The following is a 72,089-nucleotide window of genomic DNA, read 5'->3' as shown; positions in this document are numbered from 1 at the left end:
TTTCCATTACTCTCCTCCAGGTTAATCATTTTTACCTAAAGCAGTGGCCCATTGAATAAAGCATTTTTGGTACCACTAGCTTTTTTTTAACTCACTACATTTACGTCTACCACTTGATTCTGGCCCCATACCCGCACTTCATCTATACGGCAGTTGGAAAAAGATCTCTGATAAAGAGCCCCTCTTTGAGGTGTTGCCCGTTGGGTATTGCACCGCCGACCCAACGAGGAGCAGGCCCAAATGATGAAGCATGACACCTGAAAGGGTGTGTGAGGGCATTAAATCCAACAAAATGGATTCCCAGGGTGAATTTTTGATCACCCTACCATAACTCACCAACATCACTGACTGTACCTACTTCTCCCTTTGTTAGGAACAGTGCGACATCTGTTGATTAGATATATTGTCAGGGCACGTCGTGACTGGACCTTCTGCTCTCTCTTTAGAACAGTAAAAGCCCTTCACTCCTTCTCCTTGATACCAAATACAAATCAAGGGTGCAACATCAAAGGAGTAGCCATTATTATCAAGAAATCATTAAAAGCAATTATAGAATCTTCGGAAGTTGATAGTAAGGGTAGGTGGGCAGTAGCTAAAATAAAAATGGGAAACACCTCATACACAATAGCAGGTTACTACGGCCCCAATCTTGATGATGCTGAGCCCCTCCAAAATCTATACACACACCTGTTATCTGCCACTACCCGATAATCCAAGGAGGAGATTTCAATCTCATTTTAGATCCTAGAGTAGATAGATCCCCCCCAGGAAGACAACCTAATCTACCAAAAATGAGGGAGTGGATTGGGATATATAGAAAAGATTTAGACTTGATAGACATATGGAAGGAGAAAGGAGATAAAAGTCAGCCGTACACACTACATAACAAAAAACTGGGGCACAGGTCGAATAGATTACTACCTGATAGATAGAAGCCTAATGGAAAGTGTAACATACTTAACCCACATACCAGCCCACCTATCAGATCACTCTGCTGTGCAGATAACTCTCCAAATAAACACAGCTCAAACGCCAAAAAGATTCACAGTTGAAAGGGCTATCTTATTAGATCAACAAATCGCACAGGAACTTAAAAAAGAAACAGAAAACTTTTTTGAAAATAATAAACTAGGTACAACAAAACAAGTTACCTGGGACGCATATAAAGCCGTAATAAGGGGCAAGCTACTTAGCTTAGGAGCATATAAATCTAAGAAAATGAAGCAAGAGATAATAAACCTGGAAAAGAGCATAAATATCTTAGATGCCCAATTATCAGCGGAAAGAGACTTAGTCAAGAAAGAGTATCTACTAAAAGAAAGACAAAAACAGAAAGATTCCTTAAGTGATATCCTTGAGGATAGAGTACGAACAAAATGAGAAGCAAGCAAGCTCGCAAACCACGAGTATGGAGAAGGCTGTGGAAAATTGCTTGCATGGAAGCTAAAAACCGACACTGCAAGAAACAAAGTAAAGGGCTTTAAACAACATGACCAATCAAGTTTGACTACAGACGAAGAGGCAATTAGAAGAGATTTTGCAACTTTTTTCTCTGAATTATACACTGAAGATACAAATCCATCCAATGAACAAATAGAGGACTATTTAGGAGAAATATCGTTTTTAGCCTTAACTGAAGAAGAGAAAGACGAGTTAAATAAAGAAATTTCAATTATCGAGGTAAAGGAAGCAATAAAATCACTGAAGAAAGGCAAAGCCGCAGGTTCAGATGCACTGCCAAATGAGCTCTATATGATACTTATGGAAACTCTATCCCCATATATAACAGAGTTGATAAATCTGTCTTTCAAACAACATCATAAACTACCTGATTCATGGAACGATGCAGTAATAACTATAATCTTAAAACCAGGGAAAGATCCTACTAAATGTGAATCCTACCGCCCGATATCTCTGCTCAATGCAGACTATAAAATATTCACAAAGATAATAGCAGCTAGACTGGGAAGACTCATGCCCCAGCTCATACACCCAGACCAGAAAGGTTTTATAAAAGGAAGGCAATTACACGAACTTACACACAAACTTTTGAGTGCCATAGATATCGCCACATTAAAGAAGATCCCTCTAACAATACTGACTGTCGATGCCGTTAAGGCATTTGACAGAGTAAACTGGGCATTTCTGAAAATAATAATGAGCAAAAATAATCTAGGTAACTCCTTTCTACATGCTGTAGGAGAAATCTATAAAACTCCAAGATCAAAGATTCTGGTAAATGGCAATCTTACAAACGACATCAGAATACAAAGAGGTACCAGACAGGGATGCCCTCTTTCTCCCTTGCTTTTTAATTTATACATTGAAACCTTAGCAAACAAGCTTAGAAACATCAGGGAAATAACCCCTTTCAAATATCAAGGCTGGGAAAAAAAGATTGCGCTTTACGCAGATGACCTGTTGCTATTCACAGATGACTACGCCAGCTCTAAGCTAGCCATAGAAAAAATCTTAAACAGCTTTGGGAAAGTATCGGGATAACTAGTAAACCATACCAAAACTGAAATTATGACATGGAATACACAATTCAATAGCCCTAACGTTAAGCAAGAGATAAAATATCTGGGCATTTTAGTGAGTCAAAACCTAGATAAAATTCCACAGAACAATCTAAATAGAGTGGCACGTGAGGTAAGAAAATTACTTAAAGTATGGTCCGACCTACCTCTAAGTTTTATAGGGAGGTCTAACATCATAAAAATGACTGTACTACCTAAATATACATACCTCTTCAATAACATCCCGCTAGAATTTAAAAAAGATTCACTAAAAAGATTACAGGGGGAAATCACTAGCTTTATATGGGCCTCTAAAGGAGTAAGAATATCAAAGAAAAAACTCAGGAGAAAAAAAAGAGAACGGAGAACAGAAAAGCAAGCCCAGACCTAATAGAATATCACAGAGCATTTCACTTCAAAAATATGAGAAAACTCTTAAAAATTTACCAATATTACCCAGAACATTTACAGGCAATGACAGAAGCTGAAGATCATTTTCTCTTTAAATTCGGACATCAAAAGTACTTCAAAAAAATCAAATTAAAGACACTAAAGGAGGCAGCTAAATTATGGCTCCAAATTAGAACAACCCTAAATATCCCCTATTATAGTTCAATGGCACCGATATGGGATTCACCAGGAACCCCGGATTGTTTAAAAGACGCTATGGCTAATCCTCTGAAACAAGCAGACATCAAATACTGGGGCCAACTTTTAGATGGATCAACACTAATCTCCTGGGAAGAACTACACAAGATCTCCAACGGAACAGTCTCAAAATTTAAGTTCTATCAACTAAACACTAATCAATACCGGTATACGACAAAGACAGAAAAAATCTTGAAAAAGAAATGATAAAAATTTTACCCATAAAGAAGGAAATTGCAAAGTGGTGACCTTTATAATGGCAGGAGACGAAAATAGTCAGACTGAAGAGCAAATTTGGGGGAGAGACCTACCTACGTTAGAACTAAACAGAATATGGGAAGATTCTTTAAAGAAATGTTGGTCAACATTAAAATCAGCTGCCTTGAAAAGAAACCATCTTTACACACTACACAGAGCATATTGGACACCAAAAAAACTATAAAAACTTAAAAACGCAGGAGTGAAAAAGTGCCCTAAATGTGGAGAAGAGAGAGCAGACGACGTCCACATGTTCTGGAACTGCCCATCCCTGAACAAATTTTGGGAAGAAGTTGGTAAGACTCTAAACTCGATTCTCCAAAGACAACTAAATGTAAGTACAAGTCTTATTCTTTTTGGGATTGATAACTTAGGAGAAGGGCATGAACTAACAGTAAGTGAAGCAAATCTACTTTTCGTATTAATAGTAATAGACAGGAGAGAGATTTGTATTAAGTGGATGGGGTCATTGCCTCCAACACATGAAGAGTGGTTAAATTCAGCCATTAAGATAAACAGACTAGATAGAAGAGGGAAAACTAGCAAGAGATACAAATACTGGGAAATCATGGAAAATTACCTGACCTCCAATAAATGAATAGAACATGCGGTCCCATGATTAATGCAAAAACATCTTCTGGTTTATGAGTATAATACTCATAGAGTAGCCAAGTTGGCTAGCTCCCCCCCTCTCCGAAAACAGAAATGTCAATATGTAAATGGCTTAAAGGACTCCTCTGGTACAACCAAATAAGGGAAACTCCCCAACCAAGAAAGAACAAGGGGCAGTGAAGGTACAAAAGTACAGAGGCAGAGACCTGAATATCCATACACATAGAATTTTCGCAATATGAGGATTAAAAAAAAAACAAAAAACTAAAAATACAGGATGTTCCCCCCACTGTGGCGGGCATATCCTAATACCCCCCACGGGACCCCCGCCCTTATGGTGGGCGGTCCCATTTACCACGAGGATGGTGGGCAGGCAAACTGTGCCCCCCATCCTAATGAGGCCCCAGGTTAGAAACATAGAGACAATTATATAAAGAAAACAAGACCAAAACAACACAAATTCAATAAGCAGAAGGCAAGATATGAATTTGTATAGAATAAACTAAAATAGCGCTTAGAGGCAATAATCCCCTATTTGGGATGGTATACAGACAAAATATATGATCAAAAATATAGAATAGCACTAATATCAAAGTGAAAATATAGAATGGACAAAATATCGAATGGACAGAATATAGTCAACAAAAATATCGTATTTAAGGTAAGTAATTTAATATCGATTTTCATAAATATAGAAATTCTAAATATCGAAGTATATAATATAGGTATTAAATATATCGAATTTTTATTCAGTGTTTTGTATGTTAGTATATGTGTGAAAAGTGTATGTTTATTTTATAATTTATTTTAAGTAATGAATTTTATGTTATTTAATTTTTGCATAATTTAATTCTGTAGCAGGTGTGGGTTTATAAGGGAATAGGGTGGGAAGTAATTTAATTATAATTAATTAAATATTTAAATTTATTTATTGGTATTTATTTTGAAATAATTGTTGATACATTTTTAATTGGTAATTAATTAAATTTTAATTGGCAATTAATTTTACTTAATTGATAATTATGTTAATTTGGATCAATTTATTTTCCATAGCGGGTTGTGGGTTTATAGGGGAATAGGGTGAGAAGTAATTTAATTATAATTATTAAATATTTTAATTTATTTGTTTGTATTTATCTTGAATTAATTGTTAAATAATTTTTAATTGGTAACTAATTATTTTTTAATTGGTAATTAATTTGTATTAATTGATTAATTGAGAATTATGTTAATTTTATAAATTTATTTCGCGTAGCGGGTTGTGGATTTATAGGGGAATAGGGTGGGAAGTAATTTAATTGTAATTAATTAAATATTTTAATGTATTTATTGGTATTTATTTTGAATTAATTTTGAATTATTTTGAATTGCAAATTAATTAATTGTTAATTGGTAATTCATTTGTATTAATAGGTAATGAATTTTAATAATTACTTTTTATTTGTATTTTTAATTGGTTAATTATTATATTATATTAAATTATTGTTTACTTTTAATTAATTTTTTATTGGTATTAATATTTAATTTATTTTTTATAATATATGAAGTATTTACTTTCCCTACTGTTGCACTCACTGGAGTGGGAATAGTAATTTTTACCCCTATGCTATCCAACGCTTTCTCTACTGTTGCACTCTCTGGAGTGGGAATAGTAATTTGTACCCCTACGCTATCCAACGCTTTCCCTACTGTTGCACTCTCTGAAGTGGGAATAGTAATTTTTACCCCTACGCTGTCCAATGCTTTCCCTACTGTTCAACTCACTGGAGTGGGAATAGTCATTTTTACCCCTACGCTATCCAACGCTTTTCCTACTGTTGCACTCACTGGAGTGAGAATAGTAATTTTTACCCCTACACTATCCAACTCTTTCCCTACTGTTGCACTCACTGGAGTGGGAATAGTAATTTTTACCACTACGCTATCCAACGTTTACCCTACTGTTGCAGTTGCTGGAGTGGTAATAGTACATTTTACCCTCCCGCTATCCTACAGTAAAAATATTGCATATTATTAATTAATATTATGTTAATATATATATATATATATATATATATATATATATATATATATATATATATATATATATATATATATATATGTGTGTGTTAAAAAATGTAATTGTATGATTATTTTTTTAACTTAAATAAGTTATTTAATACTTTTAAAGTTATTTAAGTATTTTTAAGTATGTTTTAGGTAATTATTGTTATTATTTCATCAATTTTAAATTACTATTAAGACATTAAAAAAAATTCTATATTTTGACTAACTATATATCTTTTCGATATTTTTGATTCAATATTTTTGTACTTACCTGTTTATAGATAGGACTTCGATATTTTTGCTTTCTATATTTTTACTTTGATATTTCTAGTATTCTATATTTTTGTATTCTATATTGTGTCAGTGATCCATTTGGGATATCTGATAATGCCAGACTGTGAGAAGGTAAAAATTTGAGGATAACCGCGATGGAGCGAGGGCTGGATACAAGGACCTAGCTAGGCCCACTGAATAAAAGTACCTTGATCTAGGTTGCTTCGCCCAAAGAATTGCAATGTGCACCCGAAGCGATGTGTCTGTATCGAGCCATGCAGTGGACGAGATGCATTGATTTTCTCCATCCAATGGAACCGATGTGCTGGTTCTGAGTGCAATGTGCTCCTTCTGAATGCAACGAGCTGCTACTCCTCCTGCAGTAGTAGATGAGTTGGTGCGGAGGGCAATGGGATGGCTGTGAAGGCGATGCGCCTGGTCCGCTCCATGCAATGATGAGGATGCACCAGTTTGGATCCATGCAAAGGCAAAGCTGCACCAATTCCTATGAGGATGGTTGGGTTGCCTTGCAGAAATGCCTAAGGCCTCACTTCCAAGTGTCCAGTACAGGGGTGGTGCCGCTTGGGAGGACTCACAGTAGTCAGAGTCCAGGTGCATATGCTGATAAGTTGGAAGTATTTTATATCCTAGAGACTTCAAATCAGGAGGCAAGCCAGCACGTCTTTGTTATCTTTTTGGGTTCAAGTGATGTAGGTCTAGTCTTCTTCACCCAGACATGGGACAGCAGGGCAGCACAGCAAGGTATTAGTCCAGCAAAGCAGCAGTCCAGCAGTGTGGCAGTCCTTTCAGCATCACAGCAGTTCTTCTTCCTGGCAGAGTCTTCAAAGGTCCAGTAATGTACAGAAGTGGTGGTGTCAAAGGTCCAGTTGTAATTTTGAAGTGAGGGAGGCTACAAAGAAAAGTCTTTGAACTGCACAGAGGTTCCCCCTTTCTGCCCTGGCTCCGGACTCAGTACAGGGGGGTGTATGCAGCCATGTGTGTGGGTTCCAGGACACAGCCTATTCAGGTGTAAGTTTAAGGTTGTATCCAGCTCCTCCTCCCATCCTGCCCAGGATTACCAATTAGTATGTAGCTGGCCCATCAGTCACATCCAAGCCCCCTTTGTGTGTGGCTGTCTCTAGGGAACCCACAAAAGATGTGTTTTCAGAAACAGGCAGCAGGCACAGAAAGGCTAAAGTAAGGAAATGGCACCCTGGCATTTTCAGAATGGTAATTTAAAATCTGACTTTACCATAAGTTAGAATTTTTAATTCTGATTAGGGGGGTTTCAGCTCTTCCCCATGGGAAATTACACTTTTAAAATGTAATAAGGTAATTCCAATGTCATCCAATGGGAGAGATAGACCTTGTAGTAGTCATAAACACATTTGGGGGTTTTTCACTACCAGGTCATGTAAAATTTAAAAATGCTTAGCCTGCTTCTTAAATACATTGCAAACTGCCCTCGGGGATACTCTGGGCCTACTTTAGGGTTGATGTACATGAATAGAAAGGGAAGGTTTAGGCCTGGTAAGAGGTTGATTAGTGTAAATTGCAGGTGCAGGCTGTGCTATGAAAGGTCTGAGCCATGGTTAGAGGGCTACTTAAGTTAGAAGCAAAATGTGTGCTGCAGGCCCACTAGGTCCATCATGTTTATGTGTTTGCTTGTTTGCCCTAGGTTGGCAGGGTATTCCCAAACGTGGGTCCCTTGCTCACTTTGCCACTGGATTCAAGCTAGCCTGGCTGATGAGGGGTGTTACTCTGAAACCGGTCCCAGGATGATTGTTTCTGTTCCAGAAAAGACTGGGTTTGGCAGTACGGTCTTGACTGTTCCTGTGAGAAACAGGGTCAAGAGTGATTTGCACATTACTGGGTCTCAACTGGGATGGCGAAATGAGCAAAAGAACAATGATGAATTTAGCCCAGATCTAATAGTAACTGGTGTTGAATTTTTGAAAAGTTTCAACGCTCAGTCTATCATCCTTTTTTGTTTGCTTACTGGCCCACTAGCAGCATTTAATTTATACAGGTCCTGGGAACATGTTGTTCCTTTCACTAGGGACGTATAAGTACATTAAATATGCTAATTGAGGATGAGCCAATAGTGCCATGTTTAGGGGAGAGAGCACAAGCACTTTAGCACTAGTTAGCAGTGGTAAAGTGCACCAAGTCCTACAGCCAGCAAAAACAATGCCAGAAAATGGAGGAGGTAAGCACAATGTTGGAAGGAAGACAAGTTGATGAGCGTAAGTTTCTCAAGCAAATGTTTATGTAAAATTATTTTGAAACAAAAAGGCTTGACTTAAATGATCAAAGTTAATATTAAAAATAGGAATTGAGGGCCACAAGGTAACTTCCCTAATAGTCCGTGTGGGTGGAAATAGCACATTAATACAAGTCACTACCCTGGAAACTGTTACCACATATGACACTCCTGGCTTCATCCTACAACAATCTTGTTGTCAGGATCAAATAACTTCCATTTGAAAGTAATTGGAACACTGGCGAATTCAAAGAGAATGGAACGCCCTTCAGATAACATGCTAAAGGTGCGATGGAAGTAGTGCACGCTCCATGAAGTGTCACCTCTTTATAAACGAATGAAATGCCAAATGTAGCTTTTCGTTCGTTTCTGCTAATGAAGTATACAGTTTCCCCACTCAAATACCTATAATTGAAAGGAACAAACCAGGTTTTGTGAATAAACTTTCTCCCAAAACTTCATATCTGTCTACTTAAAAGTGTTTAAGACAAGATGTAAACTGAAAAGTTGATATTGATGATGAAATGAACCCATGGATCAACCATACTGCAGATGGTACCTCTATTAGTGTAAAAGGCAATTTTTTTCAACGCTCTATATACAACTTTGTATAAATTGTATCTTTCTTTGCCATCAATCTTTGTGTGTGTGTTCAGGCAAAAACAACTCAGTTATGTTCAGATATTTCCATGGCATACGGTTTGATTTTAAAAACAGCAATGTCCAACTCAATTGTATAATCAAACTCAGCCGAGTTTTCCCATGCTGGAGGACAGATGTCATTCTTTATTATATCAAAAGCAGATGATACAATATTATGCAAAGAATAAATGTGAGTCAGCAATTTAGTCATGCATTATCTACAATAGCCATTATATTTTTCCAAATAAACCCTATCAATATGTCTCAAGCATTCAGCAGCTTCTTGCTGAGAAATATATTAATGTTCATTGTAGGTAGCATATTTCAACCGTCCAGAGCCTGACGGAGGACTCAACAAGAAAATCTTGTAAATCCATGCCATCGTAAAGGAGAGACAAATGTTCCGTTATTGCAGATTATGTCAAATGCTGTAAGCATTTCTGGCATAATTTCCATATGCTATAGTTAGTAACCACCCTTGAATGTTGTGACTAAATTTATCTGGGGTCTGGTCCACTAGCTTTAAAACCTATTGAGTGTCAATTGGCCACCCTAAGCACCCATCTGTATATGATATTGAAGAGGTTTATGTACCACTCTGAACCATAATATTGATCTGCGCCACTATAAAATTTGCAAAGTGTTAGCAATTGCCAAAACGTGCAATAGGGAAATGCTAGGTGTGTGCACATATTTAATTTTAAACAAACCTTGGGAAGTAATTTGCTGCACTGTCTTGTTAAAAAAGGTCATTTGTCTAGGGATCAGACAAGCTCTAAATAAAGCATATTGGAAGTTTTCCTTCCAATATTCATAGCCCTGTATGGTCAACTGGAAAATAAATGAATCTGAATAAATACATTTTGTCAGGGTCAGCACATTTGTTTTGTTTGCTGGGGAAGGGGCAAGCTTATAACAATAATTAATTACTGTATGTCTTGCTTTTATGAGTGAAATCTCGAATAAAGCATACTTTGACTTGACAATAAGAAACTGAGTTTGTAGGGTTGTTACGAGAATAATATCCAAAGTCTTTGAAATATGTTTTGAACTACCTACAAGTAGTGTTGGGCAAAGTTCCCATTGCGTGTAATTGAAAACTGCACATGTAGTACCAGCTCTTTGTAAATCGTGGTGAGCATAGTGATGATAACAAAATATTTCACCATGATTAGCAGAGTTTAAAAACAAATCTTCAGTTTCAAATACTGCAAAATATTCCAGTTCAGAAAGTCTGCTCTTGACAGTCTCTACATCCCATTCATTGGACATAGAACCAGGAGTAATAATTTAATCCATAGCGACCTTAAACACAGAAGGAATCAGCAAAGTTTCTGTAGGACCAAAAATATCAAATGGGACGTTATCCCAAATAATTCCATCAGAAACAGGAAATGCAGAAATGTTCATGAGGACAAGATCTGTTCGCACTTTATGTGAAGATGAATAAGGCTTCAGTACCTCAGCTACGAGTTCCGCAGCAAAGCATTCTGGAAGGCACAATGTCCATTCACAACAAAACTGTAACAAATCAAATCCAAATGAATAGGAGAAGTAATGAAATGGAAATACAAATGTAGAACCATTGAGGAATCAGATAAATCTGTTTCAACTATAAAAGAAATGCTCGTATACCATGCAGTGAAGTATGTGACGAATCTGAATCAAAATCATAAATATCGTTATAGTAACCAGAGGCAATCTGTGCAAAAACAGTGACCTCTTTGTAGTAAAAGAGAACCGGTAGACAACTCCAAAGGTGGTTGGTAATAAACAACTTGATTGTTAGGAGTAGCAGTAGAAAACTGTAAATTCACATCTGATGTGCATCCTGTATTAACAGCAGTAGCGGTCCGTGCAGGTAAGTGCTGTCGGGCAGGGATACAGTGGGGGTGGGGGATGAAAGTGACAAACGACAGCATAGGGAATGTAAAATAAATAAATAAATAAAAACATTTACCTTGCACTCGCTGCTTTGCCGACTCTGCTGACACGACTTGTAATAGCGGTGTTGGGACTGTGACTGGAGGTCGGTCAGTCCATAGACTGCAATGGTCACATCCGCCTGACATCGTAATGAGGTCCTATGTGTGTGGGGGATTCAGGATCAGTATTCTCTAGCACCAGAATTAAAGCTTTCAGTTCAGAAAGCTGAGCAGTCCAATCCCCTAAGGATTGTGTAACTTTTTTTTGTTAATGAAATTCTCAATTTTTCATGATGGCACATACTGCTGCACATGCTGCTGAACATCATGGTGTTGTGCCAACTATGGGCTAAGCTAAACCATCAGTATATTTTTGTAATCAAGAGGCAACATGTCAGGAGCATAGGGTATTCTTGTTCATACTGGGGAAATTCTTGTCTTTGTAAAGTAAGAAACATAGTAAACATCAGTAGCTGCTAAGGAGGTGGCCCATCGAATCCATTTGGATGTAAAGCTTTTGCATAAGGAATGCTTCCCTTAGTGACAGCCTCTAGGGCAGGAATTGGAGTAACCCCTATTATGCGTTTCCCCTGAGCAATGGTCTTTCCTTTATAACAGCTGTCTGAACTGTCTGTCTGTCTGATGCAAAGAGCGTTTCAGCATTGGAGTATAAATGCAATTTAAAAGCAATCGGTACACCCTCATTATAAAGGTGACATAAGTATAATCAGTGGATTCCGCAATTATGCAAATGACCAAGTTAGTTGTGTTAGCATGAGTGTGTATGTATCTGTATGGTTTAACCTGCTGTGCTTAGTCTGTTATGTATGTTCTATCCTAAAGCTGAGAAAACATGAAAGTGATTGTGGCTTTTTTCATGGTGTTTGGTGGTTGCAACAGAGCACAAGAAATGTTTTGCAATGCTTTTGCCTTCATTTGATCACTTATATTCCAAGAATAGGACACAGAGAAATAAATCAGAAATGTAAGAAAATGTAATTTATAGCCATGTTCAGCAAATCCCAAAACAATGCGATCTAACCAGGCTTAGTGTGTGTTTAAGTCATTGTCAATAAGGTATATGTCATCAATGTAGGACAATCATTGTGAGTAAATTTCATATAGAATTGATGTTACTCGGGCAGCAAACAGAACTGGGCTGTTCTTGTACTCCTGAAGAAGTGCGCAGAATTTTCTCTGTACTCCTAAAGTGCTGAACACCATTAGGTCTCTACTTTCAGGTGCTATATTTTGGAAGAAAAAGCCATTTAAAATGTCCAAAGTGTTTTTTTAATTTTTTTGTATAAATTATGTTGTTTATTACAGCTGTGCTATGTCAATTTTGAATTGCTTAAGTACATGCATGGCTGTTTAAATTTCTGTAGTCTAAGACTAAGCAAAATAAAGGATCTGGTTTAGCTACCATAAATAATGGATTTCTCATTGCTGAAATACAAGGCTCTATTGGGCCTCGATTCTCTAATTGTAATAGATTTCACTAACTAGGTATTTTGCTTCATGTTTACTTGTATATTGTGGTTGCACTTGCGAGCTATACCTTAAAGGTGTAATGTGATAAGGCAAGCCATTATCCCAGCCCAGTTTCTGGCTTACTAAAATGTTGAGGAAAATCTTTCCTTTCATCACCCTCTTGGCAAGGTAACAAGTGGCCCTGGCATTAGTCATGTCAAAAATGTACTATTGTAATGTCCTTTATTTAAATACCAACAACAGCACCCAAGCCCAACCTCAGTTAAAGCCGAACGCTTTGGCCAGGCTCACTTTGGTCATTCCAAAATGGCAGTCAGTGGCTAAGGAGCGACCCTTGACCCTGCTTGCAGGTCAGGCCACCCCCCATACCGCAGAGCTCCGCCTGTGTGCCCCTGCGTCCTGGCCAGCTGCTGCTGCATCAGGAGTTCGCCGCTTCCACCCCCCCCCCTCCGCTGGTTGCTGCTCTGTGCCTACTGGTCTCGCTCTGCGCTCCACTTCATTTTCGTTTGCTCTGTTAACTGGCTCTACACTCCAGTTTGTACTTTGACTTTTCATTTAGTTTCGTTTGCTCTCTGTTAACTGTGCCATTTGCTTATTTTTCTGCATTGCTGCCCTGCGTTCACTGTGTGGTGTCCCTGCCCCGCCCTGTTTAGCCTTCATCCTCCTCTTCCCCCCGGTGCCCCCTGCAGTCCCGCCTCCAGCACTCCCATAAGCACCCGCTCCCACCTCCCAGCTACCCCTCCCTCCCGAATCCCCTTATATGGCGGCCGCTGTGCGGTAGAAAGAGCGACCCTCGACCCTGCTTGCAGGTCAGGCTGCCCCCCATACCACACAGGTCCACCTGTGTGCCCCTGCCTCCTGGCTAGCTGCTGCATCGGGAGTTCACCGCTCCCCCCCTTCCACTGGTATCGCTGCTATGTGCCTACTGGTCTCGCTCTGTGCTCCAGTTTGTACTTTGACTTTTCATTTCGTTTAGTTTGCTCTCTGTTAACTGTGCCAACTGTGTGTTTATTTTTCTGCCCTGCCCCCTTTAGCCTTTGTCCTGCTCTTCCCGCTGCTGCCCCCCTGCGGCTCCGCCCCGCACTCCCATTCGCCGCCCCGCTCCCACCTCCCAGCTGCCCCTCTCTCCCATATCCCCTTAAATGGTGGCCACTGCGCCGCCGCCCAACGGGCACGCCGCAGGCAAGCCCGTCTGCACCGGTCCGCGCTTGGACCGCGCCCTGCGCCCGAACCCTTGGACCCCGAAGCCACCACAAGACCAAACTGCACTACGACCCCAGCACCCTCCACGCACTCAACCCCGGACAAGCTCACTCCAGCAACCAGGCCACCCCGAAGCGCATCCAAGGGCCCTTCACCTGCCGGAACTGCAGCTTCACCAGCATCCGGCCCGCCAAACCATCAGCAAGAGAATCCAACCACCTCCAACACTCGCTCCGCCCGCAAGCACACCATCAAACTCTGGGAACTCCTAGGCTCAACCACCCCGACGTTGCATTCCTGACGGAGACCTGGCTGAACACCACCTCAGCACCAGACATCGCCATAGCCATCCCAGAAGGCTATAAGATATCCTGCAGAGACCGCACCAACGGAGTGGGAGGGGGAATCGCCACCATCCACAAGGACACTCTCAGAGTCACAACCATCACCAATGACACCCTCACCACCGTCGAGCACATGCACTTCCAGATCCACACCAACCCCAACACCACCCTCAGAGGAACACTCGTCTACAGACCATCCGGACCCCGACCACAGTTCAGCGACTCCATCGCTGACCTCATCAGGACACACGCCCTCGCCTCCATGGACTACATCCTCCTCGGGGACATGAACTTTCACCTCGAGAACAAGGACACCAACTCCACTGCCCTGATCGACGACCTTGCCAACCTCGGACTCAAACAACTCATGACAACACCCACCCAATCCGCTGGACACACACTGGACCCCATCTTCTCCGCAAGTCCCCACGTCTCCTTCAACCACACCACCGAACACCACTGGACAGACCACAGATGCGTCCACTTCACCTTCAGGAAACCCACCACACACCACCGCACTCAACAGATGCTACGCGGCTGCTGGGGCATGGTCACCGAGGACCAACTGACCACCACCCTCACCCTGGGACCACCCGCCGACCACACCGACCCTGATACCACCGCCATCAACCTCAAAGAGTGGATCAACGACTGCGCCACCACCCTCGCCCCACTCAAGACCTCCGCCACCAACCACACCAACAAGAAGCCGCATGGTTCACCGAAGACCTCTGGACCTCCAAGCGCACCTGCCGGAAGCTGGAGAAGAGCTGGCTCCGCGACCGAACACCAGACAGCTACACCGCCCACAAGAACGCCACCCGCAGACACCACCAACTCATCAGGACCGCCAAGAGGACCGCCTTCAAAGACCGCCTAGACAGCAACGTGAAAGAACTCTCCAACCACAGCTCCAACACAAATGACATTCCACCATCACAAGACCTGTGCTACTCACTGGCCACCTTCTTCCAGCGCAAGATCACCGACATCCACGACAGCTTCGACTCCGCCACCCCCACATCCACCGCCGAGACCACCCCCACTGCCGAGACCACCCACCTGGCGACAAACACCCGCACCAATCGCCTGCCCGCTTGGTCCAATGTCAGCAACGAAGACACCATCAAGACAATGAACTCTATCCACTCCGGATCCCCTTCTGACCCATGCCCTCACCACGTTTTCCACAAAGCCAGCACAGCCATCGCATCCCATCTCCGGAAAACAATCACCATCTGCTTCGAGACAGCAACCTTCACAGAGAGCTGGAAGCACCCCGAGATCAACACCCTACTGAAGAAACCCAAGGCGGACCCCAACGACCTCAAGAACTTCGTCTGGCCCATCTCCCTGCTCCCCTTCCCAGCTAAAGTCACGGAGAAGATCGTCAACAGACAGCTGACCCACTACCTCGAAGACAACAACATCCTGGACCCATCCCAGTCCAGCTTCCGCAGCAACCACAGCACCGAGACCGCCCTCATCGCCGCCACCGACGACATCACGATCCTTATAGACAAAGGAGAAAAAGCCGCCCTCATCCTTCTGGACCTATCAGCAGCCTTCAACACGGTCTGCCACCGCACCCTAGCAGCACGCCTCCATGACGCCAAAATCCAAGAGAAGGCCCTGGCCTGGAACACATCCTTCCTCTCCAGCAGAACCCAGAGCATCCGCCTCCCACCCTTCCACTCCAAGACTACCGAGATCATCTGCGGAGTTCCACAGGGATCATCCCTCAGCCCAACACTGTTCAATATCTACATGGCACCACTCACCCACGTCGCACGACAACATAGCCCAACATCATCTCCTAGGCCGACGACACCCAGCTGATCATATCCCTCACCGAAGACCCCCACACCGCCAAAGCCAACCTCCACAGAGGAATGAAGGCTGTCGCCGAATGGATGAAGGACAGCAGGCTGAAGCTGAATTCTGACAAGACATCCTCGGCCCTGGGATGACTCCTGGTGGCCAACATCGCTAGGAACAGCTCCAGAACCCACCGACCACGCACGCAACCTGGGGGTCATCCTCGACTCCGCCCTCTCCATGACCAAGCAGGTCAATGCTGTCTCCGCTTCCTGCTTCAACACCATCCGAATGCTCCGCAGGATCTTCAAATGGACCCCCTCCGACACAAGAAAAACAGTCACCCAGGTCCTTGTCACCAGCAGACTAGATTACGGGAACGCCCTCTACCCAGGAAAAACAACCAAGCTCCTGAGACGGCAGCAGCGCATCCAGAACGCCTGGGCATGACTGATTCTCGATATCCCACAACGCAGCGCATCACACCACACCTGAGAGGCCTGCATTGGCTCCCCGTCAACAACAGGATCACTTTCAAACTCCATATCCACGGACAGAATGCCCTACACCATGCCGGACCAGCATACCTCAATGACCGACTCAGCTTTAACACCCCCACCCGCAGCCTCCGCTCTACCAACCTCGCCCTCGCCACAGTCCCACGCATCTGTAAAACCACAGCCGGCGGCACATACTTCTCCTACCTCACCGCCAAGACCTGGAACACTCTCCCTACAAGCCTACGACAGATCCAGGACCTGCTGGCCTTCAGAAGACTCCTCAAAACCTGGCTCTTCGATCAGTAGCAGCCCCACCCCCAGTGCCTTGAGACTGTCACAGGTATGTAGCGTGCTTTACAAATGAAATGATTGATTGATTAATTAAGTGACTACATGATTTGCACTGGCTCCCAATAAAAAAGCCATTGTGTTCTAGCCATCTGGCATACTGCACAAGGCCCTTTATTAGGCCAGACCAGCGGCAATCAAGCCAATGGTTTCAATGGTATACCCCTGAGAGAAATCTTCACTTAACCAGCCTTAACTTGGTGACAGTGCCCAGAGTTCCGAAGAAGAGATGGGGAGGCAGGGCTTTCCAAGTCGTGGCAGCAGGACTGTGGAACTCACTGCCAATTCATTTGAATTCATTACACTCTCTCTTTGAACCTGGATTTTCAAGCTATAGAGAATTCTCCCACACACATTTGCAATTCTGCTAATCTGCTCTCGCTCAATCAGACCACTAAGGCTGCATTGTCTTGACACCTACGGGCATTTGCTGGTCTTTATAAATCTTGCTCAAATCATATCAAGCCTACATGATTGTTGTATAATGCTGAGGCTTATGCCAGAGCCTATTCTGTGGAATGGGCTTGTTTGACAACTTCAGACACAAGAACAGAGTAGGAAGGTATAATTACGTCTACTCCTTGTGGGGCTCAGAACTCAGGAGGTCAATCTACTTCATTCAAGGGAATGTCATAGCTGGGTGTTACATTTTCCCGAAATATTACCTTTAAAGTACAAAGTACGTCCCTCTCAATTTAGATGCCCAGATCATAAAGTCTGTTGGTAGGGCTAACCCGCTGATCATGTGTTTCAAATTGAATACATTCATTAGTGGCTTTTGAAACCAGAAACTTTTGAAGATACGGCAAACTATTGCGACCTCTGCTCCGCTGTCTAGCAATGTCAATGCCCACGTCTTGTTCTGAAGGAGCATTCTTAATATGTGCAGCATATTTAGTTGAAATACCTGACACTTTCTTCTTTTTAAATTGTGGCTGTTGTTGTGGAAGTTTCTCTTCCTTTTGTATGATAATGTCAGACAAGTGTTGTGCGTCCTTTCTCAGTTTTACATACTCTTCATACCTGGGGGCTGGTCACCCCCTTCTCTCCAAGCATTTATCAGGTGAGTCCTTAAAAGAACAAGAAGGACATGTATCAGTGTACTGATACCTATCAAGCTGTTTATTAGTATAACAATAATGTAAATCATAAAAAAATGTATTGGGCTCCGGTTGCAGAGAGCCATCCTGTGTTTTTGTCTTATCTTTATTTTTCTGTTTGCCCCGGTGTTTTTTAGGAGACTCGGGTGCTTGCTTGGTATTGTCTTTTTCAGAATTACCCTTAAGCAACAACTTATTATGTGTGGCTCATGAATTATCTCAAGCTATAAATGAATAGGTTTCAACAATAATTTTTGATTATTCATGCTCTTGGTTCACAGTGGGAACCTATGCCCATATTTGGGGCAAGTGCAGCCCTGTATTCATTTTGAATCTGTTTAGTACCTAGGGAAAACAGCAATGAATGGTGTACCATGTGGTTTAGTATATGTTACAGCAAAGACTGTGCCCCAGGTGGCATAATCCTCTTCTGGGAGAACCATGCCAAGTCGTAAGCACATTGTACGAATTTGATGTTTGTCTTGGGGTCGCGTATGGGACACACTGCTTTAAGCTTGTTCGTTTTTTGTGCAACCCAAATCGAAATGTCCTCCTGTCTGATGGGAACTTTATCCATAATTGAGTTAATTGTAACTAGACTAATTGCAGACACAGCTAACTATGGCTGCATAGCTTGAACATTCCTTGCCGGGGTAGGTGTTATTCTATGCATAATAAACTGTGTTCTAAATAGACCTGAGTAGAGACCAACCTTTAATGGTGGTAAATTTGGGTATGGTGTATAGCAGGTTAGGATCGGTCAGTTCACCCTACAATTGTTGTGGAGGCCCAGTCTTAAATTGTTTAGTGGACGTGAGACTGCACCTTGAAGCTATTTCTGATGATTCTGATTTGTTGATGGTATTTTTAAATCTTTATAAGCTCTATTTTGATCTGGTATTGCAGCTGGACTGTATGTGAGGAATGCCCATAAAGTGACATTGGCTGCTGTAAATTGAACTAAAGAAGAAAATGCTTAGCATATGCATGCTTTGTGGGCTTTAACCACGAAGATAACATCTCTACCCCCAACAGGGAGCCCTCTTGCCAGTAACAATGCTTTAACAGCATGTATACAATTAACAGGAATTATAGCTGCTAGAGCCATATTTAATGAATGGAGTTTAAAGAAAGAAAAACAAGCTTGAACAACCTTCAGACAAAAATATGGGATTCCTATTAAGCTGAGGAGTTTGAATTCCTAACACCACAGATGTCTCCATATGAGGTGTTAAGGAGGCCTTGGGCACATGCAAAAACTACACAGGAGGCCAATTTCTGACTTAGAATGTTGGAGGCACCATTTTATGTGGTTCCTACGAATTAAGTAGGACTGTGTATCTGGACAACTTAAATTTCAGAATATAGGAACTCAGTTACCACATATCAGAATATATTGGCCCAAATCCTAACTAGCTCACAGTGCCCCATCTGAACCCCTAACCTTACCAGGGTACTAGATGGTATCAGCAACCTAAAACATGCCTACTCTTATTTCCAAAGGAAATTGTAGAAACAGATCTACCCTTTCGTTGTTACTTTTGCATGCCCAATGTAAACACAAGAATAGTATGAATATGGCTTTTCAAACATTTATTGAAACAATCGTATTTATTATATAGACAGTGTAAGCTGCAATTATTAGGCAGATGAAACTAAGCATGGTAACCAGCATTACGAGAATGGTGAAAAAGATAAACAGTTTAACCATGATAACATTACTTTGTGATTATACTCCTTTCTAATACTACCTATACTATTGAGAGCACAGTGACAGTACCTGCCAGATCCATTGAAATAGCCTATCCCCCATACCTGGATATGTTGTGCCAGGAAGTCGATCTGATGTAGAACAGGTTATCGTCCTTTGTCGGATAAAGGTTAGATTCAGCAGGACACCACACCTCAGTGGCAGTGCACTGCATTCCATGATAATATCAGCAGAAGGAGTCAAAGGTGCAGAGCTGATGTAATGGTTTGTGTGGAGCCTTAGAGAGGTTTCCATTTGGACAACCAAATTCAAGGAAGTTTTGTTTTTTGTGCCTGGCCTTGGACAAAGTGTACGAACAACATGATATTAACACTTGCTAAGAAATGAACTGCATGTAGACTAGCTTCTCAGTACATTATTGTGTAAGTGTAACACATGTAAAAGTCACTATTAGAACAAGATGTCAACCTAAAAGGTATAACAATAATGGGGACTGAGAGTGGGCCCTGTTGTGTGTTACAACTTAACAAGTACCTCAGTCAGTGCAGCAGTGTAGATATTTCATATTAACAACTGGCACTATCACTCTGCTTTATTGACACAGTTATTCTGTGATTCTTTCTGATGTTTATATGTGCTTTCCCTCTGCTTGGATTTGTAAAATGTATAAAACCTACTGCAAATGTGTAAAACGTCCACAATCTGTGTAAGGGGCAATAAATCTGCGGAGAGCCAACAAATCTGCGTTTTCAATAAATAGTCTGTGAAACAGATTAGGAATATGCTTCATCTTTTTTTGGGAACTGTAATCGGACTTGATTGTCCTGATTGGGATCATGTCAGTGGTTGAAGTGTGCAGGATCTAAGGGGCATGACGTGCCTATACTTACAGTAACCCTACTTTTTGTGAATAGCCAAAAATCCTGGGAAGGTTAATTACGGTGTTGAAATGTGAAACCGAAGGAGGGGCAGACAGTTAAACAAACCTTGCTGGGTGCTTGCTTGCCTGAAAGAAATGTAATTGTGCACAACTGATTAATTTGCTAATGTAAAGGGTGCTTGCAAGTCGGTATTTGGCTTTAATTGATGCAATCACTGGAAGCTTCCTGATGAGACCCATTTATTCTTTTTGAATGATATTGCAAGGGAGCTACCAACTGCGCTGTGAAGTGTGTGCTTTAAAAGGGCAGTTCTTAGATAATTGGTGTGGATATTATTAAAATCTATAATTTGGAAGCACTTTTTCATCTTTAACATTTTTGCACACTTTGTCCACCCTAATTTATGCTGTGTGCAATGCAAGTTTAAAATAATGAATTACATATTCACAGTGCTTTTTGTGACAGACTGGGACCTCATAGCACTGAACATACTCAAGCCACTATTCTCCACTGTGCCAACCAAGATTCAATTATGTGGCTCTCTGGTTACAGACACAAACCTCTGCAGTGCATTAACTAATAGACATTTCAGAATGTACAATAGTTCATGTACCTCTGAATAAAGTAATTTGCATTTATTTTTCATTTAAGCTGTGCCCTATTTTTTTATATAGTTACCTGAGGGTAAATTACCGGAAAAAATGTACTGAATATTTTGTTTTTTTAGCCATGTCATTGAACACATCCTGAGCTCCCTCACCCCCCTTTACGCACAGCATCACAGTTCCCATACTGTTTTAATGCACTTCGGTCACTGGATCACATGCTGTACAAAGTGCTTTTCGACAGATCAATGATTATGAACTCTTAGTGCACGGCTGGATGGACGACACAACATTTCTTTTAAGTGGGACGTCATAAAACACTTCACAAAAGTCAATAACGTTGAAAAACAACAAATGAACTGGCATTTACTTTTTTGAAACAGGTGAGAAAATGGAAATTGAGTCACATGATTTTTCACAAAGTATTTAAGAGCTCCACCAAGCAATAAATGGCTTTAATTTTGACTTATTAGAGTTAGGGATATACAAAATCGTACAGTATTTTTTCATGAAAGTCAAGCAAACGCATGTGATCAGCCAAAATGTAGTTTGGGAGAAAAGGGGCAGCACAGCCCACATACTCGCCTTTTAGTGTGAAAACCGCCGCTTTATTGATGAAAGGTGCACATCACTATAAAATCCCCCTAGGCCTTTGCCTTACAAAACTAGCCCTCACGATACAGTACTTCACCTAACCTCCCCCTATAAACAACCCCTAAACTTCCCACCCTTAACATCCTTATCTTGCAACTGTAACTAATCCTGTAGCATTGAACTGTCAACATTTACATCGATAAATACTTTAACTTACATCTATCATCATCTATTTATGTATCCTAACTTTTATCTTCTGATTTGCTTCCTCCAGGTTTAACTTTATTAACAACATCCATTGCCCTGCTTCCCCTATGTTCACCACCATCATCCTAATGTATAACTATGGCAAGTAAAACTGCTTATTCCCCACCCCTCCGTTACTGAGCCCCCCACCCCGAAACCTCCCTTCACTCCTCTCCCCTTCAATGCTGACTCAAGTGCTTCTCTGACCTGAATCTGATATAAATAAATCCCACACTTTCATAAATGGACCACATCCCCTCTGAAAAATGCTGTGCATTGAATCTCAGCTCAAGATGTCCCACCCTGCTAATACTTTCCTCACTGCAAAATAAAAACCTCAAATTGCTGTTGGTCTTTCAGCTGGCTTTGTAATGGCAGCTGACTTAGCCGCCCCCCCACCAGTGTTGCCATGGAATAGAGTCCGTCCACATCACAAATGTGCCTACCCACTGTCTCCTAATCACCAAAATGCCTCTCTTCCTCTCCTTAACCAGGGCAAGGCCCTCACTAATCACCAAGTCATTTTCACCTAATGTAAGATGAGAATGGCGGAAACTTACTTCTCTGCATTAGGTTATTCAAACATTTTAATAGTGTAGTGTAGTTCCTATATTCCCAATAGGCTCTGCGCATTGGAATAACATAAACAGCAGTGTAGAAGTAGGACTGAGGTCATCTAGGTCTCTACTGACTATGTTAGACTTAAAGTTTTGCCCGCTAGCTCAGAGGTCACTAGAAACGTTTCCGAATGTTCAGGAAAGGATTAACCGTCCTGATTTAGATAAGAAGGGATTAGCTTCTGACAACCGCATAAACATGACAACTTTGCTCCCCCAGAATAAAGAGTGTATCTTCAGAGTTGTGGGAAACAATAGACAGCTATTTCACTCAGTCAGTCGTGCTTGCTAAGTTCCACCAGATTGCAGAGAAATAGAAAGACGGGTGTTTTGAATAAAAGGTGTTATTTTATTGAGCAGTCTTATTTCTCATGCAAGAGAAATGAATTGCCACTATTGCAATACTTATTGTAAAGTAAAGTGCGTACAGTAAAATTAGTATTATGAAATAATACTGTAAAAGCATTGATATGGTTTCTTAGCCATATGATACTTTAAAATGGATAAAATATATACATACATAAAAACATTGACTAACAAACTCAACTGGTGCTTCTAAGATACGCCTACCCCAGTGTACCTGACCTAAACCTAATACGTGCGAAGGAGTAAGTAAGTTGCAGTATTAAGTTAAGTTAAGTTTTGCCAAGAATCGGAATTAATAATTCTCTCTAAGGTTGTAATCAGCTCTGTACCTTGGTTATAGAATGAAGGAGGTCTTGTATCTCGCTTCTAAGGACTCGATCTCCCAGCAACCCGCAAGGGTGACTTGGGAACACCGGAGCTGGATTTTCTCGGCTGGAGAAAAAGACAGCGTCTCTCTCAGTGCGTCAAGGGGAGGGGCGGTCTCCGTCGGCTCTCATAACAGCTGGGCTCCCGGGCAAGTAGAACGTCGCTCTGCTCCCAACCACCGTGTGTTTGCTTAAGGCAACGTTGGTATATTTATACCTGAAAGATGTCGGGTTTGACGTAAGGTTGGACATAAGACGTCTTTAAAAACTAACAGTTCTTTCTGGACTCTAGGAGTTCTTGTGCAAATCAAAACAAGAGCAGGGGGGTTTTCCCAGGCTGCTGGAGGCTTGGTTTGTTTAAAGAACGCGTTGTGCTTTATAGGAGTCTATGGGAGTAGCCGTGCTGTGTTTTGGACTGCATGGGCTATTACTGAATATGGATATGATTCTTATGCCTTTATAAGGATATTATTAGTGATACCCACATAAGAACATGAATTGGGAATATCGAATTAGGGTCCTAGATAGAAATACAACAATAGTTTGTGCCACTTCAAACCACTTTTGTCATTCCACTTTACTGTAAACAGCTTTTCATCTATCCCACAGTTACAACCACTGCCCTTCTGGAGCTCATGCTTTTCTTCCCATTTCATAAATGAATATCTCTTGATCCATATCGACACATCAATTGCTTCCAGCCAAGCTACTGCACCCAAAAATAACACAATTGTGAGATACAGCACTGACACCTGTCAGCAACCCCCTCTGTGTTCCTCACGCACATAATGCCCGAAGCAATCTGATGCCCAGAATCCCAACCACATAATGCTCCCTCTTCCCCAGATCCTCCGAGCTGCCTCTGTGGCTGCACCAATTCACATAAATCGGTCCCAAAGTCCCCTGGAGGCTCTCTCATGCTGCCAATATTTTCCTCATGAACCAAAGGAACTGATGAGCAGTCACCTATACCTCTTCAACAGGACAAAGCTTCCCCCTTTCTAACCCACTAACTACCCTCCACCCTCTAAACAAGGCACCTGTCCCTAGCATGGAACACAGGTAGCTGAACTGTGTTTCCCATCACCCTTTGGTCTAACTTGGATTGACGGCTGTACAGTCCTACCCACCGTCCACCTGCGCCACATCTCTCCATTCAAGGCCTTGGATCCCTTTTCTACCCCGCATCTCTAATACCTAGAAAGCCCCAAAAAACATCCATAACCTTTGAGTCGAAAGAGTGTCCAATTTCCCTGACCTTGTCTTTCTGTGGCAGCACAGCTATCATTCTTCCAAGCAAATTCTGTGATAAAGGCTTTCTCAGCCAAGGCTACGGACCCCTCTCCCCTGACAATCCCTCTAACATTCTCCTGCTAAGTTCCCCAGCCAAAGATGGGTGTCCCCAGAAAATCTTGCCCATAAATACAATTACCGCCAGTTTACCCAATATGATGACCCCTGAGACACCTCTGCCAATCAGCAGGAGGATGTGCTGCACTACATATTCTTCCCTGGCCCACGGTTCTAAACTCTGCTTGCCCACCCTCCCTCAAACACTTTCCAGGCCAAAGCATTTGCCTTCCTGGTGGATACGGCTAGCAACCCTACGGCCAGCTGCAGAATCCTCTTTCTCTTATGCTCCATGTGCATGCTGGTACCATCGTCTTGTCCCACTGTGAATGAGACAAGGCGTAATGGCATTGGTCACTTGACACGTGCTTAGCCTTAAAGGCCACATCATATTTCAAACTACACATTACAAAATCCTGTAGCATTTGTTCCTCTCTTCGCCGACTGCCTGTTCACTACATGCACCACTGACATATTATCTACTCTGAATAAAATCTTCCTAAGCACCGGCTCATGCTCCCATAACATCCTTGCTACTACTAAAGGGAAGAACCCCAGGGAGGTTATGCTCCTACCCCCCGGCCTCATGTCGCTGCCCATTGTTCCGTTCCGCACACCATCTGCCTTGACAGTTAAGACCCACACCTTTACCCCCTGAGTATATCTGCACATCCCACTCACATACTTTTGGGGTGATGATTCTAATTCCACTGAGATCATCCAAGAATCTGCATTCCATGAGCAGGTCTTCCCTTGCACGAGCTGACAGATTTATGTGGTGATGAGGCAGTGCCATCTTTCTACGGACATGCCCAAATGCCTGCAGAAGTCCTTCCCATCCTGACTACTCCACATGCAAAGTTCAAATGTCACCACAAAACCTGCACATTCTTGCAGGTCATCTTTTGTTTGTCCAGCACGCTTCCATGGACACAGAATTGAGCTCAATAGCCAACAACGACTGCACCACTGCTGGCCCACTGTTTTCTCCTGAGCCAGCGGTACCCGTATGTCACCAATAGGCTCATGGAAACTTGTCAACTGTGGATGACTATCCACAGAACCGGGCATCCCCATAAAAAATAAATTGATCAAATAGTGCATAACAGTCCTCTTCCCCATGTGTGATGTAGAAGAACCACTGTAGGAAGGAGCTAAACCGCTCAAACAGGGCAAAAGATATTGCCCAGCCCATAGGTAAAGCCTTATCAACATACCACTGGCACACAAACTGTATGCTGAGCAACAAAAAATCCTCTGGATAAACTGATAACAGCCGGAAGGCTGACTTAATGTCACACTTCACCATGAGCGCCACCCTTCTGGCCATGACAACTGTTATGTTAGCCAGCATTGGCCCTGATTCTCCATTTGGCACCACTTCAATTGGTGGGACAATCAAATTGGGCATAGGCCATTGCTCAAACAGTCCAGCCATCCTACCCTCTTGTACTCCTTTTGCCTCTGTATCCCTCATGAATTGCTTATGTATTGCCTACAATGTCAAATTGTCTGCCCATCATGTGACAGTGAAGACCGTGTATCCCAAACAAAACCCCCTTCACTCAGCAACTTTGCATCCCGTCCCTGTCATACCCAATCGTCAAGGCAGTCACTCTTAACTCGCATACTAGCCTTTTTCCATATTGCCCTGTGTGCCCCATCCTCCCCTGTTTGATGCAATGCTCTGCTGTCCAGTATTGCCCCCGAGGTGTTGGTTCCATTCACAAATGGCAATTTACTTGCTCTGCACGTCGTCTTGCCGAACTTGCCTGACCCCACTGTCTGTTAATATAAGTGTGCATCAACTTCCCCCCACCTTGCCCTTCGGGTCCTAAGCTCCTCATTCTAATGCGCCCAGGCCTACCTTTCATACATGATATGCCTGCAAATGACATCCCTATATTTAAAGAAGGACATGCATCACATCAGATATTTCTCGCAGAAAACACTTGCGAAAATCAGACAGGGTGCTGTTCAGTTCTCTATAGTTTTAGGCACTCTTGGCTACCTAAACAGTTCTACTTCTTCTCTCAAACACTCTTTGGCCTGCAATTCCATGTGAAGTTGCTTCAGCCACTTCACATTGCCCTTTTCCATATTATTTCCTTGGTCACTAGCACTAAATGTGAACCCAGTGGCTTGGTACCCACACATACCGCTTTCTCTCACTCGGAATCTCATTACTCTCCTGAACCTTTGTGTCATGCCCTGTGCCGTCTGCTTAGCATCCTTCTCTTCTGCCTTCTTCCTGCCCTCCCTTTGCTGTGGTGTCTACTGTCTTTGTGTCTTGACCTTCCGCTGGGGTCTTCCCCCATCTTAAGCATCGTCTGCCTTTTCCTCCGTGCCTACCCCTGTGTCCTTTTTGTACCATCCCTTCCTCAAACGTATGTACCCAGTACCCGTTCCATCCTCTACATTAATTCCCACGGACACCTTGTCTGGGTGCATTATTATGTCCTCTCTGCCCCTGGTAGCCTTACCTGGCATCAAGGGCGGCCTCCTCTGTGGATCTAGCCCCCCAACCAGTTGTGAAGTGGCTCCACCATCTGATTCTGACCGATGTGTCACTGTTCCATTGTGATGATCCAGCAATGAACTACTATGAACAAGTGTGTTATGTGATCCCCGCCCCCGAGCACCCCGCCAGCCAGCTGTCTGCCTTCTCCTGTGGCTCCTCTACTATTTACCCTTCTTTTACACTCATTGCGTCATAAGACAACTGTTCTTACTCGTTGGCGAAATCTTCATTTCCTGATGGCACCATGGACGAAATCCTCCTTACCTGATGGCACTGTGGCCCTGTCAGCAAATCATCTAACTGTGCCTGCTCTTCACCGAAATCCTCCTTCCCTGATGGCATCATGGCCCTGTCATCGAACCTGTCGTCCACCTTTTTCTTAGCACAGTTGTCCCTCTCTGAGGAAGGACAGGGTGTCGTAGTAAGCACTCCTGCCTCGTCCCACGGTAGACCCTGTTTGACACCACTGCTCGCTTTCCGAGAGGCCACATTGACCCGTCCCAGTTGCAGCACTATCAAGGCCACTCATGACTTTCATGTGGCAGTGTAGTTCGTATGAGTAAATATTGGTTTGGCCTTCGCACACCTGGTATTGTGACATGTAAACCGTTCTAATGTTGAAACCAAATGTTCTATCAAGGCGTGCTGGGAGGGAAAGAGGTGGCTATCCTCTGAACTTTGAACAAATAAACAAAGCAAGTGTGACAAATCACTAACCCCTGGCTCCCACAATCACATTGTTACAGTGTGTGCAATTCAAACATTTCTTAGTGCCTACTCGAGTCACTGACACAATGTCTGGTTGAGATCCCTTTGTTAACAACTCCTTTAGATTCTTGCTCCTGGTGTAAGCAAACAACAGTTTACTTTGGACAAGCCTTTGAAATCATCTTCATTCGGAAGAAACTCCCAACAACTGGTCACTATTTTTCTAATTTGATCAGAGTCCGTCGAAAATTTAGTAACAAAGACCATTCTTCCTTGATTGCTTATATGTTTAGTTCCTCTCTAGAAATATTCCTAAACCGTGACTCAGCTGTTTAAATGATTGTTAAGGGATACCCGTGTGCCAAAAAGGTCTCCCTTTCTGGAATGATTTCTTCTGACAGTGCTTGTTCAGTGAACGAGATCCGCTTCGTTCTCAACATCTGCGAGTATGGTAAATTCTTTAATAAAGCCTTAGGATGAAAACTAGTAAACATCAGATAATTGTTAGGATCAGTGGGTTTATGATACACAGCTGTTTCTAGCCTTCCTCCTGTATTTGTAATCAACAAATTCAGAAATGCAATTTGTCTGGTGTTCAAAGAATGTGTAAATTGAATCTGTGCGTTTCTCAAATTGAGTTCTTTGATCTTGTACAACAACTCTTGCTCTGAGCTGGACCAAATTAAGATGTCATCAATAATTTGTTGTAAAAAAACAACATTCTCAATCCAACAAGGGTCTGTCAAAATGTAGTTGTTTTCGAATTTGTATACCACAACTCTATCTGGCTGGCCTCTCTAGACTCTGCCATCTCTTCTCCTTGGGGTCTGTGAGACACTTACGGCTGTCCGAAGTCTGCATGACCTCCCTGATGCTTGCCCTGAAAAAGAAAATGCAGGTCCAACGTGCCGCTGGTAATGTCCCTCTCTCCCTGCTCCTAACTCAGGTCTGACATCTACAGCCAACTGCCCTGTGACTCCCCCTAACTAGTCTCCTCACATGGCACACTAGCCTGTCCTCACCCCACTGAACTGAAAAACATGTGCCCCCATTGTCCACCTCCCACGGAGTGCATCCCCTTTTGCCGGGCCGCTTCCACACCGGGAAAAGCTATAACTCCCACCACAACCCCTCCCTGCCCTTTGCCTTCTGTTCCTCCTCCTCCATGCCTTCCTCATAGCTCCTTTCTAAAGCTTCAACAATTAAGGCGGACCCTTTCCCAGTCAGATATAGTTGGGCTCCCCCGTGGCAACTCCCCCATGCCTGCCCCAGTTGTCGTGCTACTGTGCTACTGCACCCACCCTCACATCTCCCCCAAAACCCCTTCAAGGCTCTGGGGGGTCCTCTTAAGCCACCACTCTGCTGCCTAAAGAATGGGGGAACATTTTCTGCTCTCTCCTCAGCCCTTTTGTCCCACCACCTATGCCTTCTCCCCTCCCCCTTCACTCCAAGGGAGGCATGCCGATCATTTCTCACCTCATCCCTCCCAGCCTGCTGCCCTGTAGAAGACAGCTCATCCCTTCCCCCCTCCCTCACAATCCCGGGGCCTTGCTTACCCTGCCCCTTGACCAGACTACTCCCCTTTGTTAAGCAGGCTGCATCGCTTAGATGTCCTGTGTCAGTTTCCCTGTATGTGGCTTGCACATGCGCCCAAGGGATGGGATTTGGGCCCACTAATAAAACTAAAACAGGCAGATGTGCTGAGCTTCTCCCAGCCCATGTGCCACATGTTCCTCTAGGGTCATTCTACTAGTTACTGAGCGGTCCCTTGAGCTTACCTGAACACTGCTCCCCCCCCGAATGGAAGCGATGTAGAAGCAAGCATGTGAGTATTATGGCTCCCAAACCACCCACTGAATAATCCTCCATCTTCCTCCCCTATAACTGTGCAATAATGCCTTTCTCCTGATTAAAATCTGGCAGCCAGTGTGCCACCTACAAAATTGGTGGCTGCCAACCTTAAATGCAGTTGCCTGCCGTAGTGGCTACTAAAAGATGTTTTTACCCAATTCTACGTGTTAAGAGTTCACTCCTTCCTGCAATGCGGATTTAACCCAATATTCCAGGGTTCACCTGGTTATGGTGTGGTCTGCCACATAGTTTGTATTTTGGTTTTTTCTCAGTCCTTCATCTAAGCTTCCCGGCCATTTCTTTTGTCCACAAACTGTACTCTCATACCATCATTCAGTCAGTGATTGCTTTTTAGGTCTTGACTATTCTATCCCGCAGGGATAAATCAATGAGAGTAATGGAGTTGAAACAAACTCTCTGACCAAGAGGATTCCAAGCCGGATTCCTCCCAATGCATGCTGTCTACTGAAGCGTGATGCTTCGCCAGGCCCACGCTTGGCCTGCTCATTCCCTCCCACTCCTGCTTGTTCCTGTGCTCCCCCTCCCCCGCCCCCCACGCCTCGCACCAGACTACCATTTGTTGCACGCATCAGACTTTCACGGCCCGCATTTTTGTCACTTTCGCGGCAAACAGCTTGCCCATTTGATGTACCCCTAACCACTACAGTAATAAGCTGTTGTGCCGGCCTCCAACTTGCCCCCCTTCCCTCCTCCCCTACAGCAGCTGATCAGCAGCGTAAACCACCACTGCAGATTTAAGTTTATTTTCTGTTTACTTCCCTTCGCTCCACCCACGCATGTATACTTTCCGTTCTTCAATGTGTTCTGGAATGTGTGAGTTACAGTGCAGTGTTTTCTTTGTTTCCGCCTGGGGCATACTTTGCACACGGTGCTTTAAATGACTTGCTTTTGTTTGTATTGCTTCTTCTCCAGCCTACATTGGATGCATTTTTACAAACAATGTTAATTTTAAAGCAAAACTTTAATCATGGTTACTGTATTTTTTAAAAAAACGGGGGGAGGTAAACGTGTTATGTTATACATTTCTGAACATAAAATAAAGCCCCACAACTTATCAGTTGTGTGCTCGTCCTCCTCCATCTGGCTGTGCTCCATGCCGCATCAGCAGACCTGCGTCTACCATCAGCTCTTCCTCCCCAGCCTATGTTTCTGAGAGTCTGGGCTCCTCTGTCGAAATCTACCCTTATTATATCTTGAATGGTTGTTCAGCGCACAGGAAGATACATTTATTATTTATGTGCATGGTAACCTTACTCCATCACAGCAACATACAACTGGAAGCCCTGGTACATGAAATCTACCCTTGTGCTGTACTACCACTGTACAAGCACTCGGCTTACCCTCTCACTATCCCTGGGTCGTTATTTATAAAACCATGTAAACAAATTACAAACACGAGCTACTCTGTGTATGACAACATACACAAGGAAATGCACTGCCTCACTAACCAGTTAAGCCGAAAACAGACTTTCTTCTACAGCAAGCCTCTGTGGGGTTATGCAACATTTTGTGGCTTTTCCAGCTATGGGATTGCGTTCACTTCTACGATCTAGTCAGTTCTCACTTTGTAACACTCCTTTGCACCTAGGAATTGCAAATATGCAACACAATTTCATTAAGTTCTGTACTCGCAAAGGCTTTTGTGTAAAAAAATAATTGTGCATAAAAGCGGATCAATGTTATCATACACGTCGCTTTGCGTCACCAAACTAGTGAACCGTGACGCTTCGCCAGGGGCGTTCTTTGCCTCACTCACACCCCATGATTGCTCACTCCCCTGCTCCATCGCCCACTCAACCCCATCCGCCTCGCACACCACATCAAAGGCTGCTGCTGCTCCCCCACCCACCCATAAAGCAATGCCGAGAGCTTGTTTTTCAAGTAGGCCGGCACCCCACGCTTCAATAGTGGTGGCCTCACACACCACTGTCTGTACACTGCTTGAGCAATGGTGGCTGTTTTAATTTTATTTTCAGCACGCAATGCTCGCTTTCAGTTTCACAATGGCAGCCACACACACATTGCTTGTGATGATTGTTTGCTGTAGTTTCTGTCCTCAGGGGGGAAGCTACTCGCAAGTCTGCTGATGCTAAACCCACCTCATTACCGTTTATTGACTCCGCAGCATTGATCCATTATCAGGACTTTCCTTGCTGTTCCTGAACAGCCTGTGTTACCCTCTCCCACCCTCCCACCCTCCTTCCCCCAAATAAAGCTCCTCTGTCTGCAGCCTTACTAGGTCCCGCACCACAGGCTTCCAGCTAGCTATTTCGTGCAGTAAAGTTTGAAAGGAGGGCCCTATGGTTCCGTGCACACAGTAAACAAAATTGTTTTACTCGACCGCCGTTTCCGAGCGTTGCTCCACTGCTCAGACATGGATATGAAGGAAGTGGAGTCTGCCACACTTAGAATTAGAGGTGAGATGGTGGTGTAGCAGTTCTTTTTGTGTTTACTTTCCTTCGCTCCCCCCACGCATGTATACTTTCCGTTCTTAAATGTTTTCAGGAATATGTGAGTTAAAGTGCAGTGTTTTCTTTGTTTTCGCCTGGGGCATACTTTGCACACGGTGCTTTAAATGACGTGCTTTTGTTTGTATTGCTTCTTCCCCAGCCTACATTGGATGCATTTTTACAAACAATGTTAATTTGAAAGCAAAACTTTAATCATGGTTACTCTATTTTTAAAAAAATTGGGGGGGAGGTAAACGTGTTATGTTATACATTTCTGAACATAAAATAAAGCCCCACAACCTATCAGTTGTGTGCCCGTCCTCCTCTATCTGGCTGCGCTCCATGCAGCATCAGCAGACCTGTGTCTACCATCAGCTCTTCCTCCCCAGCCTATCTTTCTGAGAGTCTGGGCTCCTCTGTCGAAATCTACCATTAATTTATCTTGAATGGTTGTTCAGCGCACAGGAAGATACATTTATTATTTATGTTCATGGTAGCCTTACTCCATCACAGCAACATACAACTGGAAGCCCTGGCACATGAAATCTACCCTTGTGCTGTACTACCACTGTACAAGCACTCGTTTTCTCTTATCTTTTCTCTGTCAACTTTCTCCTCCTTCTGGGTATCTTTCTATTCCATTGCTCTCCTCAAATACTAACTAGCTCTGTCTTTGTCGCAAATTTATTTATTTGCCCCTACACAGACACTCTTACCTTGCTGTTTCATTCTCTATCTCTGACCTCAGTACTTCATTATACTGATTTCGCACTCTGTCCACACAGTTTATGTGATATGCCCCTTACCACAAATTCAGTCTGACCTCAGAGTATTTCTTAAACAACGAGGGGTTGGGCAATATCTACGCCCAAACAGCACCACCACAGCATCACTCAGCACCACCACAGCATCACTCAACACTACCACAGCATTACTCAGCACACAACAATATCGCTCAGGGCCACCACAGCATCACTCAGCAACACCACAGCATCACTCAGCAACACCACAGCAACACTCAGCAACACGACCGCATCACTCAGCACCATCACGGGATCACTCAGCAACAACACATCATCACTCAGGGCCAAGAATGCATCACTCAACACCACCACAGGATCACTCAGCACCACCACAGGATCACTCAGCACCACCACAGCACCACCACAGCATCCCTCAGCACCACCACAGCATCACTCAGCGCCACCAGAGCATCACTCAGCACCACCACAGCATCGCTCAGCACCACCACAGCATCACTCAGCACCACCTCTGCATCACTCACCAACACCACAGCATCACTCAGCAACACCACCGCATCACTCAGCACCACCACAGCATCACTCAACACCACCACAGCATCGCTCAGCACCACCTCAGCATCACTCAGCAACACCACAGCATCAATCAGCAACACCACAGCATCACTCAGCACCACCACAGTATCACTCAGCAACACCACTTCATCACTTAGGGCCAAGAATGCATCACTCAACACCACCACAGGATAACTCAGCACTACCACAGGATCACTCATCACCACCACAGCATCACTCAGCACCACTACAGCATCACTCAGCACCACCACAGCACCACCACAGCATCACTCAGCACTAACACAGCATCACTCAGCACCACCACAGCATCACTCAGCGCCACCACAGCATCACTCAGCACCACCACAGCATCACTCAGCACCACCACAGCATCTCTCAGCACCACCACAGCATCACTCAGCACCACCACAGTATCACTCAGCACCACAACAGTATCACTCAGCAACACCACAGTATCACTCAGCAACACCATATCATCACTCAGGGCCAAGAATGCATCACTCAGCAGCACCACAGCATCACTCAGCAGCACAACAGTATCACTCAGCACCACCACAGCATCACTCAGCGCCACCACAGTATCACTCAGCAAAACCACATCATCACTCAGGGCCAAGAATGCATCATTCAGCGTCACCACAGCGTCACCCGGCGTCACCACAGCATCACTCGGCACAACCACTCAGCGCAACCACAGCATCACTCAGCGCAACTACAGCATCACTCAGTGCAACCACAGCATCACTCAGTGCAACCGCAGCATCACTCAGTACCACCACAGCATCACTGGTTCAAATATGTTCCCTCAATGTTTCAAGCTTTATTACAAATGTCACAAAAAGATGTTAATATTTCACTTCTGTTCTTGGATTTTCTTCACAATAAGATACACTGAACATAATCTTCACAAAAGTTATTTACAAAAGTTTAAGCTATTGCCATTATAGATTACAATAACTTTTATTTAAGTATTAAGGGCCAGATGTAGGTAAATCACATTTACCGATTTTGAAATACCGAATTGTACCGATTCGGTAATTCAAAATCGGTAAATGTGATGTAGGTACCAACATCTGGATTAGTTACCGATTCGTTAAGAATTCAGTATTTACCGATTCGGTAAATACCGAATCGGTATTTGCTATTGAATCCTATGGGCCTTGAAGCCCATAGGATTCAATTCAAATACCGATTCGGTATTTACCGAATCGGTAAATACCGAATTTGTCAAGGGTGCAGGGGGTGTCACTTTGACACCCTCTAGCACCCCCAAAACGGGCATGTGTGCAATGTGGCACACAGACATGCCCTAAGGGCACGTCTGTCTGTCACATGGCACATGTGTACATGCACAGATGTGCATGTACACAGGAATCGGTATTTTACCATGGATTTGTATTCCATGATAAAATACCGATTCTGAAAGCCATGTGCCAATGGAATATTGGCTACCCACATTGCATTTTCGGTAATTTTACCGAATCGGTAAATATTACCGAATCGGTAATTTTACCGATTCGGTAATAATAACGATTCGATAAAATTACCGAATATGTGCCCCTACATCTCCATAGCCCTTTACCGATCGGAAACGGCCGAAAATCGGTATTTTCGGCCGATTCCGATCGGTAAAGGGCTACCTACATCTGGCCCTAAATATTTAAAAAAATTAAAATCCATTGTTATTTGTAATAGGAATACATGTAAGTCACTTAAATACAACAGATATTGCATTACAAATGCTATAGGTGTCACATTTGTGAAAGTTATAACTATTGGCATTGTAAATGACTAAGCTATTAATTTCTCTATTTTCAAAACCAACACATACATAAAAAAATTGTCATTTACAATACCAAAAGCTCAAACTTTTCTAATGCGAGACCTATTTCATTGCAAATGCTTGTTTTCCTTAAGACATGGTACGGGGAAGAATCAGAAAGGGGGCAACAAAAACGAGCAACGACATCCTTCCAAACACTGCAGTTTGTTATTACAGTCTGGGACCAGGGAAACATCTGAGACGTACCAAGGAAAAGCCCTCAGATGAGAAAAAACATTAACACCCAGAAGAGGTTCGTCCACTTATTGTCCGGGTGGAGGGCTCCGAACACCTCCCAAACTTGTGGGGAAGGCGACTTCCACAAGCCGCAGCCTCTCTGAGGGGCTCCACGTGGCGAGTTTATTGTCTTTAAAACCAAGGGTGTGTTTTATCACATCAAATGCTGACATAAATGAATGAATTAACGAGCTAACTGACGGCATCGTCTGCAGATTAACGACATAATCTGTTTTTACTTTCACGAAACTTTGATTTTTAATCTACCGCATGTTACTGTTCACAGCGATACAACAATTTTTGTGACGTACTTTGCGAGGCCAGAAGCGGAAGAAATATGTAGCCAAGAAGTGCATTTTGTTTTTAATCAGAGTTTAATGAGGGAGAACAGATATCGGACATGCTTCATCACTACGTAGTAATTTATACGTAGTGGATGAAATAAATTGTTAGATGAGTTAGTCGTCATTTTAAGAAGAAACTACAAATACTATCTTAATTAAAACTGCAATAAAAATAAAAGAGAATTTGAACGAGAGCAATGACGTTATATCAATCAATCAATCAGGACTTTGTTAAAGCGCGACTACTCACCCGTAAGGGTCTCAAGGCGCTAGGGGTGGGGTGGGTGGGGGGGGTGCAGGTTCCATTCCATCAAGGAGGGGGTCTGTCGAAGAGCCAGGTTTTGAGGTTTCTTGCGAAGATGGGGAGCGATGTTGTCTGTCTGAGGTGGAGCGGAAGGGCGTTCCATGCTTTGGCCGTGAGGAAGGAGAAGGAGCGGCCTCCCGATCTGGTCTTTCTGGTGCGGGGGACCACGGCGTAGGAAAGCTGGGCTGATCGTAGGATAAGAAAACTTTAAAGAGGACCAAATATTGATAGGCAATAATTTAAAAGAAGGTACATGCCGGTGACATCATAGCACAAAAGGGGTACGAATGCTAGAAGTTGCAATTGCACTGTGTTGTCATATGCAATATAGAACCTGATTGAGGACTATGACGTCATAGACAAAGCTACAAATATATCAGAAGCCGAAAGAGGACCAGGCCAGCACATACGATAGAAAAAGAACAGAAAGTGAAAATTGACTATGTTTTCATTCGCATCACAGCTGGGAACAATGGAAGTTGAAGTAGGCTAGGTCGTCATATAAAATAGGACTAATAGTTTATGACATCATAGACAATACAGCTAAGCATACTTGAGGCTGAAAGAGGACTTTATAAACGCTGTATGCTTTTACATACGTTGTTGTCATATATAAAAAAGAATAATGGAACTTGAACGAGATCTGCGTGAGCAAATACAAAATAGAAAAGAACAACACACACTTGAGGGTGGCCTTGTTGCTCTATTCAACAAAGGTATGAGTTATGTAAGGTGGACACGCGTATGTCCGCCTAACTGGATAAAGAGTTATAAATGATCAGCTACCATCGATCATCGCAGCTTCCTTAGTTTATAAATCACGTTAACAATACCACTGCTCCTGGTAAAACTTTGATAAAAAGAGACACGACCAACGTTTTGCCCCATCCGGCGTTCCTGCCTGCTTCACACGTTTTTTTTCGGGGCCGGAATTTTACATTGACATTCCATCAAAATTACTGGAATAGTTCGAAGTCTGTCTGGGACCATGTAATCGGGGATGGATTACCTGAGTGACAGAGGAAATGTGGAAGGGTACCTTGAAAATCCTTTTACAAGTTGTTATCTCCCCTCACCCTTCCGTCCTCCCTCCCCTCCAAGAGATGGGGAAACAGCGATAATAATTACCGCGGGGCGGAACTCGGGGAAGGTCGCGTTTGTGGTGTGCAAACTACGACTATATTTAACAAACGCGTCATTAAATGTGCACTGTGTCTAACCGGATTATTAATGCACACTCGCAGCCTAATAAAAAAAGCATTGGCATAGCCAATAGGTCTCGCCTTTGGGACCTTATAAGAAATTAGCAATGCAACAGTTGATGTTGTTGCACCAAGGATATTGTGCTGGATAACTAAACACTTATAAGATCCCAAAGGGGAGACCTATTGGCTATGCCAATGCTTGTTTTTGACATGGTGTTTGTGGTTTTAGAACTCTGGGCACTTTAGTACTGCTGTCCAGTGTAAAGTGCGTGTGCTCTCTGTGATAAATGTGGCAGTTTGGGCTGGACTGTTCCCATGAGGCAAAGGATCAAGGCTGATTTGCATATGGCCATGTCTGAACTGGGGTGGCGTGGTGGGCAAAATAACGATGGATTACACCCAGATCTGTGACTGGGGGTGAATGTTTTGCCAATGTGCAACATTCCGTCCATCATCTTGTGTGTTTTGCTGTCCGCCCTATGAGGGAAGGGTATGCTCAGACGTGGGTCCTGTGCTCACTACGCCACTGGAGTCTTGCTATCCTGGCTGATGACGGCTGATAGCCAGAAACCGGTCCAAGGATGCTTGATTCCGGTCCAGGGTAGACATGGCTTTACAGTTCCGGCTGAACTGTTCCCATGAGGCACAGGGTCAAGGCTGATTTGCATATGTCCATGTCTGAACTGGGGTGACATGGTGAGCAAAATAACAATGGATTAAACCCAGATCTGTGACTGGGGGTGAATGTTTTGCCAATGTGCAACAAACTGTTCATCATCTTGTGTGTTTTGCTGTTCGCCCTATGTTGGAAGGGTATGCCTAGACGTTGGTCCAGTGCTCACTACGCCACTGAAGTCAAGCTATCCTGGCTGATGACAGCTGATAGCCAGAAACTGGTCCTAGGGTGCTTGATTCCGGTCCAGGAAAGACATGGATTGGCAGTTCGGGCTGGACTGTTCCCATGAGGCACAGGGTCAAGGCTGATTTGCATATGGCCATATCTGAACTCGGGTGGCGTGGTGAGCGAAATAACGATGGATTAAACCCAGATCTGTGACTAGGGGTGAATGTTTTGCCAATGTGCAACATTCCGTCCATCATCTTGTGTGTTTTGCTGTTCGCCCTGTGTGGGACGGGTATGCCCAGACGTGGGTCCCGTGCTCACTACGCCACTGGAGTCAAGCTATCCTGGCTGATGACGGCTGATTGCCAGAAAACGGTCCTAGGTGTCATGAGGTCAGTGCCTATGATATTATGCGGCAGTAGACCCCGTGAGTCTATTTTATGCCCAGTTAAAAAACCCACCCCTGTGCCGTGCATCCAGCACACCAGTGAGTATATTGTGTATGTTTGTAATGTTTACTATGTTTCTTGAAACCATGTAAAAGATCTTTCTTGTGACCTGTTTATTTATGGCCATGTTGCTGCAATGTTTAAAAACCGATCTGTCGCTTTAGCTAAAGGAAAGAGTTGATATCATGAGAGCACAATTTGACAAGGAGCTCGTTCTGCACTGCTGCTCTATTGGAGAGGGGGCAGAGGAACGGCAGTCAGGTTTGAGAAAAAGCAGCGCGATGCACGCGCTGCCGAGAAAAGCACAAGTTTAATGACACGTCGCCTCGCGTATTAACACGAGCGACGACAACGTCTGCCAGGGTGCGGTCTCGGATGTGGCAGGGCATAAAAGCCACACCTGAGCTTCTGGAAGGCGCTTAGCCTTCGGATCTTCAAGATGAGGACTTGCTGTCAATGGAGGCTTTGCCTGGGAAAAAACTGGCTGCAGGGATTTCGTCGGCAATGATTCCAGTTCCTACAAGAAACAAGAAAGCTAAGTGAATTCTTTATTCCTTCAGTTCAAAGGCGCCCTACGCAAGACAGATATAATTGCTTGAACAATAAATCAAGGAACAATTTTTGGAAACACTTGAAAACGTCGGACTTTCAAGGAAATGAGCAACTATTTTAGTAATTGTTTATTTTGTATTTGGTAGAAAAACTTTAGGACAATATATTAATGATCTTGGGACAATGTTTTAGCGACATAAGAAAACACTGTTAGGTTATTATCTTTTGGTGCATGTATGTTTTGTGTCTTTTATAACAGAATCGTGTGATAAAGAGGGCCAGAGAATAATTCAAGTAAGTGAACAGAAAAACTAGGAAGGAGATTATAGGTGTGTTGGTACTTTTGAACAGTTGAAATAAAGACTAATGTAAACCTTTTGTTATAACAGAAAAAACCAAGGGGTGATGTCAAGCAACTGAGGTCTTCTCAAGAATAACAACATTGTTCACGCGGGACGCTACGACTATTCCTGTAAGATCGCAGGTAGGACGTTGGTACTAAATACTACTCTGGTTAAAGTGCTAGGAGTAAGAAAAGTCTTGAGTATAAAACCCTTAGTAGTAGAAAACTCAAAATATTCTTGTTGCCTCGCAGGTCGACAACAGGAATTTCATCAGCGTCCGGATCCGGCCCTCCTCCCAAGATTTCTATTCTGCAGCCACAGTGTTAATTAATCCTTTGGTTATAATTAGGGGTTCTGGGAGTCTGGCCCATAGCGTCTCTGCAAAACATGTCAAGTTCCTTACAGGTAAGGTTCAATCATCTTTCAGGTAAGCGTGACTTGATAACCTTGACAGACGGCTAAGCCCAAGTAAAAAGTTTTGCCCAGACGCTATGGAACAAGCATCACAGATTTCTTTACAACAAATAGCCGATCTTCTAATGGATATTAAAAAAGAAAATGCAGATTTATGTAAAGATATTTCTGAGTTACAAGCTACAATGGGTGCTACTAAGCCTCAACCTTGGAGTTTTCCTTCAGTGAAGAAACCTATTTTAAAGCCTTCTAGTTTTAGTCCTCAAACACAGACTTTAGCGAATAGTAGTACTGAGGCTTTACTCACTCAGATTCAGGTGATTACTCAAGTGTCAGTACCTTTGGCTCCCCCAGAGAGATTTAGTGGGGACAGTAATAAATTCACTATATTCTTAAACCAATGCCATCTTAATTTTGTCGCAAAACCCACAGCATTCCCTGATGACTCATCTAAAGTAGCATTTATTCTCTTGTATTTAGCAGGAGATGCTGCTCTATGGTCAGTACCTATCTTAGAAAGAGATGATCCCATCCTATATGATTTTAGAAGATTTAAGGAAGCTTTAAAAAAGCTAATTGCAAAGCACGTCTTTGTGCAATCAGCAGATCATGAACTATTGCACTTAAAACAAGGGTCGTCAGATCTTTTACATTATATCTCAACCTTCAATAGGCTAGTAATTGAAGCAGAATGGCCAGAAGAAAAGAGTGTTTCCCTGTTCTATAAAGGTCTTAAAGATGAGTTAAAGGATATGGTGACTCAAATCCTGGATCCCTCAACAGACTGTGGAGAATGTATAGATATAGTAGTAAAATTAACCATTGTTTTTCTGAAAGGCATAATGAGAGAGGGAAAACAGATCATAAGGTATTTCAGTTTAAGGATAGAGTTTACACGAAATCTGATACATCCAATAAAAGTGCTTTAGGAGAACCCATGCAAATAGGAACCCTTAGAGGGCCTCTCACCAAGGAGGAAAAGGAGAAACGTAAAAAATTAAATCAATGCTTGTATTGTGGAAAAGCCGGTCACTTCGTAAAAGAGTGTCCCAGTAAACCGGCAAAACCAAAAGTAAAAACTACAGACGTAGCAATATCTCAACAGTCGGAAAACTAACAAGCTTGACTAACAATGAGGTCAGTAGGTCGAGTAAGCAATCCAATTTGGCCTCCACTTCTCCAAAAACTTCACAATGTCACATTAGTATTTGTGTGACATTACAATCACAGATAGAGCAAGAAAGAGTTTGGTCAGTGGACGCATTAATAGACTTAGGAGCAACAGGGAACTTTATTGAAGCCCTGTTAATCGCTGAATTAGGTTTAAAAATAATTCTAAAAGATTTTCCAGAAACTCTACGTGCTGTGGATGGAAAGGAATCAACCTCAGGCCTCATAAATCATCAAACCGAAACTCTTGCCATGACTTGTTCAATAAAACATACAGAAACCATTTCATTTGACATTGTAGATGCTCCACACTTCCGATTAATATTAGGGATTGAAGAACCGCGTTTTAGAACCCAGCAGCGCCAGGGAAAACGCTCGAAGTCTTGGGATTCCCATGCCTCGGCAAACAGAGACACGGGACACTTCTCGATGACGTCAAAGACCAAAGTTTATTGGCTGCAACCAGGAACAGAGATCTACGAAGCACAACACGGGTGGTTCGCTAGAGACTGCACAATTTCAATGAGCGGAGCATGGTCTTTTATGTCAAAAATCACATTCCAAAGTAGCATCGATTACATACAAACTAACCAATGACAGTGTGACATTTCAAAAGTAGCGCATGACGACAATCCCATTTTCCGTTGTCCAGCCCACCAGAAATGACCAAGCACATTCCAATATCCTGTCGCATCAGGCCGGATAAACCCATCATAAAACCTCAACCCAAATCAGTGATTATGTCGTAAAGGAAGGAGCAGAAACAGATTAAAAGCAAGATAGAAAGTTGGGTGCAGTGTACTGTAAACTCAGCAATGTCCTACTCTTTGATTTTTATCTGACCAGCTGCTTAACAAGGAACTGGCTCAGCTAGGTCAGCCTCGGGCAAGGGAGTCAGTTCAGCCAGGTCATTCAGAAGTCAGCTAAGGTGTACGTGTCCCAATGACTCGCTCGGCCGAAGTCATCGGCCTATGTGAGGGCAACCACACAAAATAGCTGCCGCACACAAAATGGAACCCGAGGGTTCAAACGAAATCCCTGAATACGTAGTGTTCTCATTGATCGATTAAGACGAAAACACTCGTACACACCGCACTCGTGATTTGCGGTCCGCTGACACCAAAATAGTCTATTTCCGACGGCCTTTATTGAACGGGTTCGGAACCACCGAACCACAGACCCTCGAACTACGGAACTACAGGATCCCTTGGTTAGTTTTACACAACCCTCTAATTGACTGGGTACAAAAACTATTTTATTTAAATCAGACCATTGTGTATCCCATTGTTTACCACATCAAGAGACAGAACATCTATTCCAAGGTTATGATTTTCCTATGGAATAATTTGTTTTATTATTATTAGAAGGAGTTCCACAAGACTATGAAGACCTTTTAGATGTTTTTGATAAAAAGAAGGCAAACACTTTACCACCTCACAGGGACTACGATTGTCGGATTGACTGGACTCCGGGAGCCACACTGCTATGTAGTCGTATCTATGCACTGACTGAGGCAGAGAATAAACATCTGCGTAATTACTTAGACGAGTACCTTGCCAACGGCTTTACCAGACATTCCAAGTCGCCTGTATCATCGCCTCTTTTTTTCATTCCGAAGAAGGGAGGCGAATTGCGTACGTGCATCGACTATTGCGCCATAAATAACATGACTGTTAAAAATCGGTACCCATTACCATTAATCCCAACCTTGTTAGATCAGATCAAGGATGCCACCATTTACACTAAATTGGACTTATGCGGAGCTTATCACCTAGTAAGTGTCCAAGAGGGCGATGAATGGAAAACAGCTTTCCGAACCAAATTTGGTCTATATGAATACCAAGTAATGCCCTTCGGACTCTGTAATGCTCCAGCAGCGTTTCAGTTGTTTATAAACAAGGTGTTAAGAGAGTTCTTGAATATATGTTGTGTGGTATATATTGATGACATCTTAATATATTCTAAATCCACCGAAGAACATGTAAAACAAGTAAGAGCAATTCTTCAACAGCTTTTAAAGATTTCTCTATATGTTAAGCTAGAAAAAAGCTTGTTTCATGTTACCAAAGTCAACTTTTTGGGTTACATAATTAGTCCTTCAGGGCTTGAAATGGACCCAAAGAAAATTGCAGCAGTCTGTGCCTGGCCTAGTCCGTCGTCTGTAAAGCAAATTCAAAGCTTTTTAAGGTTTGCTACCTTTTACAGACGATTTATCCCTAATTTTTCTCAGCTCATTACCCCTACCACAAGGTTATTACAAATAAATACGAAATTTGAGTGGAATAAAGAATCCGAACAAGCCTTCCTAGAATTGAAAGATAGGTTCACTTCAGCCCCCATTCTCATGCATCCAGATCCTGCTCTACCATTCATAGTAGAGGCAGATGCTTCACAATTCGCTCTGGGAGGTATTTTATCTCAAAGAAATCAAAACACAGGAAAGATGCACCCCATTGCATACTATTCTAGAAAATTGTCCCCAGCAGAACAGAACTACGCAATTTCTGATAGAGAATTACTTGCTATTAAAGCAGTTTATAAAGAATGGCGACATTACTTGTTGGGCGCGCGTCATCCTATTACCATTTATACAGACCATAGGAATTTACAAGCATTAAGATCAGCCAAAGTCTTGTCAGCCCGTCATTTGAGATGGACTTTATTCTTTAATGATTATAATTTTATAATCACTTATAGACCTAGAAAAGAAAACAACAAATCAGATGCCCTCTCGAGAACTGGTATTAAAGAAGAAGTCAATGCTGATTTGAAAATGTCTCCCTCCATTTTACCTACACTTCGTTTTCAAGTAGGGGTAATTAACTCTAATGTTATCCAAGACATACCGAAGGAAATAAAAACAAAAAAACAAGAAGAGTGGCAGAAGGAATTTCCTTTATTACGTTGGAAAGATTACTGTCTGTATAACAATGAACACATTTTTGTACCAACACCTCAGCTGCCACACTGAGCCATGCAAATCCATCATGATACACCTTTAACAGCACACCCAGGTATTTTTAAGATGTATCAGTTAATAAAAAGAACCTTTTAGTGGCCTTCCATGTTCAATGACCTACAACGATATGTGAAAACTTGTGTGAGTTGTGTTCAAAACAAGTCCACTCATCAAGCCCCAAGCGGTTTGTTGCAACCACTACCAATACCCCCACAACCATGGCACACTATATCCCTAGATTTTATAGTGGAATTGCCTCATACTAAGTCTGGCTTTACCACTATTTTAACTGTCATAGACCATTTTACTCGAACAGCTCATTTTATTCCTTACGGAAACTTCCAACGGCTTTTGAATTGACTCAAATCTTCACCAAAGAAATACTCAGATTACATGGAATTCCTTTGGTAGTAATTTCAGACAGAGGTGCTCAATTCATTTCTAATTTTGGGAACAATTTAGGACGGTCATTGAACATGGAAGTGCGTACCTCGTCTAGTTAACACCCCCAAACAGACGGTTTAACTGAACGGACAAATCAAACTATTGAGCAAATGTTACGATGTATGTTAGCTACTTGTAAAGAAGAATGGTCGGACATTTTATGGGCTATGGAATTTGCATATAATAACATGGATCATTCTTCCATGGGCATGTCTTCATTATTTTGTACTCGTGGTTTTCACCCTAAAATGTTTTTTGAACAAAAAGATATTACTATAGTTAAGCCAACTGTAAATGAGTATATAAAGAACTTGGTTTCCATCCAACAGCAAGCTCAATACCATTTAGCTCAGGCTAAAGAGACACAGAAAAGAACTACAGATAAACATCAATCTACGCCACCAGTATACCAACAAGGAGACAAAGTCTGGTTATCCACCAAAAACTTACATATCAATGGTTGTAGGAAGTTCTGCCCATGATTCATAGGACTATTTGTTATTGAAAAAGTGCTTAATCCTGTTTGTGTTTGTTTAACACTCTCATCTAAATACCGATTTCATCCAGTGTTTCATGTTTCATTAATCAAACCTTTTTATACTCAAACTCGAATCACTACCCCTCCAGCAGCTATAGAAGTAGATGGTGTACCAGAATTTGAAGTTAACAAATTACTTGATTCAAAGAGAATTCGAGGAAAATTACTCTTTTTAGTAGATTGGAAAGGGTATGGTCCAGAGGAAAGAACATGGGAACCACTCCCAGATTTACAAAATGCACCTTAATTAGTAAAGGCTTTTCATTCACTGTACCCTGACAAACCCAAACCTTTTCCAATGGTCTTAGGGGGGATTCTACGGGGGGGAGTACTGTCATGAGGTCAGTGCCTATGATATTATGCAGCAATAGACCCCATGAGTCTATTTTATGCCCAGTTAACAAAATAAAACCCAGTCCTGTGTATCCAGCACACCAGTGAGTATATTGTGTATGTTTGCAATGTGAACTATGTTTATTGAAACCATGTAAATGATCTTTCTTGTAACCTGTTTAATTATGGCCACGTTGCTGCAATGGTTAAAAAACGATCTGTCGCTTTAGCTAAAGGAAAGAGTTGATATCATGAGAGCACAATTTGACAAGGAGCTCGTTCTGCACTGACGCTCTATTGGAGAGGGGGCTGAGGAATGGCAGTCAGGTTTGAGAAAAAGCAGCAGGATGCACGCGCTGCCGAGAAAAGCACAAGTTTAATGACACGTCGTCTCGCGTATTACCGCGAGCGACGTCAACGTCTGCCAGGGTGCGGTCTCGGGTGTGACAGGGTATAAAAGCCACACCCGAGCTTCTGGAAGGCGCTTAGCCTTCGGATCTTCAGGACGAGGACTTGCTGTCAATGGAGGCTTTACCTGGGAAACAACTGGCTGCAGGGATTTCGTCGGCAATGATTCCAATTCCTACAAGAAACAAGAAAGCTAAGTGAATTCTTTTTTCCTTCAGCTTAAAGGCGCCCTACGCAAGACAGATAGAATTGCTTGAACAATAAATCAAAGAACAATTTTTGGAAACACTTGAAAACATTCGGACTTTCAAGGAAATGAGCAACTATTTTAGTAATTGTTTATTTTGTATTTGGTAGAAAAACTTTAGGACAATATATTAGTGATCTTGGGACAATGTTTTAGCGACATAAGAAAAGATATCGTAAGATAGAATCGTGTGATAAAGAGGGCCAGAGAATAATTCAAGTAAGTGAACAAAAAACTAGGAAGGAGATTATAGGTGTGTTGGTACTTTTGAACAGTTGAAATAAAGACTAATGTAAACCTTTTGTTATAACAGAAAAAAACAAGAGGTGATGTCAAGCAACTAAGGTCTTCCCAACAACAACAACATTCTTCACGACATTACAAATGGACAACACTCTTCACGACTTCTTGCAATCAAAAGACTCATCACACACTATGACTATTCCTGTAAGATCGCAGGTAGGACGTTGGTACTAAATACTACTCTGGTTAAAGGGCTAGGAGTAAGACAAGTCTTGAGTATAAAACCCTTAGTAGTAAAAAACTCAAAATATTCTTGTTGCCTCGCAGGTCGACAACGGGAATTTCATCAGCGTGTGAATCCGGCCCTCCTCTGTAGATTTCTATTCTGTAGCCACAGTGTTAATTAATCCTTTGGTTATAATTAGGGGTTCTGGGAGTTTGGCCCATAGCATCTCTGCAAAACCTGTCAAGCGCCTTACAGGTAAGGTTCAACCATCTTTCAGGTAAACGTGACTTGAAAAGGGGAGACATGGCTTGGAAGTTCGGGCTGGACTGTTCCCATGAGGCACAGGGTCAAGGCTGATTTGTCTTCACGAAGGCACCAGTACCCCCCCCTCTGTTCCCCCAGGAAACGGAGGAATCCCAAGCTGATCATAGATGGACAACATTTTTGGCTAACGTGCGCTCCCTTCCTAAGCATGCAACTCACATCTGGGACCTTTTGACTTCCTTGAAACCAGACCTTGGGTTTCTCACAGAAACATTGATTAAAACTACCTCCGCCCCAGCCATAGCTATAGCCCTGCCGGATGGATATAGGATCCTGAAACTAGATAGACCAAAGAAAAGGGGGGGGTGGGATAGCCATCGTATATAAGGGCCCCATCAAGGCAACCATACTAGACCAACGGTATTGCACCGTTACATCGCAACTTTTACAACGGGAGTCTATTACAACGCAACTTTTACAACGCTGGTTCCATTACATCGCATGCCTTTACAACGCATGACATTACATAGCAGATGCTATTACAACGCATACCATTACAACGTAAGTATAGGTAAGTATATAATTTTTTTAAATTTTATTTAATATTATTTTATTAATTTAATTATTATTAATTATAAATAAATATATTTATTTATGTTTTTTTATATTATAAATTTAATTTATTAATTTAAGTAATTTTAAAAATGAGTATGAGTATAGGAGTATATGTTTTGGGGTACTGAGGTATATGTTTTGGGGTGTTTGGGTATTTTTAGGTTTCAGGGCTGGGTTTGGGTTTTGGGGTACAGGGGTATTTTTAGGTATTAGGGCTGGGTTTGGGTTTTGGGGTACAGGGGTATTTTTAGGTTTTAGGGCTGGGTTTGGGTTTTGGGGTACAGGGGTATTTTTAGGTTTTAGGGCTGGGTTTGGGTTTTGGGGTACAGGGGTATTTTTAGGTTTCAGGGCTGGGTTTGGGTTTTGGGGTACAGGGGTATTTTTAGGTTTTAGGGCTGGGTTTGGGTTTTGGGGTACAGGGGTATTTTTAGGTTTTAGGGCTGGGTTTGGGTTTTGGGGTACAGGGGTATTTTTAGGTTTTAGGGTTGGGTTTGGGGGTACAGGGGTATTTTTAGGTATTAGGGCTGGGTATGTGTTTTGGGGTACAGGGGTATTTTTAGGTTTCAGGGCTGGGTTTGGGTTTTGGGGTACAGGGGCATTTTTGGGGTTCGGTTTTTTTAAAAAAACGACTTTAAATAAATTAAATTAATTACATTAATTAAATTAAATTAAATTAATTAAATTATATTATTTACAATTTATAAATTAATTAAATTACATTAATTAAATTAAATTAATTACATTAAATTAATTTCATTTTTTAAATTAATTAATTGAAATTATTAAAATAAAATTAAATTAATTAATTTATTTTATTTACAATTTATAAATTAATTAAATTACATTAATTAATTTAAATTAATTAATTTGAATTAAATACAATTTTAAAATTAATTAAATTAAATTAATTATAATAAATTAAATTAATTTAATTAAATTAATTCCATTTTTTAATTTAATTTAATTCAAATTAATTAAATTATTTTAATTAATTTAATTTAATTACAATTTATAAATCAATTAAATTACATTAATTAAATTAACTTAATTACATTTTTAAATAAAGATATACTTACCTATACTTACGTTGTAATGGCATGCGTTGTAATAGTATCTGCTATGTAATGACATGCGTTCTAAAGGCATGCATTGTAATGGATCCTGCATTGTAAAAATTGCGATGTAACGGTCTGCGTTGTAAAATAACACGTTGTAACGTCATACATCCTAGACCAACACATGAACACAGATCTAGAAGTTATCGTATTTAGGCTACATTTACATGCTCAACTCAGCTGGAAAGGAGCACTTGTATATCGTCCCCCCGGTCCTACTGCCACTTCGCTTAATACTCTCTCTGAGCTTATTGCACCCCATGTCATGTCCTCTAATAAATTTATCCTATTGGGAGATTTCAACATCCACAGTGAAAATAGCCTAGATCCAGAGTCCATGCACTTCGTCGGAGAAATATCCCCCCTTGGTCTGATCAAGAAAAATAATGGGCCTTCACATAATGCAGGGCATACCCTTGACCAAATACTATCAAACTCCTCCAACCTAATATATAAACAAACTCTACCATTAATTTGGTCGGACCATCATATGATTACTTTCGACCTAGTAGTGCCCAGAGCGAACGTACCAAATAAAAAACCTGGAGTACGCAGCTATAGGCAATGGCATAAACTTTCGCCAGTGTCCTTTGCAGAAGCATTCCATGCCTTCTCACACCCCGCTGATAGAACAGTTGAGGAGCACCTTAAACTCCTTCATGAGGCCACCATCGCTACCCTAGATGCCACCATACCTACAAAAAAGGCTACCACTTTGGCACGCCGGCCCCAAGCCACCTGGTTTACACAAGAATTGAAGGCAGAAAAAAGCACTTGTAAAGCATTGGAACGGACCTGGCGCAGATTTAAAGCAATTTCAGACAGGGACAGTTTCAAAGAGAGACAGAGGATATATCACAAGAATCTTAGAAACACTCGGAAGAAATATATCTCTTCTCAATTGGAGCAAGCTGACAACACTTCTAAAACACTTTTCCAGATCCTCAATTCCTTAGTTAACCCTAAAGCCTGCAATCCTGAAGACGAGCCATCGCAACTACTTTGTGAGAACATCGCCAGATCCTAACGCAAAAGATTGAAGATATTTATGCCAAATTTTCCCCTTGTGGTCCCCGAGAGCCAGATATAGTTACCCCTCTACCGAGTTCCCTGGCGCATGCCCAGTTCTCCCAAAAAATAGTTTCCCCTCCTTACTTCAGGAGAAACCGAAACCCTGCTTAAATCTGCCAAGTCAGGGTCCCCCAAAGACCTTATTCCAGCAAAAATTGCTAAAACTCTTGCGTCTGAATTGGCCGGACCCCTGGGGGTAGTTTTTAACAGCTCAATTAGTGATGGCAAACTTCCAAAGCAATGGAAAGATGCACAAGTTATGCCTATTAGGAAGAACCCAAAATTACCACCGGACATGATCACAAACTACCGTCCTATCTCCCTGCTCCCGCTCTATAGTAAACTGTTGGAGAAACATATTAACAAGCATCTCTCCTCCTTCGTGGAGATCTCCAACTGCCTGGACCATTCCGAGTCAGGATTTCGACCTAGGTACAGTACGGAAACTGCCCTGGTAAAGGTTTTAGATGACAATAGATTGCAAGCGAACGGGGGTTGAGCAGTTATTTTGGTACTGCTCGACCTATCCGCCGCCTTTGATACCATCTCGCATCAGATTCTTTTGGACAGACTGAGCAATATAGGCATTCAGGACACAGCCTTGGAATGGCTGACTGACTTTCTCAGGGATTGGACCCAAACAGTCAACTTGGGCCCCTTCGAAGCAAAAACCACCCTGGTCACGAAGGGAGTCCCTCCGGGATCTTGTCTTAGCCCCACCCTTTTTAATATTTATATTGCCCCTCTGGCTGTCCTGCTTAGGAAGATCGGGTTTATCCCTGCCTTCTACGCAGATGACACACAGCTGCTTCTTGCCTACGATACCAATGCCCCCAACATTCATGAAATATTCCCTGAAGGAATGCTCAAAATTGAGGCATGGATGAACCAAAATTTTCTCCAGCTTAATACAAGCAAAACTGAAATCATGCTGTTTACGGAGGCAGTCACCAGCTGGTCCCCGAGCTGGTGGCCGGAAGAACTAGGTGTGGCTCCAACCCCTAAACCAGTTATAAAAAACCTAGGGGTTCTTGTTGACGATAAGTTAAACATGGAGGAACACATAGCATCCACGAAACGGTCCTGCTTCCATGCCCTCAGCCTCTTACAGAAAGTCTTTCACTTCCTCCCCCTCAATACCCGTAAGACCCTGGTACACGCACTGGTACTAAGTCGGCTGGACTTCGGTAACGCGCTTTTTATCTCAGCGAAAGACTTCGCCTTACAGGCCTTGCAGGAAATCCAGAATACAGCAACCCGATTGATCACCAATGCCCCCTGCCGCACTCCCTCCCATCCCCTTCTCCACAAACTGCACTGGCCCCCAGTTCGCAAAAGAATTCCTTTTAAAATATGCTGCTTAGTCTTTAAAGGTCTCCACCAGCTTGGTCCATCATACTTATAAATAAATTGACAGTATACACGCCCTCGCGCAAGCTTCGTTCGGAAGGCAAAGGCCTACTAGTTATCCCCCGCTTCAAGAAAACCAAATGGGGAGGTAAAGCCTTCTCCCACCTTGCGCCCAAATTGTGGAACCAACTCCTGGAGACACTGCGATTAACCCACAATTACCTCAGTTTCAGGAAGAAGTTGAAGACATTCCTGTTCTGAGCTAGTCGACTTTACCTATATAGTCTTTAGCGCGGAGATACCCCATGTGGGGCGATTCATGCGCTTTATAAATGAGCCAAATAAATAAATAAAATAAATTTGCATAAGGCCATGTCTGAATTGGGGTGGCGTGGTGATCAAAATAATGATGGATTAAACCCAGATCTGTGACTGGGGGTGAATGTTTTGCCAATGTGCAACATTCCGTCCATCATCTTGTGTGTTTTGCTGTTCGCCCTATGTGGGAAGGGTATGCCCAGACGTGGGTCCCGTGCTCACTACGCCACTGGAGTCAAGCTATCCTGGCTGATGACGGCTGATAGCCAGAAGCCAGTCCTAGGATGCTTGATTCCGGTACGGGGAAGACATGGCTTGGCAGTTCGGGCTGGACTGTTCCCATGAGGCACAGGGTCAAGGCTGATTTGCATATGGCCATGTCTGAACTGGGGTGGCGTGGTGAGCAAAGTAACAATGGATTAAACCCAGATCTGTAACTGGGGATGAATGTTTTGCCAATGTGCAACATTCCGACCATCATCTTCTGTGTTTTGCTGTTTGTCCTACTTGGGAAGGGTATGCCCAGACGTGGGTCCCGTGCTCACTACGCCACTGGAGTCAAGCTATCCTGGCTGATGACAGCTGATAGCCAGAAACCGGTCCTAGGACGCTTGATTCCGGTTCAGGGAAGACATGGCTTGGCAGTTCGGGCTGGACAGTTCCCATGAGGCACAAGGTCAAGGCTGATTTGCATATGGCCATGTCTGAACTGAGGTGGCGTGATGAGCAAAATAACGATGTATTAAACCCAGATCTGTGACTGGGGAGAATGTTTTGCCAATGTCTAACATTCCATCCATCATCCTGTGTGTTTTGCCCAAGAGGAACTGCCATGGGGGCTTGCCTCCCTGCTGGAGGGCCCGGTGTGCTGGCCTCCCTGGGCCGAGCTTTACCCCCTTACCCTCTCAGGACTTTTTGCTACATCTAGCGCCTCCTGAGTGCTATATTTAAATTTTCAGGGAGAAGAGGAGCATCTTTGGCTTGGCCTTGCAGCGCTAGGCTGCAACAGCATTGGGAGAAAATCCCGACGTGGGGATTCCTCCGCCCTGCTGCTGATCAGAGCAGGAGTCCACCCCGCATTTTTGCGTCTTCGGAGTTGGTGCCCAGCCCGCTTTATGCTTTGATCCTGAGAGCAGGTGCCCACCCCACATTGGTGTTATTTGAGGGCAGGTGCTCACCCCGCCTCTGTGTGCTCTTTTGTGGCGGGAGCCCACACCACACATGCCGCAGGAAAAAGCGGAGAGAAGCCGCCGGCCACTGCTATCGGCCACGAAATAGGAAGACAGGCATCCTAAAAGCCTGATCGTGGGCAGGCCGACTAGCGCAAACTGGAAGCAGGAAGTCTGGAGCCTGGCGGGCTCCACATTGAAATCCCGGGTTCCAGTAAGGGGCCCAGGTGAGGGGAGGAGAGGCCTGGTGCAAAGACTGACAGGTTAGCTGGTACTGGATCGTCGGCGGGATCCCATGTCTGTAGAGAGCCCCCCATGCTGAGTGAGGGAGAGGGAACATCCGACCAGGGCCTCCAGGTCTCCTAGTGCAGAGTGACAACCAGCCAGAGGAGCGAAGTCCTCCCCCGAGAGCCGCAGTGAGTGGAGCTACACTTAAAGCAATGTTGGTGCCTCCGGTGGCACTCTTTTGGGATTTGCCTGCACAGACCTCCAAGGGAATGGGGCTGGCGGACATTTGATTTGCAAAACCCCGGACTGGGGCTTGGGGGCACCTTTACCTCTAACCAGAAGAAGGAGGATTAGCACCTGCACCTGAATAGGGTATTACCTGCCTTCCAGTGGTGTGTCTGGAGCCAAGCCTTACACTGTAAATAGGGAAACGCTGACGCTGACACTGGTGAACTTTTGCCACACTCCGGACCTCTGACTTCTGTCTGGGCTACGTTCGGGCTGCGCTGTCATAGCGCTACGGTACTGCCACTTGTTGCCTTGCTGCCTGCTAGTCCCCCCTGCCGCCGCTCACCTTCACACCAAGCGGCTGCCGAGTGGGGGGACTACTGTAGGAGAGTAGGGTCTGCAATCCTATGGTCACCCCCGATTTTTGCTTTTTGCTTCACTGGTTTACGAGTTTCCCTGGCTGTGGGCCTGCTAATCAGACCCACAGCCTAGCTGTTCTCTCTCTAAATTGACAACCATGTACCTTAGGTGCATTTACCAATTGGTACTGGGCCACCTTATCAGTCCCTGTACAGTGTACTATAGGTACCCAGGGCATAGGTGTACCCAGGGCCTACCAGGGGCTGAAGCATGTATTATGCCACCCCTGGCTGGCCATCTAAACAGACACAACTGGCTGCACGACAGCTGGGGCAAGGTGGTGTAATCACCCTTTGCTTTAGATATAGTTACCTATATCTAAACCTAAAATGGACACATATATTCCTATCAGTCACTCCTATGGCAGGCCTTATCAATCCTGAAGGCAGAGTGCTTGGAATTATGTGAGATGGTGCTCTGGCATGAGCTGAGCCCGTTTGCAGCTTGCGGAACCAAGTCCTAATAGCTGTTCCATGATAACGCTATACCATATACTCTTCAGTGCATTATAATCCTCGCGGTTATTGCTAACTTTGGTATAGCATTATCAAAACATGTCAAGTAAGGTGTCATACGATTTGGAATACTACCCCCTCGCCAATTCTGGCGACGGGGGTAGCATTCCACCCTTCTAGAGGGATACGACATGTATGTAACTGTGAACCCCGGTTAAAGTTAACTCGAGCCTTAGCATCACAAAATGGATGCTGCCACCACAGACACAAGTCTGACCTCCTGCTGCTGGGAGTTCTTCCAGCGAGGGAGGCTTGGACAAAGGGTTTCCTGCCTTGGGAGGTGCTAGCACCACCCCAGACAGGTTTTTGTGTATTAGGTAGGACTGGGCTGAAAGGAATGAGACATGCCTGGGGCACACAAGGTGTCCCTGTACATACTCCGGTCTAAACCAGTTCCTGGGGCACTCCAGCCCCAGAGATGGCGCAAGACCGGACAAAGGATAGGGGGTGTAACCACCCCCCCTTCCTGGTCCCACCCAGAGGAGGGACCTAGTCGTAGTGCAGCCCCCTTTAGCCGGATAAAGGTAGGAGCTGGTCCCATTCCAAATTAGATTATCCTGAACAACTTTACAAGAAGAAACTCTGGACTTTGACGTTCTGCTCCAAAGAAGACTGAAGAAATCTCCCTTGTGGGCAAGGAGTGTCCACCCTGCACAAGCAGCCACCATCAGCGTCCAGCAGCTTCACTTTGTCGTCTTCCTTCCCGGATCCAGACTTCAGAGCCCAACGAGACCCAGATTCCCAGACCTCTCCGACCTCTACCTACATCTGCAGCACAGCTGAGATCCGTGGGTGCGACGAGACACGTGGGACCGGCCATCTTGAAAGAAGCAGCACTTCGCTCCAGCAGGACTTCAGAGGCATCCTCGTCCAAGTGCTTTGGGGACTGAGAAGCCCCGACCCCGAGCAGCTCCTGCACCGAAGACCAGCCCTCCAGCATCTACGAGATCTGCGTGGGGCCCTTCTGCCTGTTTGCTGCTCGACGCGTTGTCTGGTCACTGGCCGGCTGGCTTGTGACCTCCTAGACGACGAAACCCGACAACTTCACTGCTGGTCTGGTTGCTCCAGACTGGCCCTTGCTCCCTTCCAAAAGAGGAGCACCCCGGATCCTCCTGGTCCACTCCAGACGCCGTTTCCACTCACCGCGTGGGTTGCCTTTGCCAAGGCCTGTTGACTCCGAATCCGAAGCCGACACCGCCGACAGCAAGAGCCTGCGTGGTACAGCTCGTTTCTTCATCCTTGTCGTCGAAGACACCACCTGGTCCACGTGGCTGCAGAGACAAGCGTCCACCTTCACCTGATCGCGACGACGACATCTGGGTCCACTCCTGGTTCCACTCCAGTCACTGGCTAGTGACTTTGAACATTGTCCCCTCTGCTTTCAGGTTCTTTTCTTCACTGATCCACCCTTGGATCACACCGGACATCTTCCTCCTGACCGCCTGCAGCATCTTTTCCTCCAGGCTCCATAGACTTCAACGCCGGAACCCGACACGACTTGGCACCTATGCACCCGCAGCCTGTGGGTGAGGTAACACGAGCATTTCGGTACTCAAGGGTAGCTTGACTCTCCTAGTGGCAACCCCAGAAGATAAGAAGATGGCCTATTCCCTGCTGATGAGGGGTAAATACCCCGAAACACGTGTACAGGGATGGCGAAGAAAGATACATCGCGGAATACAAAACTACACTGACCACAGTCCTTAGGGGCGACTCTGCTGGTGAGTGAGTGGTGTGCGACCCCACCCCCTTTTGAAACGTTTAAGCTCCCTCGAGCTGTGGGCTGACGAGCCTGGGACCCCGCACCTGCGCGCCCGTGTGGTACTAGACCTGGCAATATTTGGCAGCCACCGGCAACCCCAGAAGATAAGAAGATGGCCTATTCCCTGCTGATGAGGGGTAAATACCCCGAAACACGTGTACAGGGATGGCGAAGAAAGATACATCGCGGAATACAAAACTACACTGACCATAGTCCTTAGGGGCGACTCTGCTGGTGAGTGAGTGGTGTGCGACCCCACCCCCTTTTGAAACGTTTAAGCTCCCTCGAGCTGTGGGCTGACGAGCCTGGGACCCCGCACCTGCGCGCCCGTGTGGTACTAGACCTGGCAATATTTGGCAGCCACCGGCAACCCCAGAAGATAAGAAGATGGCCTATTCCCTGCTGATGAGGGGTAAATACCCCGAAACACGTGTACAGGGATGGCGAAGAAAGATACATCGCGGAATACAAAACTACACTGACCATAGTCCTTAGGGGCGACTCTGCTGGTGAGTGAGTGGTGTGCGACCCCACCCCCTTTTGAAACGTTTAAGCTCCCTCGAGCTGTGGGCTGACGAGCCTGGGACCCCGCACCTGCGCGCCCGTGTGGTACTAGACCTGGCAATATTTGGTAGCCACCGGCAACCCCAGAAGATAAGAAGATGGCCTATTCCCTGCTGATGAGGGGTAAATACCCCGAAACACGTGTACAGGGATGGCGAAGAAAGATACATCGCGGAATACAAAACTACACTGACCATAGTCCTTAGGGGCGACTCTGCTGGTGAGTGAGTGGTGTGCAACCCCACCCCCTTTTGAAACGTTTAAGCTCCCTCGAGCTGTGGGCTGACGAGCCTGGGACCCCGCATCTGCGCGCCCGTGTGGTACTAGACCTGGCAATATTTGGCAGCCACCGGCAACCCCAGAAGATAAGAAGAGGGCCTATTCCCTGCTGATGAGGGGTAAATACCCCGAAACACGTGTACAGGGATGGTGAAGAAAGATACATCGCGGAATACAAAACTACACTGACCATAGTCCTTAGGGGCGACTCTGCTGGTGAGTGAGTGGTGTGCGACCCCACCCCCTTTTGAAACGTTTAAGCTCCCTCGAGATGTGGGCTGACGAGCCTGGGACCCAGCACCTGCGCGCCCGTGTGGTACTAGACCTGGCAATATTTGGCAGCCACCGGCAACCCCAGAAGATAAGAAGATGGCCTATTCCCTGCTGATGAGGGGTAAATACCCCGAAACACGTGTACCGGGATGGCGAAGAAAGATACATCGCGGAATACAAAACTACACTGACCATAGTCCTTAGGGGCGACTCTGCTGGTGAGTGAGTGGTGTGCGACCCCACCCCCTTTTGAAACGTTTAAGCTCCCTCGAGCTGTGGGCTGACGAGCCTGGGACCCCGCACCTGCGCGCCCGTGTGGTACTAGACCTTGCAATATTTGTCAGCCACCGGCAACCCCAGAAGATAAGAAGATGGCCTATTCCCTGCTGATGAGGGGTAAATACCCTGAAACACGTGTACAGGGATGGCGAAGAAAGATACATCGCGGAATACAAAACTCCACTGACCATAGTCCTTAGGGGCGACTCTGCTGGTGAGTGAGTGGTGTGCGACCCCACCCCCTTTTGAAACGTTTAAGCTCCCTCGAGCTGTGGGCTGACGAGCCTGGGACCCCGCACCTGCGCGCCCGTGTGGTACTAGACCTGGCAATATTTGGCAGCCACCGGCAACCCCAGAAGATAAGAAGATGGCCTATTCCCTGCTGATGAGGGGTAAATACCCCGAAACACGTGTACAGGGATGGCGAAGAAAGATACATCGCGGAATACAAAACTACACTGACCATAGTCCTTAGGGGCGACTCTGCTGGTGAGTGAGTGGTGTGCGACCCCACCCCCTTTTGAAACGTTTAAGCTCCCTCGAGCTGTGGGCTGACGAGCCTGGGACCCCGCACCTGCGCGCCCGTGTGGTACTAGACCTGGCAATATTTGGCAGCCACCGGCAACCCCAGAAGATAAGAAGATGGCTTATTCCCTGCTGATGAGGGGTAAATACCCCGAAACACGTGTACAGGGATGGCGAAGAAAGATACATCGCGGAATACAAAACTACACTGACCATAGTCCTTAGGGGCGACTCTGCTGGTGAGTGAGTGGTGTGCGACCCCACCCCCTTTTGAAACGTTTAAGCTCCCTCGAGCTGTGGGCTGACGAGCCTGGGACCCCGCACCTGCGCGCCTGTGTGGTACTAGACCTGGCAATATTTGGCAGCCACCGGCAACCCCAGAAGATTAGAAGATGGCCTATTCCCTGCTGATGAGGGGTAAATACCCCGAAACACGTGTACAGGGATGGCGAAGAAAGATACATCGGGGAATACAAAACTACACTGACCATAGTCCTTAGGGGCGACTCTGCTGGTGAGTGAGTGGTGTGCGACCCCACCCCCTTTTGAAACGTTTAAGCTCCCTCGAGCTGTGGGCTGACGAGCCTGGGACCCCGCACCTGCGCGCCCGTATGGTACTAGACCTGGCAATATTTGGCAGCCACCGGCAACCCCAGAAGATAAGAAGATGGCCTATTCCCTGCTGATGAGGGGTAAATACCCCGAAACACGTGTACCGGGATGGTGAAGAAAGATACATCACGGAATACAAAACTACACTGACCATAGTCCTTAGGGGCGACTCTGCTGGTGAGTGAGTGGTGTGCGACCCCACCCCCTTTTGAAACGTTTAAGCTCCCTCGAGCTGTGGGCTGACGAGCCTGGGACCCCGCACATGCGCGCCCGTGTGGTACTAGACCTGGCAATATTTGGCAGCCACCGGCAACCCCAGAAGATAAGAAGATGGCCTATTCCCTGCTGATGAGGGGTAAATACCCCGAAACACGTGTACAGGGATGGCGAAGAAAGATACATCGCGGAATACAAAACTACACTGACCATAGTCCTTAGGGGCGACTCTGCTGGTGAGTGAGTGGTGTGCGACCCCACCCCCTTATGAAACGTTTAAGCTCCCTCGAGCTGTGGGCTGACGAGCCTGGGACCCCGCACCTGCGCGCCCGTGTGGTACTAGACCTGGCAATATTTGGCAGCCACCGGCAACCCCAGAAGATAAGAAGATGGCCTATTCCCTGCTGATGAGGGGTAAATACCCCGAAACACGTGTACAGGGATGGCGAAGAAAGATACATCGCGGAATACAAAACTACACTGACCATAGTCCTTAGGGGCGACTCTGCTGGTGAGTGAGTGGTGTGCGACCCCACCCCCTTTTGAAACGTTTAAGCTCCCTCGAGCTGTGGGCTGACGAGCCTGGGACCCCGCACCTGCGCGCCCGTGTGGTACTAGACCTGGCAATATTTGCCAGCCACCGGCAACCCCAGAAGATAAGAAGATGGCCTATTCCCTGCTGATGAGGAGTAAATACCCCGAAACACATGTACAGGGATGGCGAAGAAAGATACATCGCGGAATACAAAACTACACTGACCATAGTCCTTAGGGGCGACTCTGCTGGTGAGTGAGTGGTGTGCGACCCCACCCCCTTTTGAAACGTTTAAGCTCCCTCGAGCTGTGGGCTGACGAGCCTGGGACCCCGCACCTGCGCGCCCGTGTGGTACTAGACCTGGCAATATTTGGCAGCCACCGGCAACCCCAGAAGATAAGAAGATGGCCTATTCCCTACTGATGAGGGGTAAATACCCCGAAACACGTGTACAGGGATGGCGAAGAAAGATACATCGCGGAATACAAAACTACACTGACCATAGTCCTTAGGGGCGACTCTGCTGGTGAGTGAGTGGTGTGCGACCCCACCCCCTTTTGAAACGTTTAAGCTCCCTCGAGCTGTGGGCTGACGAGCCTGGGACCCCGCACCTGCGCGCCCGTGTGGTACTAGACCTGGCAATATTTGGCAGCCACCGGCAACCCCAGAAGATAAGAAGATGGCCTATTCCCTGCTGATGAGGGGTAAATACCCCGAAACACGTGTACAGGGATGGCGAAGAAAGATACATCGCGGAATACAAAACTACACTGACCATAGTCCTTAGGGGCGACTCTGCTGGTGAGTGAGTGGTGTGCGACCCCACCCCCTTTTGAAACGTTTAAGCTCCCTCGAGCTGTGGGCTGACGAGCCTGGGACCCCGCACCTGCGCGCCCGTGTGGTACTAGACCTGGCAATATTTGGCAGCCACCGGCAACCCCAGAAGATAAGAAGATGGCCTATTCCCTGCTGATGAGGGGTAAATACCCCGAAACACGTGTACAGGGATGGCGAAGAAAGATACATCGCGGAATACAAAACTACACTGACCATAGTCCTTAGGGGCGACTCTGCTGGTGAGTGAGTGGTGTGCGACCCCACCCCCTTTTGAAACGTTTAAGCTCCCTCGAGCTGTGGGCTGACGAGCCTGGGACCCCGCACCTGCGCGCCTGTGTGGTACTAGACCTGGCAATATTTGGCAGCCACCGGCAACCCCAGAAGATAAGAAGATGGCCTATTCCCTGCTGATGAGGGGTAAATACCCCGAAACACATGTACAGGGATGGTGAAGAAAGATACATCGCGGAATACAAAACTACACTGACCATAGTCCTTAGGGGCGACTCTGCTGGTGAGTGAGTGGTGTGCGACCCCACCCCCTTTTGAAACGTTTAAGCTCCCTCGAGCTGTGGGCTGACGAGCCTGGGACCCCGCACCTGCGCGCCCGTGTGGTACTAGACCTGGCAATATTTGGCAGCCACCGGCAACCCCAGAAGATAAGAAGATGGCCTATTCCCTGCTGATGAGGGGTAAATACCCCGAAACACGTGTACAGGGATGGCGAAGAAAGATACATCGCGGAATACAAAACTACACTGACCATAGTCCTTAGGGGCGACTCTGCTGGTGAGTGAGTGGTGTGCGACCCCACCCCCTTTTGTGACTCTCCTAGTGTCCAGTTCCACAGGCGTTTTGGTCCAATCTAGTCAGGGACGTCCGTACTCACCTTTTTCTTAAAACTGTACTGTCCATAGACGTTTGTACGCATCTCGCGTGTGAGTTCACACTCCAAACACGCGTTCCGTGGGTCTCCTATTACCTACCTCAAGTTAGTATAGTGTGGTCCCAGCGATCCTACAACCTCTGGACAGCTCCATGCCTATTATTGACTTTCACATTCCACTTACTTAGTATATGGTTTGTCGTGCCCCTAGGGCACCATTGTAAATCATGCAACTTAAACGTATTTTTCCTAAGAGTTTGTCATGTGCTTAGCCCTCTGACCTCATAAAGAGTTCAGAGGTGTATGTTAGATAATAAATACTTGTTTATTTTCATAACAACCTGTGTGGTGTCCTTTCACTTGGTATTCAAGGGGTTGTATGTGGTAAAACAGCTGGCTTCACATGCCAAAAGAGTTTAGCCTAAGACTGCTTTGTCCATGCTACCATTAGGATAGCTGGTCTATAAGGTTGACTTACAACCAATCACCATAAGGGTTGTTTGGACTAATACAAGGTGATCACTAGAACTAGTGAGCATCATATATCAGGCCAACTTCTCACATTGGTGTGCAGCGGTTGGGATTTGAGCTTGCTGTTGTTTTTACCAAATATAATCTTGAGATATCATTTGAAAGATCACATAAGGTGCCATAGGTACATATAACAAGCTTAGAAATACTCTGAGTTCGACTGAACTAGCTGTTGTAGTAGAAAGGGAGTAGCACACCCTGACTACAACTCTTAGCAAGGGATCAGTAGGTAAACCCATAGTGTAGGTAAGTGCACCACTTACACCTCACTAGAAAAGCATGTCTACCACAGGAGAGAACACAGTGGCACCCCTTGTGGCAGTTGACCCTCCACAGGTCATGTCAAGATATGCAGCCCTTAGCTTCCAGGAGATGAGACAATTGTGTACCTCCAGGAAACTAAAACAGGGTTCTAACCCTACAATTAACTTCCTGATAGGTCTTTTAGAGACATTTGATGCCAGAAGGGCTTCTAATCCAGGCCCATCTGATCCTACAGAGGAAGACATACCCCCACTAGAGGAGGACTCCAATCTCCCTGAAACTGATGAAGTGGAGGGAGATGGAGACTCGTCTGATGGTGAGGTAACCCATGGTCAGGGAGGAGTCAGCAGACTTACCAGGGCCAACTTAAGCATACTTGAGAATGGAACTGGGGGAGCCCCAGACCTATCCTCAAGCAGGCTTAACCTTGGGAATAGACGAGTTAGGTCTCTCTCCAGAGGCTCTAACAGATCTATTCACATCCATGTCTCTCAGGCATCTTCTCAGAGAGGGATGGCATTCCCCCAGAAAAGGGAGCATGAAGCTAAGATGAGGGAAGTCAATCTGAGGATTGAGAGGGAAGAACTTGCCCTTGCCAAAGAAAGACTTGCCTTTGCCAGGGAGCAGAAATTGAGTGGGGCAGACCTCACTGGTGGCAGCATTATCCCTAGAGATAAAGACAAGAGTTTTGATACTAGATACCTGAGTAAAATAGTGCCCCCCTTTAAACAAGGGGATGACATCCACAAATGGATGACTGCTTTGGAGAGGGCCTGCACTGTCCAGTGCATCCCCTAGAGTCAGTGGGCAGCTATATTGTGGCTCTCCTTTGAAGGTAAAGGTAGAGATAAGCTCCTCACTACTAGAGCGGAGGATGCTAACAATTACCAAGTCCTGAAGAATACACTGATTGATGGGTTTGGCTTAACAACTGAGCAGTACAGGTTGCTGTTCAGAGACACCCAGAAAATTCAGTCTCAGGATTGGGCTGACTTTGTTGATTGTTCCACTAAGGCTTTTGAAGGCTGGTTACTGGAAAGTAAAGTTACTGATTACACAGGAGTGTATAATCTAATTATGAGAGAACAAATCTGAAGTAATTGTCAGAATCAGTTGTTGCATCAGCACCTTATTGACTCAGATCTGACCTCTCCCCAAGAATTGGGAAAGAAGGCAGACAGATGGGTCAGGACAAGGGTCAAGCAGCAGAACCAGAACCAGGGTGGTAGCCAGAAGAAAGCAGACCAAAAGGGTAATGAGAATGAGCAAAATGACCAGAAGTCTTCAACAGGGCCCCAACAATCTAAGGAGGGTGGGTCCCAGACTTCCCAAAAGAAGAATAATGGTCAGAGGAAACCATGGTGCCAATACTGTAAAAGTAATACTCACTACTTTAGTGAGTGAACCAAGAAAGGCCCAGCTCCTACCACTACTGCCCCTAAGGCACCTGCAACCCCTAGTTCAGTTAGTAGTGGTAGTGTTCCTCCAAAGGCTATAGTGGGGTTAACCTTGGTATCTGAGGCAGGCTCTGACCTAGTCAGAGTACCTACCCAGGCTGTTCTTGTTTGTACTGGGGACATGGATTTGACCCCTACAATAAGTCCCAGTACTCTGGGCAAGTACAGGCAAACGCCTTTAATTAATGGAAAGATGGCTCAGCCTACAGGGACACCTGTGCCAGTGTGACAATGGTGACACCAGCATTTGTGGACCCTGGACAGGTAATACTAGGTTCAGACTACCCAGTGACCCATGCTAGCAATGTCACTACCAACCATAGTATGGCACTTGTTAATTTCTCCTGGGGAGGGGTAAATGGCCTCAAAAGGGTTCTTGTTAGTTCAGACCTCCCAGTGGACTGTCTTTTGGGCAATGATTTGGAATCCTCCTTATGGTCAGATGTGGAGTATAGGACTCATGTGGAAATGTTAGGTTTGTCAGCACATGTCCTTGCTGTGACTAGGTCACAGGCCAAAAAATGCCCAGCTGAACTAGTGCTGGATCCTGGAACAATGGGCCAGACACTTCCCAAGAGAAAGAGCAGTAGGGTTAAGGCAGAGCCTTCCCCCCTGCCTCAAGGTGAGGATCAGCTCTCTCAGGAGGCTGACCCAAAGACCCCAGAAGGAACTGTCCTAGAAGAGCTTGAGCCTGAACAGGTTGAGTTTCTTGGGACAGGGGGACCTTCCAGGGCAGACTTGAGACAGACTCAATTAGACTGTTCATCTCTTGAACCCCTCAGACAGCAGGCTGCTGCTGAGGCTGCAGGGAATGCCACAGGTGCCCACAAAGTATACTGGGATGATGGACTCCTTTACTCTGAGGCAAGAGACCCCAAGCCTGGTACTACCAGGAGGCTGGTCATCCCCTTGTCACTGAGAGGTTTCCTTCTCACCTTGGCCCATGAAATTCCTCTTGCAGGTCACTTAGGCCAGAACAAGACTTGGGACAGGCTTGTCCCTCACTTTCACTGGCCTCATATGTCTGAAGACACCAAAGAGTTTTGTCGCTCATGTGTCACCTGCCAAGCCAGTGGCAAATCAGGTGGCACCACAAAGGCCCCCCTTATACCACTACCTGTGGTGGGGGTACCCTTTGCAAGAGTAGGGATTGACATTGTTGGACCAATGGACCCCCCAACAGCATCTGGGCACAGATTTATACTGGTGGTAGTGGATCATGCCACCAGGTATCCAGAAGCTATTCCCCTTAGGACCACTACAGCTCCTGTTGTGGCCAGGGCCCTGCTTGGAGTATTCTCCAGAGTGGGGTTTCCTAAGGAGGTTGTCTCTGACAGAGGTGCAAACTTTATGTCAGGATACTTGACTGCAATGTGGAAGGAGTGTGGTGTCAATTACAAATTCACCACCCCCATCACCCACAGTGCAATGGGCTTGTGGAGAGATTCAACAAGACCCTCAAAGGGATGTTAAAAGGGTTACCAGAAAAGCTTAGGCGAAGATGGGACATCCTTTTACCCTGCCTTTTGTTTGCTTACAGAGAGGTCCCACAGAAGGGGGTTGGCTACAGACCTTTTGAACTTCTATTTGGGCATCCTGTAAGAGGACCCCTGTGTCTTGTGAAGGAAGGATGGGAGTTACCTCTCAAAAAGCCTAAGCAAGACATAGTGGACTATGTACTTGGTCTCCGCTCCAGGATGGCAGAGTATATGAAAAAGGCATCTAAAAACCTTGAGGCCAGCCAAGAACTACAAAAAGCTTGGCATGACCAAAAGGATGTCCTTACTGTTTATCAGCCTGGACAGAAGGTGTGGGTGTTGGAGCCAGTGGCCCCAGCAGCTCTCCAAGACAAATGGTCTGGACCCCATACTATAATTGAACAAAAGGAAGAGGTCACCTACCTGGTAGACCTTGGAACTCCCAGGAGCCCTCACAGAGCACTTCATGTGAACAGGCTCAAGGCATTTGTCAACAGGGAAGACATGGGCTTGCTCATGGCTACAGATGAGGGACAGGAGGGAGTGACCCTCTCCCAGACCTGCTCACTCAGAACCCTGATGATGGGTCAGTAGATGGTGTGGTCTTTTCTGACAGCCTCTCTGAACATCAGCAAAAGGATTGCAAACAAGTTATTCAATCCTTTAGACAAATGTTCTCTCTGACACCCAGTCAGACAAACTGGTGCACCCATGAGGTGGACACTGGTGACAGTCTGCCTATAAAGAGAAAAATCTACAGGCAACCTGACCACGTCAGGGACTGAATAAAACAAGAAGGACAAAAGATGTTGGAATTGGGAGTCATTGAACCCTCAGAGAGCCCTTGGGCTAGCCCTGTAGTTCTAGTGCCTAAACCTCACACCCAGGATGGTAAGAGAGAGATGAGGTTTTGTGTAGACTACAGGGGTCTCAATGCTGTCACTAAGACAGATGCCCATCCAATACTAAGAGCAGATGAACTCATAGATAAATTGGCTTCTGCCAAATTCTTGAGTACATTTGACCTGACAGCTGGTTATTGGCAAATCAGGTTAGCTGAGGATGCCAAGGCCAAAACAGCATTTTCTACCCCAGGAGGTCATTACCAATTTGCGGTGATGCCCTTTGGTTTGAAAAATGCACCTGCCACTTTTCAAAGGTTGGTGAACCAAGTTCTCTCTGGGCTGGATGACTTCTGTGCAGCATATCTAGATGATATTGCTGTCTTTAGCTCCATCTGGGAGGATCACCTGATCCACCTGAGGAAAGTTTTGGAGGCCCTGCAAAAGGCAGGCCTCACTATCAAGGCTACTAAGTGCCAGATAGGGCAGAGTAAAGTTGTATATCTGGGCCACCTTGTAGGTGGGGGCCAGGTTCAACCTTTGGAGAGCAAGATACAGGCCATCAAGAACTGGGCTCCTCCAACCACCCAGACACAGGTCAGAGCTTTCTTGGGCCTGTCTGGTTACTATAGGAAATTTGTCAGAAATGATGGAACCATTGTGACTCCACTTAATGACCTGACAAGTAAGAAAATGCCAAAGAAAGTTCAGTGGACAGTTAGCTGTCAAAAGGCATTTGATGACCTAAAGCAGGCCATGTGCACCGCACCTATTCTCAAGAGTCCAGACTACTCCAAACCTTTCATTGTCCAAACAGATGCTTCTGAGTTGGGTGTGGGAGCTGTTCTATCTCAACTGAATATTGATGGTCATGACCAGCTCATTGCTTTTATAAGTAGAAGGCTGACCCCTAGAGAGAAACGTTGGTCAGCTAATGAGAGGGAGGCCTTTGCTGTGGTTTGGGCCCTGAAGAAGCTGAGGCCATACTTGTTTGGCACTCACTTCAAGATTCAGACCAACCATAAGCCCCTCTTATCGCTAAATCAAATGAAGGGTGAAAACCCCAAATACTATCTTTGTTTGCGGGATTGGACCCTTGGAGCTGCTGGAGAGCTGCTGTTACCTTGTGCGCTGTTTCTGCACAGCGCTACCCCTCGCCGGACCCGCTTCGAGGGTCCTGCATCGTTGCGCCTGCAGAGACCCAGGAGTGTGGAGTGAAGCGGGTGGGGACATGTAAGCCCGTTGTGGGCTGTGTTGAAATCCTACAGGGCTGCGAGCGAGTGGAACGGGGACTCCATCTCCCAGGAGTCCCGTTTCGCCACACCCGAGTCACCTGGGCCGCTCTCCCGGAGGACACGCCCACACTAACGCCGTTAAGAACTGAGGCCCTCCACATCAGCGTGGGATACTATCTTTGTTTGCGGGATTGGACCCTTGGAGCTGCTGGAGAGCTGATGTTACCTGCTGCGCTGTTTCTGCACAGCGCTACCCCTTGCCGGACCCGCTTCGCGGGTCCCGCATTGTTGCGCCTGCAGAGACCCAGGAGTGTGCAGTGAAGCGGGCGGGGACTTGTAAGCCCGTTGTGGGCTGTGTTGAAATCCTCCAGGGCTGCGAGCGAGTGGAACGGGGACTCCATCTCCCAGGAGTCCCGTTTCGCCACACCCGAGTCACCTAGGCGACTCTCCCTGAGGACACGCCCATACTAACGCCGTTAAGAACGGAGGACCTCCACATCAGCGTGGGATACTATCTTTGTTTGCGGGATTGGACCCTTGGAGCTGCTGGAGAGCTGCTGTTACCTTGTGCGCTGTTTCTGCACAGCACTACCCCTCGCCGGACCCGCTTCGCGGGTCCCGCATCGTTGCGCCTGCAGAGACCCAGGAGTGTGGAGTGAAGTGGGCGGGGACTTGTAAGCCCGTTGTGGGCTGTGTTGAAATCCTCCAGGGCTGCAAGCGAGTGGAACGGGGACTCCATCTCCCAGGAGTCCTGTTTCGCCACACCCGAGTCACCTGGGCCGCTCTCCCTGAGGACACGCCCACACTAACGCCGTTAAGAACTGAGGACCTCCACATCAGCGTGGGATACTATCTTTGTTTGCGGGATTGGACCCTTGGAGCTGCTGGAGAGCTGCTGTTACCTTGTGCGCTGTTTCTGCACAGCGCTACCCCTCGCCGGACCCGCTTCGCGGGTCCCGCATTGTTGCACCTGCAGAGACCCAGGAGTGTGGAGTGAAGTGGGCGGGGACTTGTAAGCCCGTTGTGGGCTGTGTTGAAATCCTCCAGGGCTGCGAGCGAGTGGAACGGGGACTCCATCTCCCAGGAGTCCCGTTTCGCCACACCCGAGTCACCTGGGCCGCTCTCCCTGAGGACACGCCCACACCAAACACTTCCCTACATTACCACAATTATCTACCGCTGCGCGGGAGTGCGCGGGAGCATACCGGGAGAAGCCCGGGACAAGGGCGGGACCGTCTGTGGCCGTCAGGGGCTGAAGGAGGCTGGGCTGGGCCTGGACCCTAACATTTATAATTTATAATTTGTCTATTTCTGCTAAAGGCTTGTTGTATTTTGGGGTACCTCAAGTATCAAGGATGTCTACGGACATGCCTAGTTCTTTACCCTCCAGTGTTGGGGTCTCCATCCTTGGCCCCCTTGATAAATACTTTGCGAAGGCAAATAAAGAAATTGACAAAGAACTACTGCTAGCAGAAAAACGTGCAGAACGTCGTCGCTCTATAGAATCACTAAAAAAGAAACCACTGACTACCTCCCAAAATGTAACTGTTACCCAAGAACTGGGCAGCACTGGTAGGTTGGATGTAGATGCTGAATTATTCAGCACCGACCCTATACCTAGCATTTTTCAAGATCATAGTACAACAACCCCTGTTCATTCTGATAACATTAGCAATGGTAATATAATCAGTCCGTGGGTGGTAAAAAGTAATAAATGAGCTCTCTCTTAGGGTGGTAAAGATGAGAGCACAGTGTGCTTTTTAAAATACCCCTCACACACTAAAAAAATCCAATAGTGTCATGCTTCATCATTGGGGTCTTCCCGTCCCTCTACGGGGCGGGGCGTGCTACGACCTGACCGACTACGCGGGAGCACTAATATAGTGACAGGACTATGTGACTGTGCAAGTGTGGGTGATGTCAGTGAAGTGTAGGGACCTAATTATGTGTGGGAATAAAAAAGGTTAAAAATCCCCTGGCTAGTGGAAAAAAACAATTTATTCACTTCCCTAGCTGGGGACGTTAAGAAGGGGGTTTTGTTGAGGTAGAGCGATTCGCTACTACCTGGTCTACATGTTTCGTAGGCAGTCCCCTACTGCCTACTCATCAGGACCTTCTAATGGTCCCTACTGGAACAAAGCTCAGTTGCTAAATGTAATAAGCCTGTCGTCCTAGAAACCAGCAGTAAAAATCCACTGCTAGTTTCTGCTTCAGGGCATGAGCTGGCCCTCTATAAGCAAGAGGTATCAAAAATAATGACCTGAATGTGGTCTCTGTAAAATAAGGAGAAAAAAAGGGGGGGAGAGAAACATACAGAATTATACAATGATACTGTAATCTGTCTGTGGATGCTCATTATTGTTAGCGCCACAGGTCCCACATTTTAGTAGCAATTGCCCATACCACAAACGATACACTTAAGAATTTATGGACAGAATGATGGTTCAATCCTCCATCCCCTAAATGTTTGTTTCATAACAAACATTGTCACGCCCCTTGTAATATAGGCTGTTTTTTATGGCGCGAATGATAATTCAATCTGCCATCCCCTATATGTTCGTTACTGTCGCCGAACATAGGGAAGCCCCTTGTAATTAGGGCTGTATCCATCTTCAACATACACAAACTCTCATGACTCAATACATACAACGGAATTCTGCAGGGTAAAAATAGAGGAACCCGACTTGATCAATAACAATGGTGATCCGAGAAACGATCGTTCTAAAAACCAAGGGGCACTCCCCAATCATTAAGTAGTGTGCAATACATACTGCTGTTGCGCAAAAGATATGCCCCATGAGCTGGTACTTGGTAGGTATTCAACGCGGCGTCCTGAAAAAAGAGAGACCGCGCCCTTAGCAAACTCGTCAATGTACACCCATGTCATATAGCCCTCGTCTTGATTAGCCAAGTGTTTAGCGACTTTTGGCAAAGTCAAATACTCACAGTGACCGCTATATCATTAAGGCTTACTTCTACCACGAGGTACCGCTCCGAGGACTAGTCGCGTCTGCGGCTCAGTGGTTAAATGAGCTCTGCTTACGCCCCTGTGTCGCGTGGGGAATCACCCGCAAACACTAGAACGCTCACCCCAAGATGGCCGCCCTGAAATGGACCAAGCGTGTGCTAAAAACGGAAGTCTGTCTTCCGTGTCCATTAGGTAAACCAATGTGATTGAATATGAAGATATATTTTCAGAATAGCAAAATATCGCATCCTAGCTCCTTGCATTAATACCAGATTAATTACAAAACGAACATGTCTTATTATATTACAGAGAAAATGTTAACTGAAATACAATCTAATGAAATCGGCTTCTGAGTGCCTCAGGGATGAATATCTTGGCCGAACAATTATATTACCCATGTTACCTCAGATAATTAAAACGACGATTAATACATTACAGAAAAACATGTTGTCTGAACTACAGTATTATAACACGCTTCCTCAATTTCTCAGGGGTTACTGGCGTTGCCGGACAATTATCTTAGATAAACTATAGATCTTTTTGGGATGCATACATGTCCGGATATCTAGTAGGTTGTTATGACGGAGTGCCTCAAACCGCAGGGTTGAGACCTGTGATCCCCAATGTATAACAAAATGTGGGCAATGGGTTGTAGAATGCTAAGGTGGGTATTATCAGTGGATCACTGATAGGACGCAGGGGATCTCCTCGAGGCCACGGATGAACTGCCTCTCAGTGGGATGATGGTACGAGGCTTATAGCTGACCCCATGGAATTTCATCGTTCAATCCATGTTTGTTTGACTGGACACGAAAAACCCATCTCTGTTCTTTCTCTAGTAGATGTTTCTCGTTGTCAATCTGTTCGATGACCGTCCAAGTGATATCCTCAGGTTTGTGCCCACTTTCCAGGAAGTGGTTTGTTAATTTCGTACTCGCCTTTTTACATTTAATGGTGCTCTTATGTTCGCCTATTCTCAACTTCACTGCCCTGCTTGTCATACCAATGTATTCGAGATGGCAGGGGCAAGTAATGAGATAGACGACGTTCGAACTGTTGCAGTTGGTAAAGGCTCTTTGTTCCCATGAGGTCCCGTTGTTAAAGGTTAGTTTTTTGCTCTTTTTGGTTAGGCAGCATACCTTACATCCGCCGCACGGGTGATGCCCTTGTACAAAGTTGGGATTGATTTGGCATACGAAAGGCGAGTACGAAATTAACAAACCACTTCCTGGAAAGTGGGCACAAACCTGAGGATATCACTTGGACGGTCATCGAACAGATTGACAACGAGAAACATCTACTAGAGAAAGAACAGAGATGGGTTTTTCGTGTCCAGTCAAACAAACATGGATTGAACGATGAAATTCCATGGGGTCAGCTATAAGCCTCGTACCATCATCCCACTGAGAGGCAGTTCATCCGTGGCCTCGAGGAGATCCCCTGCGTCCTATCAGTGATCCACTGATAATACCCACCTTAGCATTCTACAACCCATTGCCCACATTTTGTTATACATTGGGGATCACAGGTCTCAACCCTGCGGTTTGAGGCACTCCGTCATAACAACCTACTAGATATCCGGACATGTATGCATCCCAAAAAGATCTATAGTTTATCTAAGATAATTGTCCGGCAACGCCAGTAACCCCTGAGAAATTGAGGAAGCGTGTTATAATACTGTAGTTCAGACAACATGTTTTTCTGTAATGTATTAATCGTCGTTTTAATTATCTGAGGTAACATGGGTAATATAATTGTTCGGCCAAGATATTCATCCCTGAGGCACTCAGAAGCCGATTTCATTAGATTGTATTTCAGTTAACATTTTCTCTGTAATATAATAAGACATGTTCGTTTTGTAATTAATCTGGTATTAATGCAAGGAGCTAGGATGCGATATTTTGCTATTCTGAAAATATATCTTCATATTCAATCACATTGGTTTACCTAATGGACACGGAAGACAGACTTCCGTTTTTAGCACACGCTTGGTCCATTTCAGGGCGGCCATCTTGGGGTGAGCGTTCTAGTGTTTGCGGGTGATTCCCCACGCGACACAGGGGCGTAAGCAGAGCTCATTTAACCACTGAGCCGCAGACGCGACTAGTCCTCGGAGCGGTACCTCGTGGTAGAAGTAAGCCTTAATGATATAGCGGTCACTGTGAGTATTTGACTTTGCCAAAAGTCGCTAAACACTTGGCTAATCAAGACGAGGGCTATATGACATGGGTGTACATTGACGAGTTTGCTAAGGGCGCGGTCTCTCTTTTTTCAGGACGCCGCGTTGAATACCTACCAAGTACCAGCTCATGGGGCATATCTTTTGCGCAACAGCAGTATGTATTGCACACTACTTAATGATTGGGGAGTGCCCCTTGGTTTTTAGAACGATCGTTTCTCGGATCACCATTGTTATTGATCAAGTCGGGTTCCTCTATTTTTACCCTGCAGAATTCCATTGTATGTATTGAGTCATGAGAGTGTGTGTATGTTGAAGATGGATACAGCCCTAATTACAAGGGGCTTCCCTATGTTCGGCGACAGTAACAAACATATA

The sequence above is a fragment of the Lissotriton vulgaris genome, chromosome 4_1 (genome assembly GCF_964263255.1).
Source record: "Lissotriton vulgaris chromosome 4_1, aLisVul1.2, whole genome shotgun sequence".
In the NCBI taxonomy this organism is placed as follows: domain Eukaryota; kingdom Metazoa; phylum Chordata; class Amphibia; order Caudata; family Salamandridae; genus Lissotriton; species Lissotriton vulgaris.
Note: the sequence above shows the minus strand (reverse complement) of the source record.